Source organism: Oreochromis niloticus, unplaced genomic scaffold (assembly GCF_001858045.2).
Source record: "Oreochromis niloticus isolate F11D_XX unplaced genomic scaffold, O_niloticus_UMD_NMBU tig00008064_pilon, whole genome shotgun sequence".
Classification (NCBI taxonomy): Eukaryota; Metazoa; Chordata; class Actinopteri; order Cichliformes; family Cichlidae; genus Oreochromis; species Oreochromis niloticus.
In genome coordinates this window covers 1-64,139 of record NW_020328944.1, presented here as the reverse complement: position 1 = coordinate 64,139, position 64,139 = coordinate 1, and the positions used below count along the sequence as shown (strand labels likewise).

Below are 64,139 nucleotides of genomic sequence, written 5' to 3'. Positions count from 1 at the left end.
ATTCTCCTTTACAGATTGTATAACTTTCACTTTTTACAATAAGAATTCTCCAACAAATGTTTAGAAGAAAATTATTTTGCTTTCATTTGTTTTGATACTAACTGAAACCACAAAGCTCCAGTTTCACACCCCAAACTAACCAACTGTAATGCTTCTTTTCATCAGCACAATAGTTTTCAGTTTTCAATTTCACATTGGTCTATATTCCCCACATCCTGTCATGTCCTTATCCTCGTTGGGAATCAGAGATATGAATATAATCAATTCATTAATTAACAATTGAATTCCACGCATGTGTTCATCCACAGCAGCTGGACAATAAAGTTTATTTTGACTCTGATACTGCAGCAGATCTCTCTGATCCATTTCCGGTTATCACTTCAAATAGAAATGAGGCTGTAGAGGTTTGGTGCGTGCAGAAAAACAGCTGCAGGGCTGCTGAAAAGACTTTTCTGCTCCAACTTTCTGCGAGCAAACGCTCAACTTCTCCCAGCGTGTTGAGCTAATGATTAGTTGGTGTTTTTCTCCAAACACTCGCTCACTCTTCTCTCAACGTGTTCACAATAAACTGTGAACAGACACCGAGGAGAGCAGCAGAAGACCTCATTCAGGAGCTAAACTCAAGATTAACTGAACTCACATTAAAGTTTGCTCGGTGCTTACCTTTAGATGAGCCCACAAACTGCGAGACACTCTACTGTGGCAACACCACCAGTTTATAAAGAAAAAGAGACGACAAAGAAAAGTTTTTTCTTTCCAGAAAAAGCAGCAAAACAAACTCAGTGAGGAGGGAAACCTCTCAGACAGACCCAGACCCCTGCACAAAGTGCTGTTCAGACAAACTCATTTATATTTCATGTTTTGCAGTGTGGCACACCACTACCAGGCGAGCCATCACACTTCCTCTTTATGCCACAGTACAGGAAGTGTCAGCTCGAAGAATTTTATTTATTTTAATTTTTTAATTCATCTATTTATTTTATTTTAAGTGTGAAAATTAAAACACATCAGATTGAAAACCTCAAGCAAAACAACCGATGAAGCTGCATAAACTGGTAACACATATATACAAACAAATATATAAATTAAGTACATTAAACACAGGCGATAAAAATTCGAAGCTAAAACAACCAAAACTTATTAAACTTTAGAAACTAAAAAGAATGAAAACCTTCATGAACGTGATGAAAAGTGTTTCATGTCAGAAACAAATGTAATAATATTCAGGACAAACATTTGCAAGCTGAAGTAGCTGCATCCAAGTCAGTCAAGTTTAAAATCACCTTAAATCCATTAAGTGAGATCAGTTCCTTCAGTTTTTGTTGATTTCAGTTGATTCTAAGAGGAAGGAGCTGAAAATCTGAACACTCTTTTTCCAACACAACACCTTTAACACTGAGTTGGTGGTGCGGTATCTTTCTACACCTTTGTGGGGCGCTCAGGCTACGTCCTGGTGTGTGTCGGTTTGTGTGTCATTAGTGGGTGGGCGTGTGTGAGAATGACTAGCCTGTGTGTGATCGTGCATGGCCTGGGTCCTGTGGGACATGGTCATGGAGGCAGATGTTCTTGGGCGCCTGGGGCAGGCTCGTACAAAGGGGTGGTCGGCCACTAGTGGAGTCAGCTGCCCCTGGCCTGTGGTTCTCTGGGATTCTCAGCCTTCGTCTGGGGGAGCCCCATCTGGGGCTCCTGGGGCCATTATTGCAGCTTCCCACCCTCATCATCAAATACAATTGTGACAAAGACACACACTCATACTCTCTCTAACAGACAGGCCGCAAGATGATTGTTGATTTATGTATCTGTGCATTTATCTTACATGTGCAGTGGTTGTCGATACATTGAGTTTTTCTATTTGTAAACATATTCGTAAAAATAAATCAAGAGACATAGTGAGACGTAGACTGTGACAACACAAGCTTGACACGGGGTCTCATACTTTGACTGTGAGTATAGAGGATTGTAGCTCAAGTTAACATGGAAAGATAGAGGTCTAAGGTCTGTAAAACCTTTGGATGTTCAGTCTCTGACAGAAGGTTTGGAGACATGTAGAAAGTTAGTTTTGAATTGGTGAAACAAATATTTTATTTACAGTTTCTCAAACACAAGGCAGATAATATTCTTCATGTACATTATTTTTTACAAATACTGGAAGAACAACAAACTGAAACAAAACACATTTTCATGAATTCATCTCTTGATGTTATATACAAAACTTCTGAATGTGTTCTCTCTGATTTCCCAGTATGTGTTTTGGATCGACTAAAATGTATTTACAATAGCCAGAGTCTGCTGAATCCAAATATTTCTTAAATCCAACGGTTAAAAATAAAGGGCCGAAAATTCACCACCCATTTACTGGAAGAGATCAAATCTGAGACTCTGTTATGTTGAGCTACATGAAGACAAGAAGATTCAAACTTAATACAAAAAATCTGATATACATTACAATATTTGTAATTAAAGGATCATTAGCTGCTGGCAAGGCTCTCCACTTGCTCCTTCAAAACTTGTGTTGTGAAAACCCAAGTTTTTGTTGTTCATACCGGCAACAGGGTTGAATTCATAATTGCCGTTGCCTGGTGGCATCGACCAGCCAAACAACTGGGGTGAGGTGGGGAAGGTCCATTGAGGTCCAGCCGCAAAATTGCCCACAGCCTGATAATTTGCACCACTTCTGATTAAATTGGTCTCCAGGTGCTGGGTGTACTGCTGCTTGAGTGGGGGCTGTCCCTCTCCCTGAAACTGAATCACAGACAGCACAATCAGTAAAAGTACAATACAAAGTTCTTGTTTCAAATTATACTCAATATACATTTCAAATGAAATTAATGAATGAATTACCCAGATGTCTGAATCAAAGTTTAATAATAGGAGATACTTACATGAAATGGGACGCCCTGATTGAGATGCTGAGGATGTGAACTCCTCCTAAACTTTCTCCTTCTGTTTTGAAACCAAGTTTTTACCCAAAGATGGAAGAAAATAGAAAACATCTAATCGGTACAATGGAGACAAGATTGAACACGAATTCAATTTCTTATGTTCAGTAAGCTGAAAAACACTCACCTGTTTGTAGGTCAGTCCTGTCATCTCTTCCAACTATTTAATCTCTCTTTGCTCAAGCTAATGTTTCAAATTAAAGACAAGAATATTTAACTGTCTCTCTGTGAACACCACCCGGGCCTTTCCTTTAGGTTTCTCTGGAGCAGTGCTGGGATTGTGCAGAGTGGCAGTGATGTTACCATATTGGCTTCTTGGGACAGCAAAAACCTGTTTCTGCTCTGAGACAGAGCTGGAAACAGCCTCAGAAGTATCACCGGTTTTGTTGCTCAGCTCCTTTTCAAGAGCACTCTCCACCCGTGTAGCGAGTTCTTCCAAGGAACGACTCCCTTCAAGGGAGACAGGGACATTTCTCCCATTGAAACTAGACCAACAAGCCAAACAATTCTTTGTGTCATTTTCCCAAAGTCACACATCAGAGTTAAAAAAAATGAAGAAGAATGTATGAAAGATTGTTTTGAAAGCTCAGAAAGTCAAGTTTCTGTGTTTGATTCTAGTTTTTATTCTAGGATTAATTCCATAGAGATTGTGCACAGTGTGATGTAAAAAAGTAGAAGCTAAAAGTAAAAATAGTCATATAAAAATAGTATTTTATATTCACTTCTGGATTTAACAGGAATCCAGTGGAGAAAAGTCAATAGAAGAGAAAAATGCTCTGTCTTTCTGTTTCCTGCCAGTTTTTCTCTGAAGCTAAATGCTTTCCATGGAGTTTTTAGGACATCCTGATAGTAACAAATTATAGTAACAGGGAGGCGGCAAAGTCTTAAACAGCAAATGGGCTCATCTGGGATTTGAACATAAGAAACTCAAACTGAGGATCATCCCCAAAAACCAACAAGTCACAGGAAACAGCCACATTCTCCTTTTTAAAATCTCACATTTCAGTGCAACAGTTTCCAACAATGGCGGCCTCTACTAAGTTTAAATATTACTCTTATTTATCTTTCTGCGTCACAAAATAAACTTTTAACATATTTTCAGGTGAGAAAGTAGCCGTATAAACTTCAAATATCTATTTGGTTTATCAAGACATCGCATATTTGCAAAAGTGCTCTGACGTTTTCGGAGACGTCTGTTACCCAGTCATTATCGTGATGTGCTCGCGTTGATCCACATCACGTGGGTCTATACTTTCAGTTCTTTTGTTCATATTTAACACAATAAAAATGCAGACATAAGTGTGCACATTAGTTTTGACTGCTAGTGAAAAGTGTTTTCTTTACAAATAACTCTCTCACTGAACTAACAGCCAATCACTCAACAGGTTTGCGCTCTCTGCTCATATTGCCTTCATATTAAATCATTTTGTGCTTTTTAAAGAACTTATTTTAACATTGCACTCAACAACAAACAAATCCTGCCTAACAACAAAAGTAACTTGAAAGGTCAAATAGCATTATATTTCTTCAGGTCAATATACGGGCTGCAAGTAGGAGCGAGGTAAGCGGAGAGAGTCCCAGGTATTTAAACACCAGTGGGATGTGTCCCTTAAAGGAATCCAGACACTCATCTTTCAAAGCTCCTTAGACTAACAGGCCCTGGATGACTGAGAACAGACAAAACTACTAACTTTTAGGCACTGCTGGGAGTTGAACCCAGGATCTCCTGTTTTCTAGTTTAACATTTACTAGACAGGCACTTTAACCAACTAAGCCACAGTGCCACATACACTACCACACGGATGAGTACCTGATGAACACTGAGAAAACCTCCAAACATCAAACCAATTTGAGCCTAAACAGAAACACATGAAAGGTAATCTTGTTTCTTATATTAATCACCAGAGGTTGTTGCATCAAAAGAGACGACACCTGTCAGCACGGATAAGATCTTGGAGAAGCTTACGGCTGCCGTGAACACTCAGAATAAGACCTCTGAGAGAAAATTGGATTACATCTTGGAGAAGCTCACTGCGGTCGTGAGTTCTCAGAATCTGCTCTTTGAGCACAAGAAGGACAACATCACGGAGCGTAAGTTTGATAACATCATGGAGAAGCTCACGGCTCTCCAACAGGAGATTGAGAGACCAGTGTCAGACTGTTAGAAGAGCTTTGAAATTCACATGAGTTGTTCGCACTAAAGTAAAAAGCACCATCACTTCATGCGGCTACCACTTCGGCACGAGCTGTGGTCTCAAGGCTGGAGCTGAACAAAAACACCCTGATAACAGACTGTGCTTAGACTGTTTCTTCCTATTCTAAGGCCGCCTGGGTTGGCTGGAAGACTGTTTACTTAGCCTGGCAGGGCGAAGGACACTGTCTCAGCTGAACTCTGGACACACACACACATACACATACACTGATACACACTCATCCCCCCTCCCTTTCCAAACGCCTTCCATGCTTGTCCCCTCCCGGGGAAGATGGCGGTCGACTGGACCAGCGCAGACATGCTGCAGGACCGGATGCGCTGTCTACTCCGGCTCTCTATTACCCTTTACCCGCCCCTGTTGCTTGTCTTGTGTTTCTATGGTGTGTTGACAGTCATGTGCTTTTTGTGCTGAGGTGTTTTTTCTGTTATCAAACTGATCTCCCTGTTGGAGCTCAATCTGGGGGGAGTTCTTTTTTCTCCTCGTCTTTCCTCATGTTGTGTATTTTCCATTGTTATACCTCTCTGACCTGTCTTCCCCATGTGATGTTTGTGTAATGTATGTATGGTCAGAAGGGTAAGATGGCGCTGGTACGGCTGGTAGCCTTAACCCAACTTCCCTCGGGATGAATAAAGTATGATCAATCAATCAATCAATCAAAGTCAGGGGTTAAAAGTGGGACGGTGGTTTTGTTTTGCTAACTCTCCACGACACTCTAAACTTCAGGCAACTTCTATAAAGTATTTCAGTTGACAAAAAACTATTTTCTCTAAAACTTGGAAAGAAAAGGCAGCTTTGAAATCGGTCTATAATTAGCTAAAACTGTGTGATCAAGCCCAGGTTTTTTTAAGCAGTGGCTGCACTACTGCATGTTTGAAAATTGCAGGAACCACACCAGAAGACAGACTGCTGTTAATAATGTCAAGGACAGACTGCCCTATACTAGGAAAGATTTCTTTTAACAATTGTGGAGGGAAAGGATCCTGGGGGGAACCTGCGGGGTTAATATGGCGCCCCACATCCTCTGAAATGGAGAGAGTCACAAGCTCAAACTGAGCAACATCAGCAGTGCAAGGCACAGAGACAGAGGGCTCAGAGTCAGGAGCTGTGATAAGAGCCCTGGTGGTGCCGACCTTTTCAATAAAAGGCGATCATCATGTCTGGCGATCATACCTCAGCAGAGACTTTGTTTGCTGAATGACACAGGTCAGAAATAATAAAAACAGAAACAAACTTGGGAGTGACAGACGAGCAATCACACACACCGGCGCCATCTTGTTACCAGTCAGGTGTGAAGAACAGTTAGACCAAAGGTTCATTCAAGACTTTTTATGTGAAGGGAAGGATTTTAAACTGGATTCTGGATTTATCAGAAAATCAGTTCCATTCAACACTTTAACATTCCATTTGCACAATGTACATTTTCAGATTTTTGATATAAAATTTCCAGACTTTTAAAATTAATTTACTTATTGTATATAATGTCTTTTTTTGCACAGTCAAAGGAGCAGTTCAGGAGACATTTCATTTCTGTATTTTTTTGTAATTTAATGACTATGCATGTGACAAATAAAAAATCTTGAGTCTTGAATGTCATGCTGTCTCTTTCTAGGCCCTGCCTGTACTCTCGCTCCAGCATTTTGGATCAGCTGAAGGCTTTTGAGGGAGTTTTTATGACATCTGAAAAATAGCAAATTACAGTTGCCCAGGACTTCCATGAACAGTTCAACAGCAAAGCCCCAAAAACCAAACAGGCTCATCAGGGATTTGAACCCAGGACCGCTTACACCCAAAGTGAAAAGGGAAAAGCTTCCTTAGGCATTTTCCAGGTCACGGCGGAGGTGTGCTCGCAGGCCGAGGAGGAGTGAGGTGCTGAGGCTGCTCCTGCTGCTCTCCAGCGAACCCCAGGTGGCTGCTCTCAAACCTGCCCACAGCAAAGAGGAGCAGCTTCAACTACACGTTTCAGAGATTGTCACAAATAAGCTTTCGTCTAATTTTCAGATGATCACTTTTAATTTTAAATTAAGAACCAATTTAGGTGGGTTATTTAGAGCTTCCAATGAGGTGCATGTGTTTAGATCATGGCGGACAAAAAAGAGTACCTGAAGAAAAACCCTGCAACATGGAGCATGCACCCACCTGCAATCAACACAGTGGCATGAGCATATAGTCATACAGATGAGCATGACAGCGTCAAGCTTTATAACCAGAAACCTTACACCACAATTTAAGTCAAATTTTGACCCTAAAATCTGAATTTTGCAGTGGAAATCATCACATAATTTTTATTTGTAACATTTTATTTCACTTGGTACATAAGTTACATGTGTGTATAATGCACTGAAAGAGATTCCTTTGTGGTACTGAAGTACTAATGTTTACTGATGTTTATTTTTGGCCCTTTTGTGTATCAGTAAAAACTGATGTGCGTTTTTCCACATGCATTTTGTTAATGTCGTGTCAGAGAGTTACACATTTATAATATATGATACATAACTGTGTATTGTAGTAGTTCTGTGTACAAGTTTGAATTGAATCCGCTTATTTAATATAAAATAAAACTCTGTGTTATCTTGTTAGGCCAACATGAATAACAAATAATTATCGTAGAAAAACTTGTTGGAGAATTCAAATGGTAAAAATAAGAACAAGGCCGATGACATCATTCATATCAGATCTGTTAGCTGTCCCTGTATGAGGTACTATGGGAACATGTGTGAACAACATGCGGCAGCTGAGAGGCTCTGTAGACAACAAGTGGGCTCGTCCAGGATTTGAACCCGGGACCTCTCACACCCAAAGCGAGAATCATACCCCTAGACCAACGAGCCACACAAACATTCAAGCAAGTCTTTTTACACAAAGTCACACAGATGAAGAAGAATGTGTGAAAGATTGTCTTGAAAGCTCAGAGAATCATCTGTTTGTGTTCTTGATTCTAGTTTTTATTCTAGGATTAATTCTGTAGAGATTTATTGGATATACTGTAAGGACACATTCACAACTGTAGGTATATGATTCGCTCATCTTGTCCGTGTGGCCCTGGGTTCAAATTCCTAATGAGTTCCTGAAGTGACAAGCTTATTGACTGTGTTTACTCTTCTCTGTATTATTCTATTCATGAAGAATATAATCTGTGTTACAACTGTATGTAAATGTCTCACATACATCTTGTTTGGCCACAACTTTTACTTACCCATTCACCACTACAATCATTTAGTCCAGGACCACCCAGTCTGGGAGGCTGGGTGTGCAAAAACAAAAACAAGCTCATTGGGACTAAATCCTGTGCTTTCCTGGACAACTCCTTGACAAAAGCTACTGCTCAGAATCTTGGGATAAATTTTGATCAGTCTCTGTCTTTTGATGCTTATATCAAGTCTGTGACCTGCTCCTGCTTTTATCATTTAAGAAATACTGCTAAACTTAGGACTATTGTCTCCATGGAGGTGAAATGGAGATGCTTGTCCATGCCTTCATCTCCTCCCGGTTAGACTATTGTAATGCACTCTTTTCCTGTCTGTCTAAGGCTACCTTAAATCATCTTCAAGCGGTCCAAAATGAAGCAGCAAGGCTTTTACCCACAGTAATAATTTTGATGGATATTTCTCACTGACACACTTCTTTGACTTCCTCTAATAACAAATGATACTGTACTGCTTTCACGTCAAGTAGATATGTGTCAGATGTTCTTCATTGAACCTCCTTCTCTGGTTGTTTCATTCAAGCATTCATCAGTTACTCATCTGAGTGGCAGTTTATGTGGCACATTAGCTTAGTTGGTTAAAGTACCTGTCTTGTAACTGGAAAGTTAGAAAAGAGGAGATCCTGGGTTTAACTCCCACCAGTGGCTAAAAGATAGAAGCTTTGACTGTTCTCAGTCATCCAGGGCCTGTTAGTCTAAGGAGCTTGAAAAGATGAGTGCCTGGGTTCCTCTGAGGGACAACTCCCACTGGTGTAGAAATACCTGGGACTCTGCAGCATTTCATTTTAGCAAGGGTCTCAAACTCGCGGCTCCCCTCACTCCTACTTGTGGCCCATATATTGACCTGAAGAAATATAATGCAGTTTGGCCATTGAAGTTCCTTTTTTTTGTTAGGGAGTATTTATTTGTTGTTGAGTGCAATGTTAAAATAATAAATAATAAAAGCACAAAATGATTTAAATAAGAGTTATTTGTAAAGAAAACAAAACTAATATGTACACTTATGTCTGCATTTTTATTTTTAAATATGAACAAAATTATAGCAGAAGTGCTGCCATGTGTCTGGTCAGAAAGAGAGTACCAATTTGATTATTTTGTAGATCAATGAAAGGTTTCGTTGTTTTTCTTTCTCTTCTTCCTTTGTACATTGTCTTTTACTTTTGCATCTCGTGGTCTTGTCACATATTTTAATTGTGCAAGCAACTGTAGAATGACAACAAAAGTTCTAAGTCTTTTGTCTTGTTATACAATTATACGATTGTTATAAGATTTGAAATGTAAAACAAACTCAACACCACATTTTCAGAAATATTTGTGGCTGTTTTCTTTTTTGTTTATTTGGGGGGTTTTGTACTACTTGAACACTAAAGTGGTCCACACATGAGATGACAGTGCCAGCAGTGGCCCACAGCTCATTGAAGTTTGAGACCACTGCCCTAGACCAACGAGCCACAGGTAAGAAGCAGTTTTAACAATGTTGAATGTCAGAGCAAATCGATGAAGCACGAGAGAAGAACGTATGAAAGATTGTGTTGAAATGTCCTGGAGCTGTATGTGAGGCATTCAGGGAACATCGGTCATTTATGTGGAGAGAAATCTGTCTCAAAAGTGCTACAAATGCATACAGTATGATCCACAAATATAAACTAAGATTTAAAAAATATGTGCAGTGATTGATGTGCTCTCAGGCATGTGCTTCAATCCACACACAAATACAAAACAATCTGACCAGACGTACAACTGTTTCACAAACTCTATAAAGCATTCACACTCCAATGGATGCATCAGAAAGCAACTTGGGATTACGATCTTGTCCAAGGATATTTGGCTTGCAGACTGGAGCAGCCAGGGATCAAACCAGAAAACTTTCTGATCAAAAGCTGACTTGTGCTAAATCCTGAACGGCAGCCGCCCCATTTTAGCCATCCAAGATTAAATGGCACATTCTTTAATTACAGAGTTAGGGATTGTTACATGGAACTCAAAATAAGTGTTGAACCCATCTCGTGTCCTGTGTCTTCTAAAGCTGTCTGTACTTGTACCTCCAAAGTTCATCAGCAAACAGTTTGCAGGCCTGTAATTATCAGGCTGTACTCAAGCCCTTGAATTCAACCTAAAAGCTGTGCTGTCATACAGAACCAAGTACCCTCCGCGGAAACTATAGCTAATGTCACAATTGGATCTGATGAGACAGCTATGATTTCTGGACTCAAAGTAAATAATCCTGAATCAATTTATACAACATCAGTTTGTTTGTTTTCCTTTCATAACAAATAGTTTGAGCCATGTAATTAATACAGAAGTGATATGGAAACATATTTACAATCCAAAGTCAGAGTAACGGTTTTCAGTAGCACAGTCTTTTATTTACAGTCTGCTTCTCCTGGTGGTAAACCTCTATCACATGTTTGGATTAAAAATTAGGCCTACATAGCTGCTGGTTCCAGCTTAAGCAATATTTTAAAAATACTAAATTCTTCATTGATTTGAGCTGTGGGGTTTGCTATACACTAGCAGAAAACTGTAGAGTAAATGGTGAAAACAAAGAAACCAAATCACAGATCCTTGAATTCCATCTTTTTTATTAACAGAAACTCCAACAAATTTGTGGTCAATTGATGACGTTTAGGATATGAACAGTCCAGTCCAGCAGGTGGCGGTAATGCGCCTTAAAGCTTTAACCGCCCAAAAATCCAAAAGCAGAAGAAGAAGAAGCCGAGTTCCCGCTTTATGGCGTTTTTCTCTCAGTTTATTGTCAAGACTGATTTAAAGGTAAGCACCGAGCTAACGTTAATCTGAGTTTAGTTAATCTTGAGTTTAGCTCCTGAATGAGGCTTTCTGTTGCTCTCCTCGGTGTCTGTTCTCAAGATTTTTTGAACCAGTTGAAAAAAAAATCTGACTAAATTGACTCAAGCTGCTTTAAACTAATTCACAGAAAGATATCAGCAAAAGATTATGAAACACAGAGAAGAAAATAATTTTATTACAAGAAAGCTTTTAAATGAGCTCATTGTAATCAGAGTTTCTGTTACTTTATTAGTCTGTTATTAAGCGCTACTTAGCATCTCTGTGGCACCTGCACAGTTTATGAATGCAGCCTGCTAACCAAGCTAGCTAGCGCCACCCTTCATCCATATAAGGTCACTTCCGGCTCCAAAAGACCCAACATGTTGGCGTTAACACTAGGTTTACTAAACCTGCGCAAATTTGCGTAACTTCCCTAAACCCAACACCCCCTAGAATTACTGGGTTTTTTATTTTCTGGTGCAAGTCCCGAGGTGTTAAGCACCCCTGCTGAGATTTTCACAGGTCGTCAGCTCGTTTCTCCTCCAGCTTTTCTTGTGCAAACCACCCATTATCCTTGAGGCCTGGCACATTTGCATTTGCTCACTCAGAGTTGCTCAGATCCAAGTCAGGCCAAACCTCTGTGTTACAACTTCCAGAAATGCCTGCCGTACCTATACAAAATATCCCACACATTGACTGACCTGCAAATATGAAAGACACACATTCACACCTTCCTTGACTCTCAGCACAGATCTTCCATTGTTCCATTGTGACTGTGTATGTGAGGAAGTGGCATTGCTTGACTACAGCACAGTGCTGTGCATAAAAGCAGACCGACCCAGGCGGGAGAATCATTTCTTGTTCGCATTTCTGAGAACGCACATCAGGATGGCCTCCGTATCACTGCCACGCAGGAAGAACCTCTCCGCGCAACAGGCTTTGGCCTTGCTTGAGGAAATGGACGAAGCAGATTCTGATGGAGGAGAGGTTTCATTTGTCCAGCAGGCCACTGATACCTCATCAGAAGAATCTGAAAAGGAGACGGAACAAGAACCCAACATGCCTCCACGGAAGAGGCCCCGTGGTACTGGGAAGCCCAGCCAGAGCCACACGGCAAAAGACGACACTGTGTGGGTTGAGGAGGACATTGGAATGCCCAGTGCAGTAGCAAATCGTTCGTGCTTCACTGCGCAAGCTGGACCCACAGAGTCTGCTAAGGTTTGTCACTGCCATAGTAGATATGATATTTATATAAACCCATTTAGAGTGAGGTTCATGTAAATTTACCATTCTCTATTTGTTTATCTTCCGACAGCATAAGATTACAAGTGTGCTCCAAAGCTTCCTTTGCCTGTTAGACGTGGGAATGCTGCAGACCATCAGAGAGTGCACGGTACATCAAGCCCGCAGAACCGAGCCGCACTGGAATTTGTCAGTTCATGAACTGATGGCATTCATTTCAATCCTGTTTGTAAGAGCAATCATGTGTCCTGTTGGTGCCATTGTGGATTGCTTGTCAGAAAGATTTCTGGTACCAGTAATCAAAGAGACAATGCCCCAAGATAGATTCATTTCAATTATGCAACACCTTCGATTTGATGACAGGGACACGCGGGCAGAACGGGTGAAAACAGACAAATTTGCGGCGATCTCCGACATCTGGACACGCTTCAACGAGAACTGTGCTAAGAGTTTCACTCCAGGAGAACACATGACCATAGATGAACAGCTGTTCCCTACCAAGGTTCGTTGTCCATTCACACAGTATATTGCAACCAAGCAGCACAAGGAAATATTAGCACAGAGGCAGGCTGCTGAAGCTGCTGCAGCTGCTGTGCCAGGGACTGTACAGACAACGCAGTGCCAGGTGCAAGAGAGCTGCAACAGGAATCGCAGCAGGTTTACCTGTGCAACATGTCAGAAATTCACCTGCGCCAAATGCAGGGATGATGGACACTGGGTCTGCAAACGCTGTAAAGTTTGAAACACTTTGAAATAAAACAGACTTGTGTACCCATATATCGTGAATGTTTGTCTTTTGTATGTAGGTTGTAACACAGAGGTTTGGCCTGCCTTGGATCTGAGTAAACAAATGCCAATGTTGCACAAACACACACACACACAGCACATCTGCATTTATTTGTCCCACAAGTGGAAAATCTGCATTGTCATTGCAAAAAAGTGGACAGTGCAAGACAAAAGCAGCTAAATAAAAACTGTACAAAGAGCACGGTATAGAAAGTGCACTATACAAACAATCTGGAAACATAAATATGGACACGTGTATTCAAAAATATTGGTGTGTGTATACACACACACACACACACACATATATATATATATCTATCTATCTATCTATCTATCTGTGTGTGTAACTACCATGGTGTATTGTACGCTGCAGGTAAGGAAGGAAAGTAGCCTTGCAGGGAAGGAAAGACCTGGGGCCTGTTCTTCGTACCTCGCTAAGTAAGTTAGCCGGATTTGAATGTTGACGATTTCGCGTGATCTTGGATCGTTCGGTTCTCCGAAGCTCATCTGGGACTTGCTGTCATAGCAACAGAGCCGTAAGCGTAAACCTGCTCGGGAGCAGGTTTACTTTATGTAAACAGGATTAGATCGCGGCCACTCAGGTATGTCCGCTGCATTTATACGAAAGGAACAGCGATATTTCGCCACTGTTTTACCATAAATAAATATTATCAATGTAACTAAAGATAATGCAGTATTTGATGCTTTATTGATTTCATACAGATACATACAGGTCATTTCAGAAAAAAAGGGAAATGTAGTATTAATCATTCTATTACATGTATTTGATCATTCCAGATGTAATTCATATTTTAGAGTAACAATAGCAAATTACTACGTGCAATCAAGATCAGAGACCACGCTACAAAAGCGAAGGTGGAGTTGGGAAGTCTGTTGCAGCCATGTCCTGTCCGTTTGTACGCGAGCAACCCATTGCGGAAGGTGCAAGATTGATAAGGAGGGTTTACAGAATTCAGCGTATATTGCGGGATAGACGGGATCCTTTAGCTCAGCGCGACAGTGTGCTCATAGAGAGATATCGATTCTCCCGTGAGGGTATTATTTACTTTTTTCTCTCTCTCTCTCTCTCTCTCTCTCTCTCTCGATATATATATGTCTCCCAACTTACTGTGCATGCTTCAGTCACCCCTTGCATGGGAACAGGTAAAAGTGATGGAGTGTTATGTCAAACTACACACAAAAAAACCCACACTGTCAATAAATGGCACAGTACATAAAGGGGTGTGACGAGGGGGTGCAGGACCACCACCTGTCTTTATTTGCTCTGCCCTTTTCTGGGTTGCTGTTATGAACAAACAAACAGATTATTCCAGGGTCTCTTGTCATAGACTAAAAGCAATATAAGTGATAAATATTACCATTCTGTAGGATATACCTATATTTCACTTTTACTTGTTCCCATGTTCTAGTGGGTCCTGTTGTGGCTCTAATGTGGAAGAGGATATGGTGTAATATAATATAATGTGGTATAATATAATATAACATGATATAATGTAATATCATGGATCACTTACGAGTGTAATTTGTCAGCAACTTTCTGCCAGCCCTCTCTCCTTGCTTTTGCAGCCTTTGCAGTGTTCTCCTGCGTTTTAATTAAACTTGGTCTGCTGCCGTGAGATACTGCGCGCGCTCCTTCGTCATCTTCGCCGACCAATCACAGGGTTGCCGATCAATGTTTCTACTATCGATGCGTAGCCCCTTTTAAACCACCCAGTGATCTCAGATTACTTCATCCAGCTGTACTAATCGTCAACAACAGGTGCGTTCGGAGAACCGGATTAGCGAGCTCACGGTTAGCGCGATGATTTGATCTTGGATGTGTCATTTGATCTTGGATGTAGTAAGCGAGGTACGAAGAACAGGCCCCAGAATCTCTCATGTTTGGGGGTTGGGGGAGGGTGTGTTTGCACAACAAAAGCAGGAGAACAATGGCGCTGAAGACCTGTGAAGATCTCAGCGGGGTGCCAAGAGGTGTTAGGGTCGGGGGAATTTACGCAAATTTGCGCAGGGCTAGTAAATCTAGTAGTAGGGACTTGCACCAGGGGAAAAAAGGCTCAGTAATTCTAGCGCCACCCTTCATCCATATAAGGTCACTTCCGGCTCCAAAAGACCCAACATGTTGGTGTTAAAAGTGCTATAATGAAATACATTTATGAGAAAGGTAAAAATAAATGTATTCCAGGCTGAAACACAGCTGGCTCTATCAGCTCAGTTGTTCTATTGCAAGTTGTGTCGGCCCACAGGGCATGTGATTGTAAAAACTGGCCTCACTCTGAGAGGCCTGTTATTAGAATCATTTCAAAGATGATTTGATATATTCTGATCAGTATTCAGTAAGTGAGCCTGATTAACTGTGAGGAAAATAATAATGATGAAGAGGGGATCTGTGTTCTAATTTTATCACGTTTAAAAGTACTGCTAATTTTTAAAAGAATAGTCTTTTATTGTCATTGTACATATTCAACTAAATTGTGGGTGCTCAATTGTGTTTTCCACACAATTTCTATTGTGTGGAAAACAATGGAAATAGTGAGTACGCAAGAATAAATAACATATAAGAGGAGTATATTCGGTGCAGTGTGGAGTCTAACAAAGTTCTGTTTTGTGTCCCAGCTGATCAGCAGGAGGAGAAGAGTCTGACGGAGCAGCAGAGGAAATTTCAGCTACTTGGACTCAGCTCAGCCACTGCGGAGAAAACAATGAGCTCAACACAGAAGGTGACAGATACTAGTGTTAAGAAATACTCCATTAAAAGCTGAAGTACTGATATATGTTTTATGCTAAACTACACGGAACCTTGTGCTATATTAATGTAATGTAAAAGTAAGGTATACAGTGCCTACATGACTTTGCCTCTAAACATCAAAATGAACAGGGAAGATGTTAAAGTGGGATTCAGTAGGATTCAACCCTAAAATCAGCTGTAGTGGCTCAGTGTGGGGAAGAGAATCACAGCTCACAATAATTTCTATTGAGAGCTCCAGTAGATTTTTTTTAATGTACAGGCTGTGATCAGCTGACCTGCTGCTCTCTGTGAATTCAACCAGATGTCAGCAGATGTTTCATGAGTTGTCCTGGCTGATTTCCATCCTCTACACTGACAGTACACTGTCTTTATATTAGACACTAAACTGTTGGTATGAAGGTGGAGCTCAGTGAATGAATGTCAGCATCATGAGCTTAAGTTTAAGTTAATTTCTGCTACACTTGATGTAACCTAACTCTGACATGAGCACCACAGTCTCTGTGCACCAGTCACACACTGTTCTTTACTTTAAATCCATCACAGTACAGTAAACTTACCTGCTTGTCCTGCACTAACCTGCAGAGGATTTTACTGCAGGCTTTAAATCAAAATTTTTGTATTTTTTTTATGTAGGGAGTAAAAGTAAAAACAACCCTCAGGTTACAGTCAGACTCTGACATCATCCTTCACTGAACCAAGCTAGTAACTGTTACATTTGATTTATTATCGCTGAATAAATTAGACAATTATAGAAATATAAAATAGAAAAACAGCAACAGGAAATATAAAAAAGTGCAGACCTGGTAAACATTTATTACTATTCTGAGTTTGTTAGCTTTAATATTTGTGTACAAGCAGGAGGGATGGGCATGATTTTAGAGTGTTTGAACAATGATTAATTATCTTTAACACCAGGTTGGATGTAATGTGTTACTACTACCAGTAGGTGGGGATAAGAGACCTTTAAGGTGTTTGGTGCCACACTCCACCTTCAGGTTTAAAACTAGTGTTAATGGAGGGAGTTTGAAGCTTCAGTTTGTTCAATGAATGCATTTCACTCACTGCCTCTGTTTGTATCTCTGTCACTGCAGGACCAACATGGACCGAGAAGTCAGCGCTCTCAGGAGGCCCACAAACCTCACAGAAGAAAGAGAGAGAAAAAAAACACCTGTGACGAGTGTGGGAAGGATTTTACGAGGAAGTCTAAACTAAAACAACATCAGCTCATCCACACTGGAGAGAGACCGTTCAGCTGTGACTTGTGTGGAAAGTCGTTTTCCAGGAAGAATGCCCTAAAAAGACACCAAGTCGGCCACAGTGGAGTTAAAGCTTACAGCTGTGATCAGTGTGGTAAAGCTTTTACTCAAAAGATCAGCTTACAGAGACATCTAGTTACCCACTCTGGAATGAAGGCATACAGCTGTGACATCTGTGGAAAAACTTTCAGCCAGCTAGGGAGCAGAAATACACACCTACGCATTCACTCCGGAGAAAATGTGTACTGGTGTGATCAGTGTGGCAAATACTTTACAACAGACGCACAGTTACAAAGCCACATGTTTACCCACACTGAGGAGAGACCTTATCAATGTGACCTGTGTGAGAAGACTTTTAAAACTCCGAGTCACCTGAGACGACACCAACAGATCCACACCAGAAAGAGACTCTACAAGTGCAGTTACTGTGAGGTATGTATTTTTATTTTTTTCTTGTAAGTTCAGTCTGACTGTTTGGAACAAGTCTGCTCATTAAATTGTGTTAGCATGTTAGCACTTCTACTGCACCGAAGAGTAGCTCTGAGCAATTATTCAGATTTTCATTTCAGTTATGATTTTTGTTTACACGATCATGAAAAACTAAAAATGCTGAAAATTGATATGATGCTGTTATTTAATCTCCAGGCAGCTTCGTGTTATATCATGTTGTTATTGTTTCTGCATAAATGGCCTTTGGTTTACAGCGGCTCATTCCTCTGTCAGGTGTAAATGGAATAAAATAAAACATAAATTAAGTACAAAACCAAACCATTCAGTAATCTTCTCTTATGGTTAACAAAGTTGTATCGTTATGTAATGGTATTGCATTATTGTAGCCGGAGTATCATTGCTTCCTAATAGTTTTAGTACTTTTAAACATTAGTGTTAAAATACCCATTTAATGTTATAATTGTCATTGGTGGTAGTAGTGTTTTTCTTGTATCCCGGTCAGCTGAGTGTTATAACTGCACAATTACAGTGTTATTAATGCACTGTTAAATTAGTATTATTGCAGTGTTACAGTAGTTAAGCACGGGTACCCTAAAAACAGTAGCGTGGTCGTACTTAAGTGTAAGTCAGATGTTACTGTAATATTAAATAAGTATTACTGTAGTATTATGGTGGTAGTATTGTACTTATTGTAGCCCAGTAAACTGAGTGTGTTAATTGAAACAGTAAAATATAATTGGACGTCTGCAGAGATGCTCTTTATTTCAGGCGATGTTCAGGATAAAAGTGTTGAAGGACTGACTTACACTGTCTTTGTGTCTTTGTTTAGAAGCAGAGCGACACAGATGGATCCACTTCTCAACCCTGTCATTGCTGTGGTGGTGGGAAAGACTTTCGTTGTGACATCTGTGGAAAAACTTTCAGTCAGCAAGCCAGCCTAAAAATACATCAACGTAAACACACTGGAGACAAACTGAAATACTGCAAAGAATGTGGGAGAAGCTTCCCCACATCAAGTAAATTAAAACAACATGAACTCTTTCACAGTGGGCTCAAAAAGCACCACTGTGATCATTGTGGGTCATCCTTCACCACTGCAAGTGACCTTAAAAGACACAAACGAGTCCACACAGGAGAGAAACCATACAAGTGCAGACACTGTGACAAAAGCTTCTCACATTCAAGTAGTCGTAACGAGCATGAACGTACACACATGGAAGGAAACTACAGCTGTGAGCAGTGTGACAAGAGCTTCAGTAATCTCAGTTCATACTCCGCACACAAACGATCCCACGTTACTAATAAACTGTTTCACTGTTACCAATGTGCCAAAACATTCACTTCATTATCTGCTCTGTGCAAACATCAGCGCGATCACGCAGGGCTGAAATCGTTCCCATCACAGGATGACAGCGAATCTGAAGAGAGAGAAACATCCTCTTCTGGTTTCAGAGTCCAACTTAAAACCCTGGAGATCAGGCTCCACAGAGTTCAGATCGGCTCTCGTTAAAGATCTAATGAGGCTATGAATCAAAATGTTCCTGTAGTTCCATTTTAATCTTTATAAACTGTTGTTCTATAGTGTTTGTGTTCAGTGGTTACCTTTTGTTTTTTCAGTGGTTGGATGAAAAATCAGTTTCCTGTTGTTCAAGTTTTTATTGAATGTATTTTATTAAAGTTCTTTTTGAGTTCTTTTTGTTTAAGTTCTTAAATAAAGTTAAAAAAAAATGTTAAATAAAGAATTGGTTTAACGACAAAGATTTTGAGCCATGATGTCATTTCCTGTATTTCAGAGTAAAGACTGAAGTGACAAATGGAAACATGTCTACAGTCATGGAATAAACACCGATGGGTCACATGTAGGAAGTACTATTGCTGACCTGATAGACTCGACCTTGTTTACAAAGAGAGAAAGGAACTGATTACATGTGTCAGCAGAGGCTTTCAGGGTTGTTTAGAGTAGAGCTGATAGTCTTAAAGAGAACACGGGGATTATGACAATTTAACACAATGATATGAGAAAAATATCTGTTTCTCTCATTTTCACTGTATTCTGATCAAATTTCCAACATTCTTTTAACATTTCAAAAGAAACCTGCAATTTGTCTTTCTTCCACTTTCACTCTGCTCTCCTACACTGACGCCTGACTGCTCGGGTGGATTCATTTAACCAGGGCTGAGGAATACGTTTTGGGCGCCTGGTTTTTAATGTGTTCACAGTGTTTAGGGTCTGAGTACAGGTTTAATGGAACTGCAAAAGCAGCTCATCTGGGGTGGACTCAATAGGTAATGTCAGGGTTGGTAAAGATTTTCTTTATAAAAGTGGAGGAGAAGAGAGCAGCGGCGGGGTGGAGCGCGAGCTTTAAACTCATGCACAAGAGAAACAGGTTTGTGATGAGAGAACACTGAATCCCCAATTTCCAAATTAAAAACAGATAAACCATATGATAACACCAGGACAAGAGTGTGCTCCTGCTGGTGTGTAGGGCCTTCTACAGACTGTACAAGGTCAAAACACTGAATAAGATTAAAAACTCCTGATCAAGCAGTCCATCAGGGCAACAGACATGAATATTAAAATCACCAACTATTATAATCTGATCCTGTTTAGGCACAATTTCAGCCAAAAAACATGAAAAGTCATTTAAAACATCTTTGTTAAACTTAGGCACCGATAGATTACTGCACACACAACCGGTTGAGAGCGTCCCAGTTCAAATATGAGAAGTTCAAAACTGGAGGGGAAACCAGTACATGGAGTTGTTAGAGTGAATTGTTAAATGTTTGTCATTTTTATTCTTACCATTTGTACTTTAACTGTGTGTTGAAAGGAATTCTTTTGTTCTCCCCTCCCCAGATTCTCGAGGTTCTGGGTGAGGGGCTATAGTGTTTTATTGCAGATACATCCTATCTGGAAGATCTGCTTCTTTTGATGTGGTAAAACTTCCTGCCCTTTGTATGGCTTCACTGTGTTATCTAGGGTGAACCATAGATTGGGTGTGGGGAGGTTACCCTCTTTATGACCTAGGATGTTGTTCCTGCTTTATGACCCTTTTGGTCAGCAGCTCACACACACACACACACACACACACACACACGCACTTACAAAACCACAGGCAGGGTATTCCTTGTTCACATGTGTACCTATGTAAGCCACTATATGTTAATGACCCTATGCATATTCAAGTAACCACAATAAAAGGAGTGCTATGGGGAACCTGGCTGAGAGCAACTGGGGTCAAGCGAAGGAACGGCGCCTGTCCAGTTCTCTCCCGTGCACGTGAAACATAAAGAATGTTGCCTACTCGTGTCTTGCTTGCTGTGTGATTACATTGCCTTCAACGTTCCAGCGAATAGGTTCAAGCTACAAACCTATCAGGAGTTGTTTGTAGTGAAAGTTTTTTCTTAAAAACAGTCAGTATTCCTCCTCCTCTACCTGATCTCCTTGGAGCATTAAGAAATGAGCAGTCAGAGGGTAACGGTTCAGAAATAATCCTAGGCTCACCAACTCTCATCTGTGTCTCAGTCACAAACAGGAGATCCAATCCACTGGAAGAAAGAAAATCATTTATAAAACCACACATTTATCAGAGTCATCCTTGTTGGAGCTGGAGCCTGGGTAGAAGTTGTCTGTGTAGCCCACGTTAATGCGTACAAATTCAAAAAGTTTATTCCACGATCCCCAAGATGCAAAAAACAGTGGCGAGCAGGGTTATGGACACCTCAGCCCACAACAGGAACCAGACAGGAGAAAACAGGATCTAGGAGACGCCTTGGGATGCGACAGAACGGACCATAACCATCTGGAGCGGCCATTGAAGAAAAGGTAAGGCAGCTTTAAGCTTCATTTTTGTGTTTATGCCTGTGTCTTTCAGGGGAGGCTGGAGGCACTGAAAGGCTTTTCTAACAGTTCCTGTTGAATCAAAGAAGAACCATAAAGGTTGCTGGACTGCATGACGACCTTACCCCCGAGAAGCCTTCCTGTTAAAGGAGGAACCAGTTAGAAGCTATTTTCAAAGTAGCTGAGCTGATTTACAACATGCTGTAGGCATCACACATATTGCGCTGCAGTGGTTTGTATCATATCTATCTAATAGACTCCAATTTGTTCATGTAAATGGAGAGTCATCTTCACACACTAAGGTCAACTATGGTGTTCCACAGGCTTCAGTGCTAGGACCAATTCTGTTTACATTATACATGCTTCCCTTCAGTGGCGGTCCTAGCCTGTTTGGCGCCCCGGGCGGACACGCCCCCCCCCCCCCCCCCCACACACACACACACACACATGCACATGCACATAAACATATTAAGGATTATACATTAACATAAAACTGTTGTCGGAACCATACTGAATTTCGCCAGAGAAACACACACATATGAGAGAGAGAGAGTATGCATTGTATGCAAACGGCTACCAAACAGCCATCATAATTTGTCATACAATGAGAACAGGACAAATCAACAATTGACAATAACTAATTAATATTGAAATCTGTAACATAATGTATTGTTTGGAGTTTAGTCTGTTACTGTTACTATTTTTACCATTTCTTCTTGGAGCAACTGTAACCCACATTATTTCCTTAGGGATTAATAAAGTATTCTGATTCTGATTGTTTCAGGATGACCTGCCATTATCCAATGACACATCTGCTTACCTGTATCTTTTACTCATTTCTCCTCTTCTTTTCTATTTTTTCTAAACTGAGCACCTGATGGCTTTGAACTTTTCTTGTCCATCTTCCATTGGTTTTAATTTTCCACTCCAGTACAAATCCCCCAACTCGAGGATCACCACGACATAACCTAACAGACCTACACCTTAGTTCACACATTCACTTTGTCTAAGGTGTATTTCTGGGATTTCACACAACCCAGGATTCAAGTCATGAATACATAATGGGCTTGGATTTACATCATTATGAATGAAATGTGCTCTATTTAGAAGCAGCAGGTCTCCTCCCCTTTCGACAGATTGTGTGTGAGACTTTAAATCATCAAACTGTAAATTATAAATTATAAATTGTTATTGATCCCTTTACCCCTAGTCCTAAAGTGTATATGTATTTTCTTACTCTTCTTATATATATTGTTTGTTTACTTGCACTGCTGTAACTGGAGCCTCATCATCTCGTCTCTCTATATACTGGACTGTATGTAGCGGAGATGACAATAAAGTTTACTTTGACTTCCGCAGCAAGCAGGCGCACCGAGGGCTCTCGCGCTCACTTTTCGCGTATAGAATTTCGAAAAAACATCGGTGCAAATTATAAGTCTGTATCATAATGTCTGGTGTTTTCGTGTTTGTTGTTTTGTTTTTATTTTGTTTTATTTTGCGAGTTCGTTATTAGACGCTGCTCCAGCCAGCCAGAGAATCCCCCGCCGCCCCGCCCTCTCCTCCCTGTGCCGCAAGCAGCAGGCACACCTCGCAAACGGAGGGCGCCCTTACTCCCAGCAAATGGGCGATAGAAAACCGATCGGTGCCTATGCCATTCCCAATATGCGCTGGCTGATGTTGGAGCAGCATGAGAACGTATCAAAAACCGCTACTGCATGAATGTGTTGTTTACATTGATCCTGAAGTGACCTTGTAGCGTTTTCACTTCCTTTCTTGTCACAGAGTTCACTAATTTAGCCTGAAATCACCAATCAGTTAAAAAGATTAAATATATAACACACTGCACATAGATGAGGTCACAGTCTACCCGATTTAAAGGAACAGGCTGGCCTGCTCACACCTGGCCCTAACAACACCACCATCCGTGCATCACCCTTGTGACAGTCTAATGAACCTAACATCTGAGTGACACATAACACACATTCACACTGGCTGCATATATCAGCCTGGAGTGCAGAGCAGAACTCTGTATGAATCAGACGCACTCACATATTCAGGCTTTCCAGAGGCGTTTACAATCAGAAGAAGAAGAGCACTGAATCATTAGCACCCCGCAGAAGAACACAGCCAGCAACATCTCTAACAATAAAGACGTGCTGGAGCATAAAGGTGCAGATAGCGAGTTTTAAACGATAACTCACAGGACCAAAGGGGGAGAGGGTAAAAACCCACTGCCTCCTGAAATACAGATCAGCAAGTCAAACTGGCAGCAGATGACACAAAACGCTCTCTGGAGGAGGCGGCGACTGTGGAGCAGGCCGACGGAGAGCGTTGGTGACACTGCCCATCGAGGTACAGCCCAACTTGGCAAACCAACCCTGCCCTTTCTTGGACACCACACTGGCTGATCTGGGCATCCAAGAGTGAGTCTCACTCAGTGTGGGGACATTTTTTGGTTTTTGTTTGTTTTTTTAAGAAGCAATTGTATTTATATATTCAGGTCAGAGGTGAAGGAGAGGGTGGTTTGGGTTGACACCAAGAAGACCCAGGTGAAGAACAAAGCAGGGAAGCTGGAGGAGAAAGAGATCACCATCCTAGAGGTACGGCTGTGAGATCCAACTGCAGGGATGTGGTCAGATGGCAGTCTGTGGAAATCAGGTGACAGTGAGAGCAACTTGATTTTCCGATTTTGTCCTTCAGATACGAGTGAAAGCCCAGAAGCCAGGAGACAAACAGCTCCAGGAGGTCCTGTACAGCACCGAGGTCCACACTGACCGCTCCTTCTGCTGCACTGGAATGGATATCCTGCCCTGGAAACAGACGTGTGCAGGTCTGGAAGCAATTTAAATCCCATACTTTTTTGATCTGTGAGGCTCTTAATGTCACGTCTGCTGCCATTAAAGTCAGCTCAGGGTTTCTTGATTCTGATTTTTCTTTGCTGTGTCACTGTTAGCTCTGCATTGCCATGCCCTCCAAAAAAGCCACTCCCCCTGCAGTGTGCAGCGACCTCTCAGATAACGGGTGACTTGTCAGACTCATGTGGATCACAGTGGTGTGCCACAGCCTGAGGCAATGACAAAAAAATCGTACCAAACATTACATCACTTTTCAAAATGACAATTATTCATTTACTCTTGGACTGACACCCGTGCAGATGATTATGGCGCTGGACACTGAAAACAAGCTGCCGGGCTTTAGTCAGGCTCAGGGACAACAGGAGATCTGAGGAGCAACACAATGAGTACAACTAAAATTGAACAAACTTAACATCTGATTACCTTTTTTTGTATGAAAAGTTTAACATGAACGCTCCAACTGTTCACAGCAAAGCTTATTATGACAAGACTGCTTTTCTGCTCAGGATTCTGCTCAGGATTCTGATCTGTTTTCTGTACTTTTAGTAAATGATGGGCATGGGATGAATATTAGACCCTTTATCATAAAACCTGTTGATAAGAGAAATATTAGAATTCAATAGAATCTGTAGCTTCTTTAAATACCTTGATGCGTGCTCAATCATCCAGGTAAGGAAATCCCAAAAAGTTGATTCTACAGGTCAATGGCCACTCTTACAGTGATGAGGACGTACACATTAATGGTCATTGAGCTCTTGTGTCAGGGAACTCCAGTGTGGGTACTGGTGGCTTTTATGATTTGATCCTTGTAGTCATTTAACTTCCTGTCCCCTCTTAGTTTCTCCATGACCAGAGCTTCTAGCTCTTCTAGCACATCAGTGGCCATGCAGGCTGCCAGTTTATTGGCTGCTGTCTTTACCCCACTGGTTGTGAGTGTGTAAATACCCCCACTAGTTAGCTTTGGCTGCAGTTAACTTGGGAGGAAGGGGTGGGTCTCCCATGACAAGATGAAAACCAATTATCTGGGATACATACATTTAATGATGCATGCATATATCTCTATCAATTAAATCTGGCTTGAGGTCTGCCATTTTTTAAATTCAGTTATTTCTCTCAGAAATGTTGGATGTAAATTACAAACATATTACAGTTATACTGTCACTGGTTAGTGTAAATGTCTCATTGGGACATAGAAACCTTTAAATTCAGTCCCATCACCTCATATCTGGTGTCAAAGAATATCAAAGCTGTACAAGCTGTTTACAGTCAGAATATATAAAAACAGCATATGGCTGATATGTGAGGAATACTTATATAATATGCTGACAGACATTTGGTCTTACATCATTAAAATATAAACAGCAGGTGAGTTTTATATTTTTATATATTTTATATATTATATTTTATAGCTGACAGATATTGAAATTACTAAATAGTTGGATAAACAAGAAAAACATGTCCATCATTGCAAATGTTCATGAGAGTCACTAGATTAAATTCAACTAGACAGACTAGACAAAATACATCCTTAAATGTCCTTTAAGTGGCAGAACAAATGAACAAACAGTTCCTCACTTACTTGAGATGAAATCAGCTCAGCTACTTTGAAAATAGCTTCTAACTGGTTCCTCCTTTAACAGGAAGGCTTCTCGGGGGTAAGGCCATCATGCAGTCCAGCAACCTTTATGGTTCTTCTTTGATTCAACTGTTAGAAAAGCCTTTCAGTGCCTCCAGCTACTGGTTTTTGCATCTTGGGGGTGTTACGGTCCTGGCCGTCTAGAATTTGTTTCTGTCTGTGTCTTTAAGAATCTACAGGTCCTTCCTGATTGGAGAGCTGGCGGCGGCTGATTGGTCCCCTCATCAGGTGGCTGTTTTAAAAGATCCCTCACCAGTAGTTGTCAGCGGCAGCAACTGACAGCAGCAGACCCATCCTTGGCCTCCAAACTCTGTGACGTTTGTCTGTGTGATTCTTGAGACCTACTGAGCTTTGTACATAGTGTGTAGATACATTTTCACTTGGAAATACTACATTGTAAATAGGCACTGATGCAGAAGTGGTGAGCTGCCTTATTATTTTCTTGTACTGTTTTCTCCTGTTTATTTCAGTTAGAGAGTTAGGTGTAGCATTTGTCTTTTGTTTGGTTTTTGTTTCACAGAGGCTTTTGTTTGTAATTTTGGCTTTTGTTCACCCCAGAGCTCAGCTTCAGTTTAGACAATAAATCACCTTTCATTTAAGAAATTGGCTTCTGGGTGTGGTTTTGGGGACCAGGGCGGGGTCACTTCCTTTCTAACCCTTATGTTATGTTCCTGTACCCCTAGACTGGGGTGTAACAGGGGTCGTGGAATAAACTTTTTGAATTTGCGCCCATTAACGTGAGCTACACAGACAACGTCTGCCCAGGCTCCACCTCCAACAAGGATGACTCTGATAAATGTGTGGTTTTATAAATGACTTTTTTTCTTCCAGTGGATTGGATCTCCTGTTTGTGACTGAGACACAGATGAGAGTTGGTGAGCCTAGCATTATTTCTGAACTGTTACCCTCCGACTGCTCATTTCTTAATGCTCCAAGGAGATCAGGTAGAGGAGGAAGAATACTGACTGTTTTTAAGAAAAAACTTTCACTACAAACAACTCCATGTACTGGTTTCCCCTCCAGCTTTGAACTTCTCATATTTGAACTGGGACGCTCTCAACCGGTTGTGTGTGCAGTAATCTATCGGCGCCTAAGTTTAACAAAGATTTTTTAAATGACTTTTCATGTTTTTTGGCTGAAATTGTGCCTGAAGAGGATCGGATTATAATAGTTGGTGATTTTAATATTCATGTCTGTTGCCCTGATGGACTGCTTGGTCAAGAGTTTTTAAATCTTATTCAGTGTTTTGATCTTGTACAGTCTGTAGAAGGCCCTACACACAGCAGGAGCACACTCTTGACCTGGTGTTATCATATGGTTTATCTGTTTTTAATTTGGAAATTGGGGACTCACTGTTCTCTAATAACAAACCTGTTTCTCTTGTGCATGAGTTTAAAGCTCGCGCTCCACCCCGCCGCTGCTCTCTTCTCCTCCACTTTTATAAAGAAAATCTTTACCAACCCTGAGATTACTTATTGAGTCCACCCCAGATGAGCTGCTTCTGCAGTTCTAGGAAACCTGTACTCAGATCCTAAACACTGTGAACACATTAAAAACCAGGCGCCCAAAAAGTATTCCTCAGTCCTGGATAAATGAATCCACCCGAGCAGTCAGGCGTCAGTGTAGGAGAGCAGAGTGAAAGTGGAAGAAAGACAATTTGCAGGTTTCTTTTGAAATGTTAAAAGAATGTTGGAAATTTGATCAGAATACAGTGAAAATGAGAGAAACAGATATTTTTCTCAGATCATTGTGTTAAATTGTCATAATCCCCGTGTTCTCTTTAAGACTATCAGCTCTACTCTAAACAACCCTGAAGCCTCTGCTGACACATGTAATCAGTTCCTTTCTTTCTTTGTAAACAAGGTCGAGTCTATCAGGTCAGCAATAGTACTTCCTACATGTGACCCATCGGTGTTTATTCCATGACTGTAAACATGTTTCCATTTGTCACTTCAGTCTTTACTCTGAAATACAGGAAATGACATCATGGCTCAAAATCTTTGTCGTTAAACCAATTCTTTATTTAACATTTTTTTTAACTTTATTTAAGAACTTAAACAAAAAGAACTCAAAAAGAACTTTAAGAACTTTAATAAAATACATTCAATAAAAACTTGAGAACAGGAAACTGATTTTTCATCCAACCACTGAAATAAAAAGGTAACCACTGAACACAAACATTACAGAACAACAGTTTATAAAGATTAAAATGGAACTATAGGAACATTTTGATTTATAGCCTCATTACATCTTTAAGGAGAGCTGATCTGAACTCTGTGGAGCCTGATCTCCAGGGTTTTAAGTTGGACTCTGAAACCAGAAGAGGATGTTTCTCTCTCTTCAGATTCGCTGTCATCCTGTGATGGGAACGATTTCAGCCCTGCGTGATCACGCTGATGTTTGCACAGAGCAGATAATGAAGTGAATGTTTTGGCACATTGGTAACAGTGAAACAGTTTATTAGTAACGTGGGATCGTTTGTGTGCGGAGTATGAACTGAGATTACTGAAGCTCTTGTCACACTGCTCACAGCTGTAGTTTCCTTCCATGTGTGTACGTTCATGCTCGTTACGATGACTTGAACGTGAGAAGCTTTTGTCACAGTGTCTGCACTTGTGTGGTTTCTCTCCTGTGTGGACTCGTTTGTGTGTTTTAAGGTGACCTGCAGTGGTGAAGGATGACCCACACTGATCACAGAGGTGCTTTTTGACCCCACTGTGAGAGAGTTCATGTTGTTTTAACTCGCTTGACGTGGGGAAGCTTCTCCCACATTCTTTGCAGTATTTCAGTTTGTCTCCAGTGTGTTTACGTTGATGTATTTTTAGGCCGGCTTGCTGACTGAAAGTTTTTCCACAGATGTCACAACGAAAGTCTTTCCCACCACCACAGCGATGACAGGGTTGAGAAGTGGATCCATCTGTGTCGCTCTGCTTCTAAACAAAGACACAAAGACAGTGTAAGTCAGTCCTTCAACACTTTTATCCTGAACATCGCCTGAAATAAAGAGCATCTCTGCAGACGTCCAATTATATTTTACTGTTTCAATTAACACACTCAGTTTACTGGGCTACAATAACTACAATACTACCACCATAATACTACAGTAATACTTATTTAATATTACAGTAACATCTGACTTACACTTAAGTACTACCACGCTACTGTTTTTAGGGTACCCGTGCTAAACTACTGTAACACTGCAATAATACTAATTTAACACTGCATTAATAACACTGTAATTGTGCAGTTATAACACTCAGCTGAAAAACACTATTACCCCCAATGACACTGTAATTATAACATTAAATGGGTATTTTAACACTAATGTTTAAAAGTACTAAAGCTATATGGAAGCAATGATACTACAGCTACAATACTACAATATCATTACGTAACGATACAACTTTGTTAACCATAAGAGAAGATTACTGAATGGTTTGGTTTTGTACTTAATTTATGTTTTATTTTATTCCATTTACACCTGACAGAGGAATGAGCTGCTGTAAACCAAAGGCCATTTATGCAGAAATAACAACACCATGATATACCACGAAGCTGCCTGAAGATTAAATAACAGCAACATATCAATTTTCAGCACTTTTAGTTTTTCATGATCGTGTAAACAAAAATCATAACTGAAATGAAACTCTGAATAATGGCTCAGAGCTACTCTTCGGTGCAGTAGAAGTGCTAACATGCTAACACAATTTAATGAGGAGACTTGTTCCAAACAGTCAGACTGAACTTACAAGATAAAAATAAAAATACATACCTCACAGTAACTGCACTTGTAGAGTCTCTTTCTGGTGTGGATCTGTTGGTGTCGTCTCAGGTGACTCGAAGCTTTAAAAGTCTTCTCACACAGGTCACATTGATAAGGTCTCTCCTCAGTGTGGGTAAACATGTGGCTTTGTAAATGTGCGTCTATTGTAAAGTATTTGCCACACCGATCACACCAGTACACATCTTCTCCGGAGTGAATGCGTAGGTGTGTATTTCGGTACCATAGCTGGCTGAAAGATTTTCCACAGATGTCACAGCTGTATGCCTTCATTCCAGAGTGGGTAACTAGATGTCTCTGTAAGTGGCTACTTCGAGTAAAAGCTTTACCACACTGATCACAGCTGTAAGCTTTAACTCCACTGTGGACGACTTGATGTGTTTTTAGGACTTTCTTCCAGGAAAACGACTTTCCACACAAGTCACAGCTGAACGGTCTCTCTCCAGTGTGGATGAGCTGATGTTGTTTTAGTTTAGACTTCAAAGTAAAATCCTTCCCACACTCGTCACAGGTGTTTTTTTTCTCTCTCTTTCTTCTGTGAGGTTTGTCGGCCTCCTGAGAGCGCTGACTTCTCGGTCCATGTTGGTCCTGCAGTGACAGAGATACAAACAGAGGCAGTGAGTGAAATGCATTCATTAAACAAACTGAAGCTTTAAACTTCCTCCATTAACACTAGTTTTAAACCTGAAGGTGGAGTGTGGCACTAAACACCTTAAAGGTCTCTTATCCCCACCTACTGGTAGAAGTAACACATTACATCCAACCTGGTGTTAAAAATGATTAATGACCATTCAAAACACTCTAAAATCATGCCCATCCCTCCTGCTTGTACACAAATATTAATGCTAACACACTCAGAATAGTAATGACTGTTTACCAGGTCTGTATTTTTTTTTATATTTCCTGTTGCTGTTTCCTATTATATATTTCTATAACTTTCTAATATATTCAATAATAATAAATCAAATGTAACAGTTACTAGCTTGGTTCAGTGAAGGATGATGTCAGAGTCTGACTGTACCCTGAGGGTTGTTTTTACTTTTACTCGCTACATTAAAAAAATATATCTGTATTTTCTACTCCTTACATTTTCAAAACAGGCTTGTTACTTCTGTTTAAGCATTTGAATTATTTCATCACTTATCATTAAGTGGCCTTTTTTTTTTTTTTTTTTTTTTTTTTTGGCGCATCTGACGACTGTAGTGCTGATAGTTACGCGCGTATTCCATTACTAGCAATACAGAAATAAATAATAATATTTTTATGTGCAGTTAATTTCAATCACGATTCTATCACCAAAAATCAAAACACAACTGTTTGTGCATTTGTTCAAATGTGATTTAAGTATGTTTAACCATTCGTGCACTTGCTGATAACTGAGCGCACTGAGTTCGCACGCGCTTGGTGACTGTGAAGCACAAAAAGATTCAGCTGCTTCTCACCATTACGTGAAACTGCACCTGTGCAGATTCAATGACTGCAGTGTATGTACACTCAAGCAAAGTATACACTGATGTCGCACAGTTATTAGTTCATTCCTGCAGCATGCCCAGCTCCGTCTACATGCACTCGAACTTGTTTTTTCATTTTTTTTTTTTTTGCAGCATTTTTTTTTTTATTTTGAATATTTTTATGAGATATTTAGTTTTTTTTTTTTTTTATTCTGGAATAATATTCCTGTCTGTTTTTATTCATATTTATGTTTAAAAAAACATGGTTTTAGTGTGTTCAATAAATGTTTGTCTTGTTTGGCCCGCGACCTAAAGTGTGCCTTGAGTTTTGGCCCCCTGTGCAATTGCGTTTAACACCCCTGGTGTAGAGGATGGAAATCAGCCAGGACAACTCATCAAACATCTGCAGACATCTGGTTGAATTCATTTGTGTACATCCACAGAGAGCAGCGGGTCAGCTGATCACAGCCTGTACATTAAGAAAATGACTGGAGCTCTCAATAGAAATGATTTTGAGCTGTGACTTTTTTCCCCACACTGAGCCACTACAGCTGATTTTAGGGTTCCCCACCTGCTGAATCCCACTTTAACCTCTTCCATGCCCATTTTCCTCTTTAGAGGCAAAGTCACCCTCTACAATGTAGGCATTGTATTAATACATGATTATTACGTTACATTAATATAGTACAAGGTTCAGTTAGTTTTGCATAAAATTAGAGCTGGGCGATAAAACGATAACGATATGTATTGCGAAATAACTTTTTCTCGATAGAAAAATTAAACTATTGCGATAGACCTCATCTCTCTTGTCCTCTTAAAAAAAAAAAGAACAGCCAATCCAAATTAAGTAGCGCAGAGCCGAACCAATCACAGCCGCAGCGTCACGTCACGTGACTTGTTACGTACAGCACAAGCGCCAAGGCGCACATGTGTATTTGTTTTTGCAGCCGTGCAGCCCAGGTAATGAAGGAAATGAGTTTGCCAATTAGAGAAAAATCAACCGAGAGCGTGAGCGAAGGTTACCGAAGAAAAAACAGATGATGGTTCCAATTCCGGAGAGCTTGTTGAACGGAAGGGCCACAGAAGTTCCGTAGTGTGAAGATATTTCGGCTATTTCAAGTCTGACAAAAAACAGAGTAGCGCGCACTGTAAATTGTGCCGAAAGCAAGTCTGGAAATACAATAAAGCGGTGCATGCTCAATCTCTGACTGAAAGCGCTAATTCGTCATTCGGCTTTTGTCAGACTAAAGTAACTGTTAAAACTGTTTGAAAAGCTAAGCTATACAACAAGGAGAGATTGAGAATTTCCTTTTAGTTCTCAGTTTATTTGATATTGACAAAAGTTAGTCAATTTTGTCTGTTCTTCTGTAAAACGACCTAAGATTTATTTTTAGAATTAATATTTTGTTTCTAAGTGGAATTGACAATTTAGTGGTCTGTTTTGTTTGTTTTATTTTGAAACTTAAACGCTTTAGCGGCTGCCTTTTGTGTAGTTTGCAATATTTGCCTTTATTTATCTGAAACTGAAGTCTAATGTTCCTTAAGTACATCTACCCTGTTGAACTTATTATGGGAAATAAATATTTTAATTAAAACAAGCTGCTAATTATTTCACATTTTACTTGTGAGCAACAGCACATTTAAATCTTACAAATATAGTTATTTGGCTTATATCGTGATATATATTGTTATCGCCTGAAATGAAAAAAACATATCGTCATATGAAAAAATCTTATATCGCCCAGATCTACATAAAATATATATCAGTACTTCAGCTTTTAACCCTTTAAGACCTACCATAGAACCAAGTTCGCCAGAGCTCATCTTTATATTTTTACCTGCCCTTAATGCCATTTTTGGGAGCATTTCAAGTTGCTATACATCAATATGACCATTATATCCCAAATTTGAATATTATGTATGCATTAAGTCCATAGTAACTACATAAAGTGCAAAAAAAACTGCAATAAAATACAAAAAATTTAAAATCGTTTCTGTTTTGTTTTTACACATATTTCTAGTTAGAGAAATTTCAGAGGTTTATCCCTCAAAACTGTAAATGCAAAAAAGTTGCACATTGTTTCCAACCACAGGAAATTTGTTTTTGAGTATTTTTGAGATTTTTATATACTGCAGGAAAAAAAAATATATATATTATAATGCAAATTTGCAAAACAAACAGCATGTGCATCAAAATAAACTATTGCCAACAGTGCAATTTAAGTTCTAAGCATCCCAGAAACAATACAGAAAAGAATAAAGTCAAACATGACTTTTAAAAACACCAGTATAGGTATCCCTGAAGGCAGGTTTTGGCAGGGAAAGTCGGACAGGTGATAGTTCACGCTGACATCTATTCCAATGTAGTAAGTGTTATGAACAGCTGATCGGATTGGCAAAGCGTGTTTCTGGTATGTTATGTTTTTTTTTGCTGCAAGTGCTTTTTATGCAAGTTTTGCAAATACATATGTGGAAGGAAACTGTGACCTAGGGCAAGCTGATGGCATAAGATGTAAGTACAACTCCTCCTAAATAAAATAATTGTGCTAGCTTAAGTGCAGTTCTACCGGGATTTTAAAATTGTTACGCAAAACGGAGCGTTCCTGCTCCAATAGGCCTTAAAGGGTTAATGGAGTATTTCTTAACACTAGTATCTGTCACCTTCTGTGTCGAACTCATTGTTTTCTCCGCAGTGGCTGAGCTGAGTCCAAGTAGCTTAAATGTTCCTCTGCTGCTCCGTCAGACTCTTCTCCTCCTGCTGATCAGCTGGGACACAAAACAGAACTTTGTTAGGCTCCACACTGCACCGAAGAATCAAAGTGTCTCATATGTTCATCTGAGAGCACAAACAACAAATTTTAGGTTCCTTGGGTGGGCAACTTGTTTAAAACAAACACAAAAGGTTTGAGCACCGATACCAAATTCAGCAGTATGGCACACCAGTACCAGGAGAGCAATTCCTCTTTAAAAAAGGCCCTGGCCAAGAACGAAAACAGAACAATCAATGAGCTGCATAAACAAGTACAGTGTTTCCCAACCACTGTGCCGCGGCACATACGTGTGCCGTGAGAAATGATCAGGTGTGCCGTGGAAGATTATCCTATCTGAGTGGGTGTAGAAATCTGAGCCATGATCTGAGTAACCCTCATCACTCAGTCACACTCCAATTCTCTACTTGTATCAAGTCCATTGCACTACTTTCAAGCATTCTGTCCACCTGTCCTCTAATGTGTGCCTTCCTCCTCTTTGTATATACTCCTCTTATATGTTATTTATTCTTACTGTCTTACTATTTATATTGTTTTCCATGCACAGTTGGTGTGGCGCACCCACGATTTAGCTGAATATGTACAAAGACAATAAAAGACTATTCTATTCTATTCTATTTATCTTTGTTCCTCCATTTCAGTTTTGTTTGGAGCTTTAAAAAATCTGCAGTACATTTAAATGTCATAAAACTAGAACACAGATCCCCTCTTAGGGTTCGAGGCTGTATTTGTTTTAAAAATGCATCTCTGGTATCTCTGGCCCATCATTATTATTTTGCTCACAGTTAATCAGGCTCATTTACTGAATACTGAACAGAATGTATCAAATAATCTTTGAAATGATTCTAATGATGGGCCTCTCAGAGTGAGGCCAGTTTTTACAATCACATGCCCTGTGGGCCGACACAACTTTGCACTGATAAGACAAAGGCAGCTGTGTTTTAGCCTGGAATACATTTATTTTTACCTTTCTCATAAATGGATTTCATTATAGCACTTTTACCGCCAACATGTTGGGATTTTTGGGGGGCCGGAAGTGACCTTATAAGGATGAAGGGTGGCGCTAGCTAGCTAGCTTGGATAGCACGCTGCATTCAAAAACTGTGCAGGTGCCACACAGTGACACAGAGATGCTAACTAACGCTTAGTAACAGACTAATAAAATAATAGAAACTCTGATTACACTTAGCTAATTTAAAAGCTTTCTTTTAATAATAACACTGTTTGACTGAACTCAGATCAAAGTTACCTTAGTGCTTCACTTCAGATGAGGAAGAAAAATAAACTAAAACACAAACGCAATGAAGCGGGAACTCTGCGGCTTCTTCTTCTTTTGGGTTTTTCTTTGGTGGTTAGAGCTTTAAGGTGCATTACCGCCACCTGCTGGACTAGATGGTTCTTAAACTAAAACTAGAGATTTAAAAGTATTTTAATTAAGTATAAAAACAAAGACAAAATGTGTCAGTGTGTTATATTCATTAACATAAACATCAGATGGCTTCAGCTTACCCTTACCCCCATTTATTTATTGTTTTACTTTCTGCAGGTCGCCACAGTAAATAAGTTTGTGTTGTTTTGCCTGATTTAATAAAGGTTACACTGACTCACTTCTCTATCACCAGATCCAAGTGTGACATTAGCCATAATTTCCCAGGAGGGTACTTGGGTTTGGAGTCACAGCACAGTTTTCAGATTTAATTAATGGGCTTGAGTACAGCCTGATAATTACAGGCATTCAAACTGCCTGTAATTCTATGGCATTCTGCCTCTATGAAGACATTAGATCTTACATATTTCTCGGTTAAAACCACATTAAACTCCTTAACAATAAGCCTGCAGCTGCAATGTTGAGGCGACTAAGAATTTTGATAAGAATTTTCCAAAAATCTCATCCAATTATTTCTCCTTTACAGATTGTATAACTTTCACTTTTTACAATAAGAATTCTCCAACAAATGTTTAGAAGAAAATGATTTTTCTTTCATTTGTTTTGATACTAACTGAAACCACAAAGCTCCAGTTTCACACCCCAAACTAACCAACTGTAATGCTTCTTTTCATCAGCACAATAGTTTTCAGTTTTCAATTTCACATTGGTCTATATTCCCCACATCCTGTCATGTCCTTATCCTCGTTGGGAATCAGAGATATGAATATAATCAATTCATTAATTAACAATTGAATTCCACGCATGTGTTCATCCACAGCAGCAGGACAATAAAGTTTATTGTGACCCTGATACTGCAGCAGATCTCTCTGATCCATTTCCTGTTATCACTTCAAATAGAAATGAGGCTGTAGAGGTTTGGTGCGTGCAGAAAAACAGCTGCAGGGCTGCTGAAAAGACTTTTCTGCACCAACTTTCTGCGAGCAAATGCTGAACTTCTCCCAGCGTGTTGAGCTAATGATTAGTTGGTGTTTTTCTCCAAACACTCGCTCACTCTTCTCTCAACGTGTTCACAATGAACTGTGAACAGACACCGAGGAGAGCAGCAGAAGACCTCATTCAGGAGCTAAACTCAAGATTAATTGAACTCACATTAAAGTTTGCTCGGTGCTTACCTTTAGATGAGCCCACGAACCGCGAGACACTCTACTGTGGCAACACCACCAGTTTATAAAGAAAAAGAGACGACAAAGAAAAGTTTTTTCTTTCCAGAAAAAGCAGCAAAACAAACTCAGTGAAGAGGAGGGAAACCTCTCAGACAGACCCAGACCCCTGCACAAAGTGCTGTTCAGACAAACTCATTTATATTTCATGTTTTGCAGTGTGGCACACCACTACCAGGCGAGCCATCACACTTCCTCTTTATGCCACAGTACAGGAAGTGTCAGCTCGAAGAATTTTATTTATTTTAATTTTTTAATTCATCTATTTATTTTATTTTAAGTGTGAAAATTAAAACGCATCAGATTGAAAACCTCAAGCAAAACAACCGATGAAGCTGCATAAACTGGTAACACATATATACAAACAAATATATAAATTAAGTACATTAAACACAGGCGATAAAAATTCGAAGCTAAAACAACCAAAAGTTGTTAAACTTTAGAATCTAAAAAGAATGAAAACCTTCATGAACATGATGAAAAGTGTTTCATGCCAGAAACAAATGTAATAATATTCAGGACAAACATTTGCAAGCTGAAGTAGCTGCATCCAAGTCAGTCAAGTTTAAAATCACCTTAAATCCATTAAGTGAGATCAGTTCCTTCAGTTTTTGTTGATTTCAGTTGATTCTAAGAGGAAGGAGCTGAAAATCTGAGCACTCTTTTCCCAACACAACACCTTTAACACTGAGTTGGTGGTGCGGTATCTTTCTACACCTTCGTGGGGTGCTCAGGCTACGTCCTGGTGTGTGTCGGTTTGTGTGTCATTAGTGGGTGGGCGTGTGTGAGAATGACTAGCCTGTGTGTGATCGTGCATGGCCTGGGTCCTGTGGGACATGGTCATGGAGGCAGGTGTTCTTGGGCGCCTGGGCAGGCTCGTACAAAGGGGTGGTCGGCCACTAGTGGAGTCAGCTGCCCCTGGCCTGAGGTTCTCCGGGATTCTCAGCCTTCGTCTGGGGGAGCCCCATCTGGGGCTCCTGGGGCCATTATTGCAGCTTCCCACCCTCATTATCAAATACAATTGTGACAAAGACACACACTCATACTCTCCCTAACAGACAGGCCGCAAGATGATTGATGATTTATGTATCTGTGGATTTATCTCACATGTGCAGCAGTTGTCGATACACTGAGTTTTTCTATTTGTAAAACATATTCATAAAAAATAAATCAGGAGACATAGTGAGACGTAGACTGTGACAACACAGGCTTGACACGGGGTCTCATACTTTGACTGTGAGTATAGAGGATTGTAGCTCAAGTTAACATGGAAAGATAGAGGTCTAAGGTCTGTAAAACTTTTGGATGTTCAGTCTCTGACAGAAGGTTTGGAGACATGTAGAAAGTTAGTTTTGAATTGGTGAAACGAATATTTTATTTACAGTTTCTCAAACACAAGACAGATAATATTCTTCATGTACATTATTTTTTACAAATACTGGAAGTACAACAAACTGAAACAAAACACATTTTCATGAATTCATCTCTTAATGTTATATATCTGAATGTGTTCTCTCTGATTTCCCAGTATGTGTTTTGGATCGACTAAAATGTATTTACAATAGCCAGAGTCTGCTGAATCCAAATATTTCTTAAATCCAACGGTTAAAAATAAAGGGCCGAAAATTCACCCCCCATTTACTGGAAGAGATCAAATCTGAGACTCTGTTATGTTGAGCTACATGAAGACAAGAAGATTCAAACTTAAAACAAAAAGTCTGATATAAATCACAATATTTGTAATAAAAGGATCATTAGCTGCTGGCAAGGCTCTCCACTTGCTCCTTCAAAACTTGTGTTGTGAAAACCCAAGTTTTTGTTGTTCATACCGGCAACAGGGTTGAATTCATAATTGCCGTTGCCTGGTAGCATCGACCAGCCAAACAACTGGGGTGAGGTGGGGAAGGTCCATTGAGGTCCAGCCGCAAAATTGCCCACAGCCTGATAATTTGCACCACTTCTGATTAAATTGATCTCCAGGTGCTGGGTGTACTGCTGCTTGAGTGGGGGCTGTCCCTCTCCCTGAAACTGAATCACAGACAGCACAGTCAGTAAAAGTACAATACAAAGTTCTTGTTTCAAATTATACTCAATACATTTCAAATGAAATTAATGAATGAATTACCCAGATGTCTGAATCAAAGTTTATTAATAGGAGATACTTACATGAAATGGGACGCCCTGATTGAGATGCTGAGGATGTGAACTCCTCCTAAACTTTCTCCTTCTGTTTTGAAACCAAGTTTTTACCCAAAGATGGAAGAAAATAGAAAACATCTAATCGGTACAATGGAGACAAGATTGAACACGAATTCAATTTCTTATGTTCAGTAAGCTGAAAAACACTCACCTGTTTGTAGGTCAGTCCTGTCATCTCTTCCAACTATTTAATCTCTCTTGGCTCATGGTAATGTTTCAAATTAAAGACAAGAATATTTAACTGTCTCTCTGTGAACACCACCCGGGCCTTTCCTTTAGGTTTCTCTGGAGCAGTGCTGGGATTGTGCAGAGTGGCAGTGATGTTGCCATACTGGCTTCTTGGGACAGCAAAAACCTGTTTCTGCTCTGAGACAGAGCTGGAAACAGCCTCAGAAGTATCACCGGTTTTGTTGCTCAGCTCCTTTTCAAGAGCACTCTCCACCCGTGTCGCGAGTTCTTCCAAGGGACGACTCCCTTCAAGGGAGACAGGGACATTTCTCCCATTGAAACTAGACCAACAAGCCAAACAATTCTTTGTGTCATTTTCCCAAAGTCACACATCAGAGTAAAAAAAATGAAGAAGAATGTATGAAAGATTGTTTTGAAAGCTCAGAAAGTCAAGTTTGTGTTTGATTCTAGTTTTTATTCTAGGATTAATTCCATAGAGATTGTGCACAGTGTGATGTAAAAAAGTAGAAGCTAAAAGTAAAAATAGTCATATAAAAATAGTATTTTATATTCAATTCTGGATTTAACAGGAATCCAGTGGAGAAAAGTCAATATAAGAGAAAAATGCTCTGTCTTTCTGTTTCCTGCCAGTTTTTCTCTGAAGCTAAATGCTTTCCATGGAGTTTTTAGGACATCCTGATAGTAACAAATTACAGTAACAGGGAGGCGGCAAAGTCTTAAACAACAAATGGGCTCATCTGGGATTTGAACATAAGAAACTCAAACTGAGGATCATCCCCAAAAACCAACAAGTCACAGGAAACAGCCACATTCTCCTTTTTAAAATCTCACATTTCAGTGCAACAGTTTCCAACAATGGCGGCCTCTACTAAGTTTAAATATTACTCTTATTTATCTTTCTGCGTCACAAAATAAACTTTTAACATATTTTCAGGTGAGAAAGTAGCCGTATAAACTTCAAATATCTATTTGGTTTATCAAGACATCGCATATTTGCAAAAGTGCTCCGACGTTTTCGGAGACGTCTGTTACCCAGTCATTATCGTGATGTGCTCGCGCCGATCCACATCACGTGGCTCTATACCTTCAGTTCTTTTGTTCATATTTAACACAATAAAAATGCAGACATAAGTGTACACATTAGTTTTGACTGCTAGTGAAAATTGTTTTCTTTACAAATAACTCTCTCACTGAACTAACAGCCAATCACTCAACAGGTTTGCGCTCTCTGCTCATATTGCCTTCATATTAAATCATTTTGTGCTTTTTAAAGAACTTATTTTAACATTGCACTCAACAACAAACAAATCCTGCCTAACAACAAAAGTAACTTCAACGGTCAAACAGCATTATATTTCTTCAGGTCAATATACGGGCTGCAAGTAGGAGCGAGGTAAGCGGAGAGAGTCACAGATATTTAAACACCAGTGGGATGTGTCCCTTAAAGCAATCCAGACACTCATCTTTCAAAGCTCCTTAGACTAACAGGCCCTGGATGACTGAGAACAGACAAAACTACTAACGTTTAGGCACTGCTGGGAGTTGAACCCAGGATTTCCTGTTTTCTAGTTTAACATTTACTAGACAGGCACTTTAACCAACTAAGCCACAGTGCCACATGCACTACCACACGGATGAGTACCTGATGAACACTGAGAAAACCTCCAAACATCAAACCAATTTGAGCCGAAACAGAAACACATGAAAGGCAGTCTTGTTTCTTATATTAATCACCAGAGGTTGTCGCATCAAAAGAGACGACACCTGTCAGCACGGATAAGATCTTGGAGAAGCTTACGGCTGCCGTGAACACTCAGAATAAGACCTCTGAGCGAAAATTGGATCACATCTTGGAGAAGCTCACTGCGGTCGTGAGTTCTCAGAATCTGCTCTTTGAGCACAAGAAGGACAACATCACGGAGCGTAAGTTTGATAACATCATGGAGAAGCTCACGGCTCTCCAACAGGAGATTGAGAGACCAGTGTCAGACTGTTAGAAGAGCTTTGAAATTCACATGAGTTGTTCGCACTAAAGTAAAAAGCACCATCACTTCATGCGGCTACCACTTCGGCACCAGCTGTGGTCTCAAGGCTGGAGCTGAACAAAAACACCCTGATAACAGACTGTGCTTAGACTGTTTCTTCCTATTCTAAGGCCGCCTGGGTTGGCTGGAAGACTGTTTACTTAGCCTGGCAGGGCGAAGGACACTGTCTCAGCTGAACTCTGGACACACACACACACATACACATACACTGATACACACTCATCCCCCCTCCCTTTCCAAACGCCTTCCATGCTTGTCCCCTCCCGGAGAAGATGGCGGTCAACTGGACCAGCGCAGACATGCTGCAGGACCGGATGCGCTGTCTACTCCGGCTCTCTATTACCCTTTACCCGCCCCTGTTGCTTGTCTTGTGTTTCTATGGTGTGTTGACAGTCATGTGCTTTTTGTGCTGAGGTGTTTTTTCTGTTATCAAACTGATCTCCCTGTTGGAGCTCAGTCTGGGGGGAGTTCTTTTTTCTCCTCGTCTTTCCTCATGTTGTGTATTTTCCATTGTTATACCTCTCTGACCTGTCTTCCCCATGTGATGTTTGTGTAATGTATGTATGGTCAGAAGGGTAAGATGGCGCTGGTACGGCTGGTAGCCTTAACCCAATTTCCCTCGGGATGAATAAAGTATGATCAATCAATCAATCAATCAAAGTCAGGGGTTAAAAGTGGGACGGTGGTTTTGTTTTGCTAACTCTCCACGACACTCTAAACTTCAGGCAACTTCTATAAAGTATTTCAGTTGACAAAAAACTATTTTCTCTAAAACTTGGAAAGAAAAGGCAGCTTTGAAATCGGCCTATAATTAGCTAAAACTGTGTGATCAAGCCCAGGTTTCTTAAGCAGTGGCTGCACTACTGCATGTTTGAAAATTGCAGGAACCACACCAGAAGACAGACTGCTGTTAATAATGTCAAGGACAGACTGCCCTATACTAGGAAAGATTTCTTTTAACAATCGTGGAGGGAAAGGATCCTGGGGGGAACCTGCGGGGTTAATATGGCGCCTCACATCCTCTGAAATGGAGAGAGTCACAAGCTCAAACTGAGCAACATCAGCAGTGCAAGGCACAGAGACAGAGGGCTCAGAGTCAGGAGCTGTGATAAGAGCCCTGGTGGTGCCGACCTTTTCAATAAAAGGCGATCATCATGTCTGGCGATTATACCTCAGCAGAGACTTTGTTTGGTGAATGACACAGGTCAGAAATAATAAAAACAGAAACAAACTTGGGAGTGACAGACGAGCAACCACACACACCGGCGCCATCTTGTTACCAGTCAGGTGTGAAGAACAGTTAGACCAAAGGTTCATTCAAGACTTTTTATGTGAAGGGAAGGATTTTAAACTGGATTCTGGATTTATCAGAAAATCAGTACCAGTAGATCTGTGTCAGCATGGCTGAGTGGTCTAAGGTGCTGTGTTTAGGTCACGGTCTCCCCTGGAGGTGTGGGTTTGAATCCACTTCTAGCAGTTTCTGCTTCCTTTTTTTTCTCGGTGTTCACATCTCCTCAGTCCTGAAATGGTCTGCTCACAGTCACGTCCAGTCCAAAAAGGCTAGGCAAGCGCCTGTACCGTCTCCGACAACTCAGGAAGTTAGCAGGTTTTTCCAGTGGTCCTCAGAACTTTGTATTCAAGCGCTGTGGAGAGCATCCTCACACAGAACATCACATCCTGGTGTGGGAATAGCTGTCTCCAGGATTGAAAAGCAGAGTGATCCGTGCGTCAGAACGCTGCTGCGTTACATATGCATACAGTATGATCCACAAATATAACTTCCCTACAGGACATTTACACCAGGAGATGTTGGTCCAGTACAGCTCAGATATTAAAGGACTCGTCCCATCCCAGTAACAAAATGTTTCACCTTCTGCAATCAAGCAGAAGGTTCCACACCATCGGGGCAAAAAGAGAGAGACTCAAGGAGGAGCTTCTATCCTCAGGCCATCCAAGTCCTAAATCAGAACATGCCCCCACTCCCCTCACAGCATCCATAAGTGACTGAAACAGGACCTTATATCAGTCTGTTCACACTACCCTGGTCGCATTACCGTTTACACTTCACTGGTCACTCTGTTGAATTGCTCTGTTTATATTACTCTGGTCACTTGTTTACTTGCACTGCTCTGTCAATATGTTGCTGTGCTAATATGGCACAAGACACTTAAACAATCCATTTGCACAATGTACATTTTCAGATTTTTGATTTAAAATTTCCAGACTTTTAAAATTAATTTACTTATTGTATATAATGTCTTTTTTTGCACAGTCAAAGGAGCAGTTCAGGAGACATTTCACTGTGTTTTTTTGTAATTTAATGACTATGCATGTGACAAATAAAAAATCTTGAGTCTTGAACATTATGCTCTCTCTTTCTAGGCCCTGCCTGTACTCTCGCTCCAGCATTTTGGATCAGCTGAAGGCTTTTGAGGGAGTTTTTATGACATCTGAAAAATAGCAAATTACAGTTGCCCAGGACTTCCATGAACAGTTCAACAGCAAAGCCCCAAATACCAAACAGGCTCATCAGGGATTTGAACCCAGGACCGCTTACACCCAAAGTGAAAAGGGAAAAGCTTGCTTAGGCATTTTCCAGGTCACGGCGGAGGTGTGCTCGCAGGCCGAGGAGGAGTGAGGTGCTGAGGCTGCTCCTGCTGCTCTCCAGCAAACCCCAGGTGGCTGCTCTCAAACCTGCCCACAGCAAAGAGGAGCAGCTTCAACTACACGTTTCAGAGATTGTCACAAATAAGCTTTCGTCTAATTTTCAGATGATCACTTTTAATTTTAAATTAAGAACCAATTTAGGTGGGTTATTTAGAGCTTCCAATGAGGTGCATGTGTTTAGATCATGGGGGACAAAAAAGAGTACCTGAAGAAAAACCCTGCAACATGGAGCATGCACCCACCTGCAATCAACACAGTGGCATGAGCATATAGTCATACAGATGAGCATGACAGCGTCAAGCTTTATAACCAGAAACCTTACACCACAATTTAAGTCAAATTTTGACCCTAAAATCTGAATTTTGCAGTGGAAATCATCACATAAGTTTTATTTGTAACATTTTATTTCACTTGGTACATAAGTTACATGTGTGTATAATGCACTGAAAGAGATTCCTTTGTGGTACTGAAGTACTAATGTTTACTGATGTTTATTTTTGGCCCTTTTGTGTATCAGTAAAAACTGATGTGCGTTTTTCCACATGCATTTTGTTAATGTCGTGTCAGAGAGTTACACATTTATAATATATGATACATAACTGTGTATTGTAGTAGTTCTGTGTACAAGTTTGAATTGAATCCGCTTATTTAATCTAAAATAAAACTCTGTGTTATCTTGTTAGGCCAACATGAATAACAAATAATTATCGTAGAAAAACTTGTTGGAGAATTCAAATGGTAAAAATAAGAACAAGGCCGATGACATCATTCATATCAGATCTGTTAGCTGTCCCTGTATGAGGTACTATGGGAACAACATGCGGCAGCTGAGAGGCTCTGTAGACAACAAGTGGGCTCGTCCAAGATTTGAACCCGGGACCTCTCACACCCAAAGCGAGAATCATACCCCTAGACCAACGAGCCACACAAACATTCAAGCAAGTCTTTTTACACAAAGTCACACATCAGAGCAACTAGATGAAGAAGAATGTGTGAAAGATTGTCTTGAATGCTCAGAGAATCATCTGTTTGTGTGCTTGATTCTAGTTTTTATTCTAGGATTAATTCCGTAGAGATTTATTGGATATACTGTAAGGACACATTCACAACTGTAGGTATATGATTCCCTCATCTTGTCCGTGTGGCCCTGGGTTCAAATTCCTAATGAGTTCCTGAAGTGACAAGCTTATTGACTGTGTTCACTCTTCTCTGTATTATTCTATTCATGAAGAATATAATCTGTGTTACAACTGTATGTAAATGTCTCACATACATCTTGTTTGGCCACAACTTTTACTTACCCATTCACCACTACAATCATTTAGTCCAGGACCACCCAGTCTGGGAGGCTGGGTGTGCAAAAACAAAAACAAGATCATTGGGACTAAATCCTGTGCTTTCCTGGACAACTCCTTGACAAAAGCTACTGCTCAGAATCTTGGGATAAATGTTGATCAGTCTCTGACTTTTGATGCTTATATCAAGTCTGTGACCTGCTCCTGCTTTTTTCATTTAAGAAATACTGCTAAACTTAGGACTATTGTCTCCATGGAGGTGAAATGGAGATGCTTGTCCATGCCTTCATCTCCTCCCGGTTAGACTATTGTAATGCACTCTTTTCCTGTCTGTCTAAGGCTACCTTAAATCATCTTCAAGCGGTCCAAAATGAAGCAGCAAGGCTTTTACCCACAGTAATAATTTTGATGGATATTTCTCACTGACACACTTCTTTGACTTCCTCTAATAACAAATGATACTGTACTGCTTTCACGTCAAGTAGATATGTGTCAGATGTTCTTCATTGAACCTCCTTCTCTGGTTGTTTCATTCAAGCATTCATCAGTTACTCATCTGAGTGGCAGTTTATGTGGCACATTAGCTTAGTTGGTTAAAGTACCTGTCTTGTAACTGGAAAGTTAGAAAAGAGGAGATCCTGGGTTTAACTCCCACCAGTGGCTAAAAGATAGAAGCTTTGACTGTTCTTAGTCATCCAGGGCCTGTTAGTCTAAGGAGCTTGAAAAGATGAGTGCCTGGGTTCCTCTGAGGGACAACTCCCACTGGTGTAGAAATACCTGGGACTCTGCAGCATTTCATTTTAGCAAGGGTCTCAAACTCGCGGCTCCCCTCACTCCTACTTGTGGCCCATATATTGACCTGAAGAAATATAATGCAGTTTGGCCATTGAAGTTCCTTTTTTTTGTTAGGGAGTATTTGTTTGTTGTTGAGTGCAATGTTAAAATAATAAATAATAAAAGCACAAAATGATTTAAATAAGAGTTATTTGTAAAGAACACAAAGCTAATATGTACACTTATGTCTGCATTTTTATTTTTAAATATGAACAAAATTATAGCAGAAGTGCTGCCATGTGTCTGGTCACAAAGAGAGTACCAATTTGATTATTTTGTAGTTCAATGAAAGGTTTCGTTGTTTTTCTTTCTCTTCTTCCTTTGTACATTGTCTTTTACTTTTGCATCTCGTGGTCTTGTCACATATTTTAATTGTGCAAGCAACTGTAGAATGACAACAAAAGTTCTAAGTCTTTTGTCTTGTTATACAATTATATGATTGTTATAAGATTTGAAATGTAAAACAAACACAACACCACATTTTTGGAAATATTTGTGGGTGTTTTCTTTTTTGTTTATTTGGGGGGTTTTGTACTACTTGAACACTAAAGTGGCCCTCACATGAGATGACAGTGCCAGCAGTGGCCCACAGCTCATTGAAGTTTGAGACCACTGCCCTAGACCAACGAGCCACAGGTAAGAAGCAGTTTTAACAATGTTGAATGTCAGAGCAAATCGATGAAGCACAAGAGAAGAACGTATGAAAGATTGTGTTGAAATGTCCTGGAGCTGTATGTGAGGCATTCAGGGAACATCGGTCATTTATGTGGAGAGAAATCTGTCTCAAAAGTGTTACAAATGCATACAGTATGATCCACAAATATAAACTAAGATTTAAAAAATATGTGCAGTGATTGATGTGCTCTCAGGCATGTGCTTCAATCCACACACAAATACAAAACAATCTGACCAGACGTACAACTGTTTCACAAACTCTATAAAGCATTCACACTCCAATGGATGCATCAGAAAGCAACTTGGGATTCAAAGGAGTTTGCAAAGAAAAAAGCGTCTGGACTTCTTTGAGTTGCTTGAAGACGTTTCACCTCTCATCCGAGAAGCTTCTTCAGTTCTAAGGTCAAATGGCCGAGAGTCCCAGATTTAAACCCAGTGGGAGTATCCCCCCAAGGAGGGACAAAGGACCCCTGGTGATCCTCTAATCACATGCGCCAAGGTGTGAAAGCGGGTGTGGGACCTAATCAGCCAGGGTTGGGATTATAATCTTGTCCAAGGATATTTGGCTTGCAGACTGGAGCAGCCAGGGATCAAACCAGAAAACTTTCTGATCAAAAGCTGACTTGTGCTAAATCCTGAACGGCAGCCGCCCCATTTTAGCCATCCAAGATTAAATGGCACATTCTTTAATTACAGAGTTAGGGATTGTTACATGGAACTCAAAATAAGTGTTGAACCCATCTCGTGTCCTGTGTCTTCTAAAGCTGTCTGTACTTTTACCTCCAAAGTTCATCAGCAAACAGTTTGCAGGCCTGTAATTATCAGGCTGTACTCAAGCCCTTGAATTCAACCTAAAAGCTGTGCTGTCATACAGAACAAAGTACCCTCCGCGGAAACTATAGCTAATGTCACAATTGGATCTGATGAGACAGCTATGATTTCTGGACTCGAAGTAAATAATCCTGAATCAATTTATACAACATCAGTTTGTTTGTTTTCCTTTCATAACAAATAGTTTGAGCCATATAATTAATACAGAAGTGATATGGAAACATATTTACAATCCAAAGTCAGAGTAATGGTTTTCAGTAGCACAGTCTTTTATTTACAGTCTGCTTCTCCTGGTGGTAAACCTCTATCACATGTTTGGATTAAAAATTAGGTCTACATAGCTGCTGGTTCCAGTTTAAGCAATATTTTAAAAATACTAAATTCTTCATTGATTTGAGCTGTGGGGTTTGCTATACACTGGCAGAAAACTGTAGAGTAAATGGTGAAAACAAAGAAACCAAATCACAGATCCTTGAATTCCATCTTTTTTATTAACAGAAACTCCAACAAATTTGTGGCCAATTGATGACGTTTAGGATATGAACAGTTCAGTCCAGCAGGTGGCGGTAATGCGCCTTAAAGCTTTAACCGCCCAAAAATCCAAAAGCAGAAGAAGAAGAAGCCGAGTTCCCGCTTTATGGCGTTTTTCTCTCAGTTTATTGTCAAGACTGATTTAAAGGTAAACACCGAGCTAACATTAATCTGAGTTTAGTTAATCTTGAGTTTAGCTCCTGAATGAGGCTTTCTGTTGCTCTCCTCGGTGTCTGTTCTCAAGTTTTTTTGAACCAGTTGAAAAAAAAATCTGACTAAATTGACTCAAGCTGCTTTAAACTAATTCACAGAAAGATATCAGCAAAAGATTATGAAACACAGAGAAGAAAATAATTTTATTAGAAGAAAGCTTTTAAATGAGCTCATTGTAATCAGAGTTTCTGTTATTTTATTAGTCTGTTATTAAGCGCTACTTAGCATCTCTGTGGCACCTGCACAGTTTATGAATGCAGCCTGCTAACCAAGCTAGCTAGCGCCACCCTTCATCCATATAAGGTCACTTCCAAAGGACCCAACATGTTGGGGTTAAAAGTGCTATAATGAAATACATTTATGAGAAATGTAAAAATTAATGTATTCCAGGCTAAAACACAGCTGCCTTCATCAGTGCAAAGTGATTGTAAAAACTGGCCTCACTCTGAGAGGCCCCTCATTAGAATCATTTCAAAGATGATTCGATATATTCTGATCAGTATTCAGTAAATGAGCCTGATTAACTGTTAGCAAAATAATAATGATAGGCCAGAGATACCAGAGATGCATTTTTAAAACAAATACAGCCTCAAATCCTAAGAGGGGATCTGTGTTGTAGTTTTATCACATTTAAATATACTGCAGATTTTTTAAAGCGCCAAACAAAACTGAAATGGAGGAACAAAGATAAATAGAATAGAATAGAATAGTCTTTTATTGTCTTTGTACATATTCAGCTAATATGGTGCTCCACACCAACTGTGCATGGAAAACAATATAAATAGTAAGAATAAATAACATATAATAATGGACTGGATTTATATAGCGCTTTTCAAGGCACCCAGTGCACTTTACTCATTCACGCTCACATTCATACACTGGTGGAGGCAAGCTACGGTTGTAGCCACAGCTGCCCTGGGGCAGACTGACAGAAGCAAGGCTGCCATATCGCGCCATCGGCCCTTCTGGCCAACACCAGTAGGCGGTAGGGTAAAGTGTCTTGCCCAAGGACACAACGACCAGGACAGAAAGGCCGGGGATCGAACCGGCGACCTTCCGGTTACAGGTGCGCTTCCCAACCCCGTGAGCCACGGTCACGTCTCCTCTATAAGAGGAGTATATACAAAGAGGACAGGTTGCAGAATGCTTGAAAGTAGTGCAATGGACTTGATCAGGGGTGTCCAAACTTTTTTCACTGAGGGCCACATACATACAAATATAGGAGGGGCTGGGCCACTTACCAGAAATTAGGTATATAACCTTAACTGTAGCGTATTAAAGTTAGAAAAATCATTTAAAAGTGGTCAAATGTGTTATATTGTTGAATATAATTAAAGACAAAACTGCCTTCATCACAGCTTTCCATAAATGGGTCTTTATTGATTTATTCAGAAAAAGCTTTGGTAGCTCATTCTCAGAACAGCAGCCTCAGATTTCTTCTTGGACAGAAGATTTACAGCACAGAGAAAAAACAAAGGGGAAAATGGGACGGGTACATTTCAAGCTTGTTATTTAAGTTCTTAGGCTTAGCAACACACCTGTTAACGTTCGTTTGAAACGATTATCAGCATTAACAGACTGAACTGGACTTAATAACAGGAGTGCATATAATTTTAGTAAATTATTCTGGTGAGTATCAGCTGCGCTGGGTATGTAAATCGGGCCATCCAGCTGCGGTGCTGATCGTACGCCACTCGTGCCAAAAATCCGGACAAATGTCACTTGATCAAGGAGCAGATCTGCATCAGCTGAGATCAGCTGACTTTGCGTGTGCGTGCGCTGTGCACAGCGGTGTGTACTCTGTGTGTTAACAAGAAAAACGCATATAAGAAAGTGGTGCGCAAAAGCAGGGTAGTGACAGAATTGATGCGCATTATTGATATTTGAAGCATGTGCACCTGCACATTAACACACGGGTACTGTGGAATGTAGTTTTTACTCACCTAAAGCGCTCGTGCTCTCGTCCACTCCCCGCAAAAAAAATTAGCAGCTGTGCGGCGTCTGTGGCATCGGTGCTCTCATCGCATGTGATGGAGTAAAAATCAAAAGCACAGCTTTATCAGACAGCTGCAGTTTAATGTTGGCTGACAGTCTTCAGTGCGTGGCACAACTGGATTTCTGGACATGCTGACGTCGTTGAAGTCCTGCACTGTTTCCGGGCACATTATTTCGGTGATTTTAACGAGGCAGCGTTTTATGAGGTCTCCATCTGAAAAAGGCTTGCCATGTCTTGCGATGAGTTGGGCGACCTCATAGCTGCTATTGTAGCCTTTTCCTGGACAATTTGAGCACGAAAAAAATACTGTTGCTGACCCCGCAGGATAGCTACCCTTTGCTTTAATTTCTGCTCTCACTCAGCACCAGTGTAGGATGCATAGACCTGATGTTTGGTTTCATAATGACGTCGTACATTACACTCTTTCATAACTGCCACAGTTTCAGTGCAGATAAAACAGACACTTCCCCTTGAATTCTTTGAAAAAATATTCACTCTCCCACCGTGTCTGAAATTTTCTGCACTCACTTTCTACCTTTCGCTTCTTTGGTTCTGCCATGTTTGGTAACTTGGGGTAAATTTCTTCTGTGATTGTCCTTTTTGGTGGAGCAACTGCCTTGATCAACAGTAGCTCCCCCTGGTGTTAAAACTAAGAAGTGCAATACACTCAAGCAAAAGTTGAAGTGCGGGCCATATTCTATTCTATTTATAGAATTACTTGAGGGCCAATTAAAAACGGATGCGGCCCGCGGGCCGGACTTTGGACACCCCTGGACTTGATAGTAGAGTAGAGAATCGGAGTGTGACTGAGTGATGAGGGTTACTCGGATCATGGCTCAGATTTCTAAACCCACTCAGATAGGATAATCTTCCACGGCACACCTGATCATTACTCACGGCACACGTATGTGCCGCGGCACAGTGGTTGGGAAACACTGTACTCGTTTATGCAGCTCCATTGATTGTTTTGTTTTTGTTCTTGGCCAGGGCATTTTTTAAAGAGGAATTGCTCTCCTGGTACTGGTGTGCCATACTGCTGAATTTGGTATCAGTGCTCAAACCTTTTGTGTTCGTTTCAAACAAGTTGCCCGCCCAAGGAAGCTAAAATTTGTTCTGTGTGTTCCCAGATGAACATATGAGACACTTTGACTCTTCAGTGCAGTGTGGAGCCTAACAAAGTTCTGTTTTGTGTCCCAGCTGATAAGCAGGAGGACAAGAGTCTGACGGAGCAGCAGAGGAACATTTAAGCTACTTGGACTCAGCTCAGCCACTGTGGAGAAAACAATGAGTTCGACACAGAAGGTGACAGATACTAGTGTTAAGAAATACTCCATTAAAAGCTGAAGTACTGATATATATTTTATGCTAAACTAACTGAACCTTGTGCAATATTAATGTAATGTAATAATCATGTAATAATACAATGGCTACATTGTAGAGGGTGACTTTGCCTCTAAAGAGGAAAATGGGCAGGGAAGAGGTTAAAGTGGGATTCAGCAGGATTCAACCCTAAAATCAGCTGTAGTGGCTCAGTGTGGGGAAGAGAATCACAGCTCACAATAATTTCTATTGAGAGCTCCAATAGATTTTTTTAATGTACAGGCTGTGATCAGCTGGCCTGCTGCTCTCTGTGAATTCAACCAGATGTCAGCAGATGTTTCATGAGTTGTCCTGGCTGATTTCCATCCTCTACACCAGCGGTCCCCAACCTTTTTTGCGCCACGGACCAGTTTATGCCCGACAATATTTTCACGGACCGGCCTTTAAGGTGTCACGGATAAATACAACAAAATAAAACTAGTACCGGTACCGAAAAAAAGATTTATTCATAACACATGTGAGAAGACCCAGGAAAACCGAGTTAACGATAAAAACGATAACAAAATAACGCTGAAAACCGATAAAAACCCTGAAAAACATACATTTCACACCTGAGCCTCAACTCTCGTGGCCCAGGTACCAAACGACTCACGGACCGGTACCGGTCTGAGGCCCGGGGGTTGGGGACCGCTGCTCTACACTGACAGTACACTGTCTTTATATTAGACACTATACTGTTGGTATGTGGGTGGAGCTCAGTGAATGAATGTCAGCATCATGAGCTTAAGTTTAAGTTAATCTCTGCTACACTTGATGTAACCTAACTCTGACATGAGCACCAGTCACACACTATTCTTTACTTTAAATCCATCACAGTACAGTAAACTTACCTGCTTGTCCTGCACTAACCTGCAGAGGATTTTTCTGCAGGCTTTAAATCACACCGGGAGACAAACTGCACACAAACAGTTTGTGTGTTTGCTGATGTTTGTTGGGCTGATAGAAATGCTGCATTTGAAATTACCTGCCACATAAAAAATATTACTCCATTTATTCTCGCTTGGCTTCTGTATTGCTAACTAGATGTTGAAATACTGCGACTGCAACTTATCAGCACCTGCAGTCGTTCAGGTGCTGTGCCAAAAAACATAAACGCTGGCCCATTTTAACCCCTGACTAAGGCACACAGTTTTGCCTCTTTAATCTCTTATGATTAGTACATGATCAGGATTGGATTTCATGTGTTACTGTTTAGGCTCAAATCGATTTGATCTTTGATGCCCGCAGTGATGAAATAACTCCCCTCAAATGGCTTAAACCAGAACAAGCCTGTTTTGAAAATGTAAGGAGTAGAAAATACAGATATATATTTTTTTAACGTAGGGAGTAAAAGTTAAAAAACCCTCAGGTTACAATCAGACTCTGACATCATTCTTCACTGAACCAAACTAGTAACTGTTACATTTGATTCATTGTCATTGAATAAATTAGACAATTATAGAAATATATAATAGAAAACAGCAACAGGAAATATAAAAAATATAAAAAAAAGTACAGACCTAGTAAACATTCATTACTGTTCTGAGTGTGTTAGCATTAATATTTGTGTACAAGCAGGAGGGATGGGCATGATTTTAGAGTGTTTGAACAGTCATTAATTATTTTTAACACCAGGGTGGATGTAATGTGTTACTACTACCAGTAGGTGGGGATAAGAGACCTTTAAGGTGTTTGGTGCCACACTCCAACTTCAGGTTTAAAACTAGTGTTAATGGAGGGAGTTTGAAGCTTCAGTTTGTTTAATGACTGCATTTCACTCACTGCCTCTGTTTGTATCTCTGTCACTGCAGGACCAACATGGACCGAGAAGTCAGCGCTCTCAGGAGGCCGACAAACCTCACAGAAGAAAGAGAGAGAAAAAATACACCTGTGACGAGTGTGGGAAGGATTTTACTAGGGAGTCTAAACTAAAACAACATCAGCTCATCCACACTGGAGAGAGACCGTTCAGCTGTGACTTGTGTGGAAAGTCGTTTTCCTGGAAGAATGTCCTAAAAAGACACCAAATCATCCACAGTGGAGTTAAAGCTTACAGCTGTGATCAGTGTGGTAAAGCTTTTACTCAAAGTAGCCACTTACAGAGACATCTAGTTACCCACTCTGGAATTAAGGCATACAGCTGTGACATCTGTGGAAAAACTTTCAGCCAGCTATGGAGCCGAAATATACACCTACGCATTCACTCCAGAGAAAATGTGTACTGGTGTGATCAGTGTGGCAAATACTTTACAACAGACGCACATTTACAAAGCCACATGTTTACCCACACTGAGGAGAGACCTTATCAATGTGACCTGTGTGACAAGACTTTTAAAACTCCACATTACCTGAGACAACACCAACAGATCCACACCAGAAAGAGACTCTACAAGTGCAGTTACTGTGAGGTATGTATTTTTATTTTTATGTTGTAAGTTCAGTCTGACTGTTTGGAACAAGTCTGCTCATTAAATTGAGTTAGCATGTTAGCACTTCTACTGCTCCGAAGAGTAGCTCTGAGCAATTATTCAGATTTTCATTTCATTTAAGTGTAAGTCAGATGTTACTGTAATATTAAATAAGTATTACTGTAGTATTATGGTGGTAGTATTGTAGTTATTGTAGCCCAGTAAACTGAGTGTGTTAATTGAAACAGTAAAATATAATTGGACATCTGCAGAGATGCTCTTTATTTCAGGCGATGTTCAGGATAAAAGTATTGAAGGACTGACTTACACTGTCTTTGTGTCTTTGTTTAGAAGCAGAGTGACACAGATGGATCCACTTCTCAACCCTGTCATCGCTGTGGTGGTGGGAAAGACTTTCGTTGTGACATCTGTGGAAAAACTTTCAGTCAGCAAGCCGGCCTAAAAGTACATCAACGTAAACACACTGGAGACAAACTGAAATACTGCAAAGAATGTGGGAGAAGCTTCCCCACATCAAGTGAGTTAAAACAACATGAACTCTCTCACAGTGGGGTCAAAAAGCACCTCTGTGATCAGTGTGGGTCATCCTTCACCACTGCAGGTCACCTTAAAACACACAAACGAGTCCACACAGGAGAGAAACCACACAAGTGCAGACACTGTGACAAAAGCTTCTCACGTTCAAGTCATCGTAACGAGCATGAACGTACACACATGGAAGGAAACTACAGCTGTGAGCAGTGTGACAAGAGCTTCAGTAATCTCAGTTCATACTCCGCACACAAACGATCCCACGTTACTAATAAACTGTTTCACTGTTACCAATGTGCCAAAACATTCACTTCATTATCTGCTCTGTGCAAACATCAGCGTGATCACGCAGGGCTGAAATCGTTCCCATCACAGGATGACAGCGAATCTGAAGAGAGAGAAACATCCCCTTCTGGTTTCAGAGTCCAGCTTAAAACCCTGGAGATCAGGCTCCACAGAGTTCAGATCAGCTCTCCTTAAAGATCTAATGAGGCTATGAATCAAACTGTTCATGTAGTTCAATTTTAATCTTTATAAACTGTTGTTCTATAGTGTTTGTGTTCAGTGGTTACCTTTGTTTTTTCAGTGGTTGGATGAAAAATCAGTTTCCTGTTGTTCAAGTTTTTATTGAATGTATTTTATTAAAGTTCTTAAAGTTCTTTTTGAGTTCTTTTTGTTTAAGTTCTTAAATAAAGTTAAAAAAATGTTAAATAAAGAATTGGTTTAACGACAAAGATTTTGAGCCATGATGTCATTTCCTGTATTTCAGAGTAAAGACTGAAGTGACAAATGGAAACATGTTTACAGTCATGGAATAAACACCGATGGGTCACATGTAGGAAGTACTATTGCTGACCTGATAGACTCGACCTTGTTTACAAAGAAAGAAAGGAACTGATTACATGTGTCAGCAGAGGCTTCAGGGTTGTTTAGAGTAGAGCTGATAGTCTTAAAGAGAACACGGGGATTATGACAATTTAACACAATGATATGAGAAAAATATCTGTTTCTTTCATTTTCACTGTATTCTGATCAAATTTCCAACATTCTTTTAACATTTCAAAAGAAACCTGCAATTTGTCTTTCTTCCACTTTCACTCTGCTCTCCTACACTGACGCCTGACTGCTCGGGTGGATTCATTTAACCAGGACTGTGAAATACGTTTTGGGCGCCTGGTTTTTAATGTGTTCACAGTGTTTAGGGTCTGAGTACAGGTTTCCTGGAACTGCAAAAGCAGCTCATCTGGGGTGGACCCAATAAGTAATCTCAGGGTCGGTAAAGATTTTCTTTATAAAAGTGGAGGAGAGAGCAGCGGCGGGGTGGAGCGCGAGCTTTAAACTCATGCACAAGAGAAATGTCAATTACAACCATATGATAACACCAGGTCATGAGTGTGCTCCTGCTGATGTGTAGGGCCTTCAACGGACTGTAAAGGTAAAAAGACTGATTAAATTTAAAAACTCCTGAGCAAGCAGTCCATCAGTGCAACAGACATGAATATTAAAATCACCAACTATCCTGTTTAGGCACAATTTCAGCCAAAAAATATGAAAAGTAATTTAAAAAAAGTCTTTAAATCACTGCCCATACAACTGGTTGAGAGCGTCCCAGTTCAAACATGCCACCCAAAAAGAATGCTGGGTTAAAAATGACCTAATTTGTAACCAAACACTGGGTCAAATATGGACCGAGCCAATGCTGGGTTGTTTCAACTTAACAGGGTTTGGTTACTAGTTTGACCCAGCACACTGGGTTACGATAACTATCCAAAAATTGGGTTAAATTGACCAATGTTTAAAGCTGAGGTTACCAAAAATTGGGTCGAAACTCGAACCCATCACAAGGGTTATATTACAATTAACGTTTGGGTTAAGATGTCACAGCCAGGAGGATCAGCAGGGCGCTGATCAGCTGTTTCTGCCTTTCTCTCTCTCTCTCTCGTTCTCTTTTTCTCGCTGAGGCGGAACTCATTGCGGGTTCACGCCCTCAGCCCACGCCCCTCGGAGGAAGAAACAGCCTCATTAGTGTGGCCAGCATTTAAGCCAGGGAGTGACTGCTGTTTTTTGCTTCTAACCTCGGATTCCTGCGTGTGAGTCCTCCACGTCAACCGTAACATAAGATTTCTACTTATCATAAAAAAAAACTAGATTCAAAGCAGATTGTCTCAAAAAAATCTTTTTATTGCCATATGATACACAGAACATAGACACCAAAATTCATAAAAAATATATCAATGAAAGTAAAATGCAATTAACAAAAAAGTATAATTCATTACATTATATCCATTACTTCAAATCAGTCTTTGGTTACAGCACACGTCAGGGCCGTGCAGAGACGTTTATAGGGGCGGGTGCTCAAAGCTAAAAAGGGGCACATTGAACCAGGCTGAATAACAACAACACACATTCATCAAGAATCTAATATGGGATCGCATCATACTATATTACTGTTGTGAGACAAAGCAAACATAGCCTGTGTTTTACCTGATGGGTACAATGTTGCTGTTGAGGGGTTGCTGCTGCTCCTGCTGCTGATAGTGCTGGAGGGCAGGACTGTGTTGATCTGAGACTGTAGACATTAAAAAGTCCATAGGAGAGATGGTAGCTGATTAAACAAGTGTCATGAGATAATAACAAAATGCAAAGATTTGTGACAGCGCTTGGAACCATAAGGCAACAAAAAACTGAGAAATAAACTAGACCCTGCCTGTGAATCACTCTTTGCCTCTCTTCCTCCTTCCATCTATCACTCTCCACTTGCTGTCCATCTGAGAACAAGGCACAACTTGCTATTGCAATAAACTATTATTTAATTATCCACACTTAACAACTCCTGCACTTAATCTATAATAAAATGATGACAGAAAAATGTTATAGAAGCAAAACATTTCAGTTGTGCTTATCATTTTTATACTGGAATACCTCTCCAACAATTGGTACATGTGTTAATGTTACCTGTGCTCTTTGTAATCCAGCTGCTGAGGGATCCACTGCCTTTAGTAGCCTCACACAGCTCCTACTGTTTCCTCATGTCCTTACCAGCCATGTCTGGACAATGTTATATGAGTAATAATTCAAAAATCCATATACACAAAACACACACATGCACGCACAGTGACATTTTAGACCTTCTTCAGAATACTGTATATACTGTGGGCACAAGTTTCCATCATGGTGCTGATCCAGAATCCTTCCCTTATTATTTATTACTAGAGCAAGGAGGGAAAAAAAGTAATAAATTTAAAATAATGTATTTATGATGATTCCATTTGTTTCACTATCCACTCTGTGCAGGGGGAAAGCTTATTACATTTTTAAACTGTAGAGATACAATAATTTTGCTGCTGTAAAATCAGCATTTTGTCTTATTTAAAATATAAATCTAATATAATCTGTTTCTTAATGTATGTTCTTTAAAATACAGCGTGTTTTTTTTAAATATTATAATAATCCATTATTATGTGGACATGCATATTAGATCGTTTTAAGTGAAATATAAGCCCTCCAGAAAGGCAGGAAAAGCCCTGTAACTTACTTTAAAACTAAATATGTTCTCTAAAACGGTGGACAGAGCTACAGACCCATGACAGCCTTATCCAGTGAGCCAGCAGCTATGACCAGCACTACATGTGCAGTTAATAAAAGGACAGGTAAAGTTTGTCGCGCTGTTGCACACACAGCACGCTCATTTGTTTCAGTTCGTCAGTTTCCACAAGACAGCTTACCAACGTGTACGTAATAAGCTAATACTCCTGTGTGCTGCAGACTACAGTGTGCGCTGTACACCTACTTACTGGTTTTGTCGCATCAGTCTGTGTCTCTGAGTTAATTGTGTCTCTCCTACAGCTCCGGACCGCAAAACCCCCCCCCAAAAAAACAAACACGGGCGTGCACTTTGTGAGCTCGTTCCCGGCTCGTAACCAGCGCGTTCTGCCGTCAGGGATGCACGGTGAGGCCGGTTCAAATATGAACACAGTTTGATTTATTATATAACAAAAAAAAACAAAACAACGACAACAACACACTGAATGTCTAAAACAGCGTCCCAAAGTACAAGAAAGAATATATATACAACCGGGGATTACCAGCAGAGGTGGACCAAAACAAAACCACACAAAGGAAACCTACTACAGTCTTTTCACCTGGTGCTGTACAACAAAAGAAGCGTGGAAAACGACCCACCACCTACGGTCCCACAGCCGCTGGTAGCGACCGGCCAGGGAGAACATGAAAAAAAAGGACATTTATCTTCTGTTCTTCAACACTTGGTTTTTTTGGGGCGGGGCGGGGGTTCTCTAAATGAGCTATTAAGTTTCTTGTGCAATATTGTTGCACACAAATTACACATGGAAACCTAGCTAGTTTTCCATTGCCTTTCACAAAATGGGACTGCCAATGTTGGACGGCGTTCCAAGCCAAAGCCTTCCTGCTACCAGGAATCCCTGCTTGGAAACCTGCTGGCGGCGTCACTAGCTTTACACCACGCTCTTCAGCCTCAGCTTTTTGGCCTCTTTTCAGCACACCTACCTAGTCCCACTCATCAATGAAGGTAAATACAAGCAGGTCATTCTGAAAAACACACACAGCTTATCATCTTATCCTTCTACAACACCTAAAAGCACTCTGTTCATTTCTTCGCTAGATTAGCCGCTAGCATACACGCTGCTGTGTTAGAGGCTTGTTGCTACCTAGTTAGCCATGCTGCACACCTGTTACTCTGTATTTGTCAATGATTCGGCACTCCTTCGGTTTTGTTATCCATTTTTAGACAGTAATGAGATCATCTGCACACTCCACAGAGCTCCAGAGTTACTGTTCATAGCAAAAGTGTAATGCTGCCCTGTGTGCCCACAGATGACTATCGGAGCAGGCTGTCATCCAAACAAGGTGAAGGTCTCTGACCCTGGAGTGGCAAAGACGGGCCTCCAAGCCTTCCAGCCAACATACTTCACTGAAGGTGGGCTCGGCTGCAGATATTCCACTGGACATAGGAGAGCGTGACCTCAGCCAGCTGACAGCCTCTCTTACAACACCCTCAGGCCCAGAGGAGCCCTGCCTGCTGAAGATGCTGCGTAACGCTCACATCGGTGAGTGTCCGTCTGATAATTGAGAAGTTTGCTAAACAATGAGACTCATCAGAATCCAAATACTTTATTAATCCCTAAGTAAAAGACAGAGGGGGAAAGTAATAAAAGTTAAAGCACGGGGAAAGAAGCAGGAGCAATTGAAACGGGCTGCATGCATACACAAGAATAAGTGTTGTTAACATCTGTTTTGTCTGTCTGTCTTAGGAATCTCCTTTGCTCCCAAGGAGATTGGTGAGCACCTTGTTAACATCAAGAAGAACGGCCGTCATGTTCCCAGCAGCCCAATTGCTGTTATGATCAAGCAGTCAGGGATTGGTGATGTGAGCCGTGTGCGTGTGAGCGGACCGTGGCTGACCGAGGACAGGACTTTTCAGCCTTGAGAGTTCATCATTGATGCAGGTATGTGCTCAGTGAAAGCATAGATACTGTGATATTTTTCTTTTTAAACATTCAAATAGAATATTTGTCAGCCTCATCTTGTTATATTAGGCTTCATCTGCTTGAGCCTTTCCACTGAAGGGCTCAGTTAAGTGGGCATTAACGCTGAGGACCAGGAGGATGGCTGGTGACACGATGTGTTGCTTTTTTAGGTCTTTTAGCCTGTTTCACTTTGTCAGACAGGTTCTATTTAACTGATTCACAAGTCTGAAATTAATCAGGCCTGAGTGTGTTTAGTAACACTGAACTGAGGTGTCCAAAATTGGTTAATCACAGTTAACTCGTGATTTAACAAGAGGGGCATTTTTTTACACAGGACCAGGGAGGTTTGGATAATCTTTCTCCCTAATCTATGAAATCATCATTTAAAAACTGTATTTTGTATTAACTTGTCTTATCTGTGTCTAATATTAAAATGTGTTTGATGATCTGAAACATGTAAGTGTGATAAATATGCAAAACACTAGGAAACCAGGAAGGGGGCAAACACCTTTTCACATCACTGTAGACGTGATTACTGAATACCTTTTACATCCTGGATTACAATAGGATATCCATCAACGGCAGATACTGGTCTCCATGACACACAGATACTGGAGTGGTCTGAGAGAAAGGAATCTGTGTCTCTGGACCAAAATGACTGTACGTGTAGTGCTGTAGAAACAATACTGCCCACAAACCTTGATGTTTCTATATGTGGAAACCTTCAAGTATCCGTATCCTCCTGTAAGGGTAAAGTAATGGGACATTTGCACTTTTTGCATGTAAGCCTGTCGGTCTTAACTGGAAGTTGCACTTGAGCTGTCTTGGCATCTTTCCCTTGTTTGACTCACCAGTTTTGCCCTGAGCTGAACCGCTGCCTCCTTCTCTGTTGTGGTACTCAGCGGTGACCAAGATGCTGTAACGTGCATCTGGCTGCAGTGACTCCAGCATCACCTGCTTCTCTCCACCAGGGACCAGCACCTGCAGACAACAAACAACACTATCATCCCAACACAGTCAGAACTCATTTAAAGTTTTGGGACTTGTGGAATTTCTGGAATTCTGACACATGACAGCCGGCTGAAGCCAGAAGAGGTGAAGATGTGATGACTACGACCCACTCGCAGTGTGATCCTGGCTATCAGCTCCAGTCAATGCTGTGTAGGACACGTGATACTGGAGGACATGAGCATTGGGAGGTACCCAACTGATCACCATGCTGACGGCAGTCTCATCAGAAACCGTGAGGCTGGTTGGGCCTCCACCAGAGCCTGCAGCAACATCATAGAAGAGATAAAGTACCACAGCTAACGACACTTAACACTCACTTTGCTCCTTTATAGGAGGAAATTATTTTGGCAGCAGAGCAAAGTGTTTTTTTAGAAAATAAATGTAAAGTATAACAGAGAATTTGATACTTTGATTTGATACTTTAACCTCACTACATTTATTTCATAGCTCGGAGTTCTAGTTACTCAAAGATGAGAATTTAGATGTGAAATTTAACCTTTAAGTGACTAGTACTTTGAGAACGGCCATCAATTACACAATGAAGTTCATTGACGTACAGGTTATTGTATTAGTAATGCTATATTGTACATAGAGACAGAATATGACATGAAGGGCTACTGACCACAGAAAACTCAAAGGTAATTGGGCCTATAGCCTAACGGGAGAGAAACAAGCTTTCTGCGATTCTATCTGTGTTTTTGTGGTAATCTTGATATCTTAGGTTGTCTCATTACTGTCATATATGTCCTATCATTAAAACACTGGCTTCTAACAACTAACAGTGTCTCGAAAATAATTGAATAAATTAAGAAATAATATGGGTGCATGACTCAAATGCACGACTTGTAACTTGTGTATTTTTTAGGCTGAACACTGCTGCTAATGTGACTTCGGTAAATGGTTTCAGGCTCTCCCCTCCTGAGTTGAGAAACGTTCAGGATCAGAAAATGTGTGACTCACAGGTGCTGTAGCGTATGGCCACAGCTTCACTCTGAGCTCCATCTCCATAGAGTGCAGACAGTGATATCTGATGCTCCTTAAGACACAGGACAACAGTTTATTGAGACATTGTATTTTTTACTTCATAATATGTACTCCAACAATCCAATAGTTCTTCCCCACCTGTCTCAGGTCGCCTCCACTTAGTGAGGTAAGAAACATCATCATCAGCTGCAGCTTCCCAGCGCACCGTGATGTCACTGTCTGAGAAATTAGTTACCCTAAGGTCAGAAGGAGGAGGCACCTCCACTAGAAGAAAAGAATAATGTGTATGGGAATTTTTTAAAAATGAGAAAGCTACATTTTGACATCTTTCATTATTAATAACATTTACAGTACTGTGCAAAAGTCGTGAGCCACACGCTGAAGTATTTCTTTGGACATTATCTGGTTTTTCCACTCCTTTTTAGTCCAGTTCTTGTACCTGACCATTTTCTGAGTAATGTTTTTTGTTTGTTTGTTTTTTGTTTGTGTAAACACTTGGCACTGACCATTATTGGAGAATTAAAAAGCGCCTAAGTCAAGGAATGTGTGTGCACATAACAGAAAACTTGGCAAAGAACCAATTTTAAATCTTTAAGCACTTTGTTACTAGCAGCCTGTCACGAAAACACATTTTGTATAGTGGTTTTTTTTTTGTTTGTTTTTTTTAAATCTTGTGAATAAAATGTATACAAATGTGTGTGATTAATCACAATGTGTTAGTGTGTAATCACCCTGAGACATGCATGCCTGTCTGCTAGCGTCAGATCTAAAGCCATTTCTGATTTGGAGATGCAGGCTGCAGATTCTGTCCAGATTATCCCAGCTCTGGTCACTAAACATCCAGTCTTCACTATCAAATGTGTAAAATTCAAGACTGGTCCCAACAGGCAAAAACTGCATAGCCACACAAGTCCCAGCGTTTCCCACAGCAGCAGCAGCAGTGAAAGAAAGTGGATAAAGGATGAATGAGTCTGTGCTTATCGGGTCTCTGCTCTCCCCAAGCTGGCGTTGTGTTGGTAGCCATGACAAGGGAGATAGTCCCAGCTTTATAAATAAAGGCCCAACACCCCGAAAAAAGAAAAACAGAAAAGAAAAAAAGGTCGGGATCCCTGCGCAGACCAGGAATCCCCCTAGCAGGCCGAAGCTCCAGACAGGAGTCGGCATGAGTGATTGAGTGAGAATCGAACCTCGCCTGTCTGTGCTTCAAGCTGCCAGGGGCGGCGGCAAGTGCTCTGCGCCACCTGCCGGGGCCGTGGAATTCGTGCAAATTTGATATATTGACTTCTCTGAAGACAAATTATTTTTGAAAAGGAAAATAATAATTTTAATGTGAGGCAAAACATGTATGGTGCTCGGTAAAGATGACACGCCGACTCACTTCTTCTTTTTTTGTTTTTGTTTTGATTTTTTTTTTGTTTGAGAAAGTTTGTTTCAACTTAGACCATTGTCAGTGACGTCATTCTACGTGACTACCACAGGTAAGGAAATGCCTGAATCTGTAGATCTTTTTCTTTTCTTTTTGTTGTCTAAAACAGAAAAAATCCCGAAACAGTCAGCTCACAAAGTTGCAGGTTGGTGGGAATTTGGCAGAACAGCCAATGACTTAAAGCATTTAGGTGCATATATCTTGCCACAAGACATGTGTGCTAAGCTAGCTAAATTAGTTTCTGTTAGCGAATCAAGTTCAAGCTCCTCACATATCATCATCCAGGGTACAGTCATATGCTGATGAGGAGATCCCATGCAGGCAACATTAAGGCAGTGTAACAAGTTAAATATGCACTGATTTTAAGCTATTTCCTAAATAGAAGAAGCACATTTTAAAAAGCCAGTAGGAATAAATCTTGTTGTTACTGCATGATTAGAATGAAGTAACAACAAGTCTGGCTGGAATAAGAAGTGGTAATCTGTGTACTGTGCTGGTTGATCTGCATAATTCACCTTAGATGGTCATCTGTTTGGATGGCTGAAGTGGGCTAACGACACAGCTAATTTCATCAGGCTGCTAAGAAACATCTAAAATGATAGATGGTTAACTACACAACGGAAGCAAGAGCATTACAATCACTTGATTTAATGAAAGATTTTCCCCCAACTTTGATCCAAATGAGCAAGTACTGCACCATCTGAACCTTAGGTGTTACATGTTACAGTGTTGCACTCTGGCCGCTTTAAAATGGAAAAGTCTTTGTGTGGTTACTGGTTCTGTAAATGAGGCTCCTTTCATTTGTGAGCGTGTTGTTCTTCTCTTCCCTTTTG

General features: G+C 40.5%; 2 protein-coding genes, 2 long non-coding RNA genes and 4 other non-coding genes across 12 annotated transcripts; 2 read left to right on the top strand and 6 right to left on the bottom strand.

Moving 5' to 3' along the window:
• Positions 1-4,634: 4,634 nt before the first annotated feature.
• Positions 4,635-4,723, bottom strand: trnat-agu (transfer RNA threonine (anticodon AGU)). Its single transcript is given in 2 exon segments — positions 4,635-4,670; positions 4,686-4,723. It is a non-coding gene; the product is annotated as a tRNA-Thr (tRNA).
• Positions 4,724-7,908: 3,185 nt separating this feature from the next.
• trnap-ugg (transfer RNA proline (anticodon UGG)) lies at positions 7,909-7,980 on the bottom strand. The gene has a single exon. It is a non-coding gene; the product is annotated as a tRNA-Pro (tRNA).
• A 19,755-nt stretch (positions 7,981-27,735) lies between these two features.
• On the bottom strand, positions 27,736-30,267 carry LOC112845604 (zinc finger protein 436-like). Of its 2 annotated transcripts, none has more exons than XM_025905025.1 (2): positions 29,747-30,267; positions 27,736-28,907 (listed from the first exon to the last, which is right to left on the bottom strand). In XM_025905025.1, the coding sequence occupies exons 1-2, from the start codon at positions 30,026-30,028 to the stop codon at positions 28,227-28,229; spliced, it is 963 nt and encodes a 320-aa protein (XP_025760810.1). In that variant the 5' UTR covers positions 30,029-30,267; the 3' UTR covers positions 27,736-28,226. The 2 variants fall into 2 exon arrangements, with proteins under 2 accessions (XP_025760810.1, XP_025760811.1); XM_025905026.1 differs by having other exon boundaries at positions 27,736-28,904.
• A 15-nt stretch (positions 30,268-30,282) lies between these two features.
• Positions 30,283-35,318, bottom strand: LOC109200270 (uncharacterized). Its single transcript, XR_002060456.2, has 3 exons — positions 35,224-35,318; positions 33,868-33,972; positions 30,283-30,343 (listed from the first exon to the last, which is right to left on the bottom strand). It is a non-coding gene; the product is annotated as an uncharacterized LOC109200270 (long non-coding RNA).
• A 5,181-nt stretch (positions 35,319-40,499) lies between these two features.
• On the bottom strand, positions 40,500-40,588 carry trnat-agu (transfer RNA threonine (anticodon AGU)). The gene is given in 2 exon segments: positions 40,500-40,535; positions 40,551-40,588. It is a non-coding gene; the product is annotated as a tRNA-Thr (tRNA).
• A 3,948-nt stretch (positions 40,589-44,536) lies between these two features.
• trnap-ugg (transfer RNA proline (anticodon UGG)) lies at positions 44,537-44,608 on the bottom strand. Its single transcript has one exon. It is a non-coding gene; the product is annotated as a tRNA-Pro (tRNA).
• A 3,322-nt stretch (positions 44,609-47,930) lies between these two features.
• On the top strand, positions 47,931-54,987 carry LOC112845603 (zinc finger protein 271-like). 2 transcript variants are annotated; one of them, XM_025905023.1, is made up of 4 exons: positions 47,931-47,998; positions 51,257-51,361; positions 53,230-53,826; positions 54,181-54,987. In XM_025905023.1, the coding sequence occupies exons 2-4, from the start codon at positions 51,344-51,346 to the stop codon at positions 54,856-54,858; spliced, it is 1,293 nt and encodes a 430-aa protein (XP_025760808.1). In that variant the 5' UTR covers positions 47,931-47,998; positions 51,257-51,343; the 3' UTR covers positions 54,859-54,987. The 2 variants fall into 2 exon arrangements, with proteins under 2 accessions (XP_025760808.1, XP_025760807.1); XM_025905022.1 differs by having other exon boundaries at positions 54,178-54,987.
• Positions 54,988-59,150: 4,163 nt separating this feature from the next.
• On the top strand, positions 59,151-60,915 carry LOC112845602 (uncharacterized). 3 transcript variants are annotated; one of them, XR_003218465.1, is made up of 3 exons: positions 59,151-59,465; positions 59,670-59,864; positions 60,857-60,915. It is a non-coding gene; the product is annotated as an uncharacterized LOC112845602 (long non-coding RNA). The 3 variants fall into 3 exon arrangements; XR_003218467.1 differs by lacking the exon at positions 60,857-60,915 and adding an exon at positions 60,740-60,780; XR_003218466.1 differs by lacking the exon at positions 60,857-60,915 and adding an exon at positions 60,453-60,500.
• Positions 60,916-64,139: the final 3,224 nt, after the last annotated feature.

Coding starts and splice junctions, on each gene's coding strand:
- LOC112845604 (XM_025905025.1), bottom strand. CDS start 30,028: ATGAAGGCATACAGCTGTGACATCTGTGGAAAATCTTTCAGCCAGCTA. Junction 28,908..29,746: donor ACAAGTGCAGTTACTGTGAG/GTATGTATTTTT, acceptor GTCTTTGTTTAG/AAGCAGAGCGACACAGATGG.
- LOC112845603 (XM_025905022.1), top strand. Junction 53,827..54,177: donor ACAAGTGCAGTTACTGTGAG/GTATGTATTTTT, acceptor GTCTTTGTTTAG/AAGCAGAGTGACACAGATGG.